Genomic DNA, 72,089 nt, shown 5'->3' on the forward strand with positions numbered 1-72,089 from the left:
CCACGCAGCCACAGCACACTGTCTTCCTGAGGTGAAATGTGTTTTTGTTTGTTGTTTGTCGGTTTTCCCCGTGCTCTTTTCTCATTACATCTTTGAATGGAAAAGTGTGGAGGACGTTCCTGAGAGCAAACTTTTGCTTGAGGTAAGGGAAATAAGAGCCTTACCGTATGCTACTAGCTACCATGACCTCTTTTTTCAAAAGCTAATTTGCTCTACTTAAGACATACAAACAGATATTAAAACAATAGATTGAATATCTGTGCATTTGCATTCCTAATAAGGAATAAAACATTGTCAGCAGAACTAAATACCCCTTTGAAAATCTCCCCAATTCTCTTCTTTCCTTTCCCAGAAAAATATTATCCTGAATTTAGTGTATTTTATTCCTATGCCTTTATTCATATATTATCTAAAATTTTTATGACTTTCAATACAATATGTAGTACTGTTTTGCATGTTTTCACATATGCAAATATATAATTATATTAAATATACATATTATAAATATATAATTATATTAAATATATATATTTCACATATATGTAGTCATGTTGATTACAACATTTTTCTCAATTATGTCTGATATATGTAGCTCTAGTTCTTTCATTTCACTATTGTGTTGTATTCCTGTTTTGGGTGGGGTTTTTTTTGGTGTTTGAATACATCATAATTGAATTATCCATTCTCCAGTTGATGGACATTTGTATTGGTTCCATTCTAGCTATTAAAATCAATGTTGTATGAGTGTTTTCTACCTGTTTGCTGGCATACATGTTTAAATACCTCAACGGTAGAAACCAAGAAGTGGAATTGACAGCTCAGGGAATATAGGCAACTTCAACATTACTGGTTATTGTCAAATTGTTTTTCAAATAAGTTGTACCGACATACATATTCACCAGCAAAGTACAAGTATCCCTGTGGCTCCACATCCTTGCCAACACGATACCATCAGATGTTTTCATTTTTACTGTTCTGACTAGTGTGAAATTTGTGGTTATAGTTTGAATTTCCATGATAACTAATGACATAGAACATTTTGACATATTTTTACTGACTATTCAGATTTCTTCTGTGAATTTTCTGTTTACATTTTTGCTGATCCTCTGTCCACACCTCAACACCCCTTCTGCTGCTTATTTCTTTTATTAGTGCTTTGCAGAATTTTGTATTATTCTGTATATTATTTCTTTTATTGGGGAGACGGGCTTATATATATTTCAAATATCCTTCTTCCAGATTTTGCACTGTCATTGTATTTCTTAATGAACAGAAAATGTAATTATAATGTGATCAAAATTACCATTTTGTTTTTATGATTTGTGTTTTCTGTGCCCTAATTCAGAGATCCTTCCTTACCTCAAATTTAGAAAGATGTCTTCCTGCATGGCAGCCAGACTTTCCCTGTTACTGAACTTCATGACGATGTTTATACAGAACAAAGTCCATCTCACAGACAGATGGCTGGAGAGCTTTGCTAAATTAGCTGTGTCTTTCAATCTCTTTGAAGCAAGTGTTCCACACCAATGAGGAATGACTTCTTTGGGAAAGATCTTTCATCCCCTGTAGGATGCCTGTGGATCTATATACAGCTGAAAGGCATGTCCCATCCCAGTGGCACATAATGTGGGTGTTGAAGGGCAGCTGGAGGAAGGGGCCTTGAGCACAGGTTCAAATGCCCACAGGCCTATGCCAGAATCTCTTATGCATCTTTTTTCCCCACCGCACCCCCCTACACACATATGATGTCCAGGTAGGCAGCCTGGTCTGTGCAGCTGGGCAACCCATACTTTAGCGGTGGTTTTAATCACACCACTGTGTAATTTTAAATTTGAAGCCGAAACACTGGTGCCTGTTAACCCCAATCAAGTTCAGGAACCCCTCTCTCTCTCTTACACTCTATCTCCCTTACCTACTCAAGAACAGCTGCATTTTAGCATTTGATTTTTTTCTCTCTCTCTACTGTGAGACTTGCAATATGAGGAAAAACAGCAAGGAAAACAGAAGAGAAGGTAATGGAAGGTAAAGCTTTCAAAGATAGAAAATATTTCCATCTGCCAACTAGAGAAAGCATTCTGACTGTGAAGCTTATGGGGTAGCCACATTTATCCCTGACAGAATTCCAGGAATCACTTTACCTTACGAAATTTTCTCTAGCATCAGTACTTAGTCTAGTGGCCATGGCCATTTGAGGCTTAGGTAACAAAGTAAAGAAAGAGGTCATTTTTGACTATCAGAAACTAGGGTAGCTTGTCACTGAGGTTAAGCCTACTACTATGGGGAAACAAGCTCTGTGCTGTGTCAGTCTTAGGTGAGGTTGTAGGAATTAGGCTCTTTGTCAAACTGCAATAAAATCTCCATTCTCCTCCCCAGTCTCTCCCCACCAACCATCAGTATAACAACTCACATCTCATAATACGCAATCAGCTCCCCTGTAGTCTCAATCTACTGACTGCACCACCAATCAGTCTGTGAATTGCCCAGGTGTCTCTGCAGGTTTCCTAACACTTCAGCATGCGCCCTGTATCCCCAAAGACTAGCACACTTGCATTGCAAAGGCCCCCTGAGCAGACAAAGAACAAGGCTAAAATGTTTGGTGTGGGGCCAGGGAAAGACATAATTTGATGTGATAGTAATAGGCCCCTCCATGCAATGGCACTCAGTATTTCGGTTTCTTCAATTCAGTTTCTGCTTCTTCCATAATTCTTACTTTTTAAATTTTTTTCATTAAATTGAGTGATAAAACAGTGATTCATTTAATGATTCAACACTGATTTTATGAACTATCATATATTAAGTAGTTAACATATTTTTCCCTCTTGAACATCAGGATAAAGAAATTATGTTGGGAAATTTGGGGTGAGGGGTCATGTCCCTCTTCTTCCCTTTCTTTTTTCCCCATGCTGTGCTCCTCCCCTTAAGTTATGAATTCTGAAGTCCTCTATTGAAATAAGCATCAGGGGTGTTGTCACTCAAAGCTCAAAGTGAGATCATGGGGTCTCTTAGACCTTGAAGAAAGTTTTACTTATTTTAGAGGCTGTTATCTTTTTCAAAAAAGATAGACTCAAGAAATCTTTCACAAATCCTTTACCTTTCATCCTGGCTATCCAAGGCAATTCATTTTAATTCTGATTGTGCACTTTCCTTTGCTCTTCCTTAACAAGCTTTAGAAAGGTGGATGTCTGCCTCCCTGGGAGAGTCTTTGTCCAGCCCCGCAGAGCTCTGGGATCATTAGCCTGACCTCCCCCCTTCTTATAAAAGCAGCATGCCTAGGTCTTCTGGCAAGAGCTGGGCACAGGGAGGAAGGGCAGACCAGCTACTCTCCTAACAAGAGAGAGTCAATGTGAGTATTCTTCCCTAGAAAAGTATGGAACATCTCTCAAGGAGATGCCATGACCACAAAGTCTTCTACCTGGGAAGGAAACATGGTTCACACTCATTTCTCTCTCCTCCTTGAATAAGACTGTGATTGTGCCCACGGAAACATGTATAGAATCAGTCAGAAGAATAGGACCATCCAGCATGATGTGGGGTAGGGAGTGGGTGAGGGGTTGAAGAAGAATGAGGTTAGATGATTAGATGATGGAAGTGGGGGAAATCCTTGACAAAGAGATTCTTGCTGTGCCTACTCAGCCCTTCAGCAAACAACATCCTCTGGATGATGTTCTGTATCAAGATGAAAGAAGAGTGTTTTAGGTCTAGGAGTGAAAATTTGGGATCCCGGGTCCTGTAACTATTCTTGTGCCTGGAGTAGGAGCTTCTGAAACATGTTCAGTGTTCACAAGCCAAGTCGACATGACACTCAGATCACAACCTCAAAAGAGAAAACTTTTTTGGAGGAAGTATACATTTAGATTTAAGGCAATCCTCACTCACTCTTTCCTGAAGTGGTTTGCTAGTGTTATTCATTGGGTCTTATAAAAAAAACTTTGCAAACTGTTGTTTTGAAACTCCAAAAGCAGAATGTTTTCTGCAGTCAGGCTGATCCAGAACAGGGTGAGAGGGTTGAAAACGTGTCCCAAGTGTAGTACTTCCTGAAGTGGTCTCCATCTCTTCACCTGAAACTTTTTGACTTTTCACCCTTTTATCAGCTTCAGATTCCTGGCAGCTTAGTTTCCAACCATCTTCACTCTGCCTCTGATTTTCTTACTATAAGAAATAAAGACAGGCTGTTTGACCTGAGGCGATCCAGCACTGAAGAACATCTGGCTCTTTGGTGGGTCTAATATGGCAGACTCTGGGAGGGCTCATGCCAAGGAGTACTTCCAAGAACTTCTGCTGCCAGTGTCCTTGTCCCTGAGGTGAGCCACAGCCACCCACTGCCTCTGCAGGAGACCCTCCAACACAAGCATAACTTGAAGTCATATCTGTGAAGCCACAGCTGAAATTAATGTCAGGGATCTGGAGCCCTGTTCTGTTGATCCCCCTCCTACAATTGCAGCCATTGGACACTTACTGAGAGCTGCCATGTGGTGTTGGGTCTTGGTGCTCCGGCTGGGCGTCAGGCCTGTGCCTCTGAGGTGGGAGAGCCAAGTTCAGGATACTGGACCAACAGAGGTCCATGGCCCAATGTAATATCAATCAGTGAGAGCTCTCTCAGAGATCTCTATCTCAATGCTAAGACCCAGCTCCACTCAAAGACCAGCAAGCTCCAGGGCTGGACACCACATGCCAAACAACTAGCAAGGCAGGAACACAACCCCACCCATTAGCAGAAAGGATGCCTAAAATCATAATAAGTTCACAGACACCCCAAAACACACCACTGGACACGGTCCTGCCCACCAGAAAGACAAGATCCAGCTTCATCCACCAGAACACAGGCACCAGTCCTCTCCACCAGGAAGCCTACACAACCCACTGAACCAACCTTACCCACTGGGGGCCGACACCAAAAACAATGGGAACTACGAACCTGCAGCCTGTGAAAAGGAGACCCCAAACACAGTAAGTTAAGCAAAATGAGAAGACAGAGAAATATGCAGCAGATGAAGGAGCAAAGTAAAAACCCACCAGACCAAACAAATGAAGAGGAAACAGGCAGTCTACCTGAAAAAGATTTCAGAGTAATGACAGTAAAGATGATACAAAATCTTGGAAATAGAATGGAGAAAATACAAGAAACATTTAATAAGGACCTAGAAGAACTAAAGAGCAAATAAACAATGATGAACAACACAATAAATAAAATTAAAAATTCTCTAGAAGGAACCAATAGCAGAATAACTGAGGCAGACGAATGGATAAGTGACATGGAAGGTAAAATAGTGGAAATAACTACTACAGAGCAGAATAAAGAAAAAAGAGTGAAAAGAATTGAAGACAGTCGCAGAGACCTCTGGGACAACATTAAAGGCACCAACATTCGAATTATAGGGGTCCCAGAAAAGAAAAGGAAAGGGACTGAGAAAATATTTGAAAAGATTATACTGAAAACTTCCCTAATATGGGAAAGGAAATAGTCCATCAAGTCCAGGAAGCACAGAGAGTCCCATACAGGATAAATCCAGGGAGAATCATGCCAAGACACATATTAATCAAACTATCAAAAATTAAATATAAAGAAAAAATATTAAAAGCAGAAAGGGAAAAACAACAAATAACATACAAGGGAATCCCCCTAAGGTTAACAGCTGATCTTTCAGAAGAAACTCTGTAAGACGGAAGGGAGTGGCAGGACATATTTAAAGTGATGAAAAGGGAAACACCTACAACCAAGATTACTCTACCTGGCAAGGATCTCATTCAGATTAAACAGAGAAATTAAAACCTTTACAGACAAGCAAAAGCTAAGAGCATTCAGACCACAAAAATAGCTTTATAACAAATGCTAAAGGAACTCCTCTAGGTAGGAAACACAAGAGAAGGAAAAAACATACAAAACAAGCCCAAAACAATTAAGAAAATGGTAATAGTAACATACATATCAATAACAACCTTAAACGTAAATAGATTAACTGCTCCAACCAAAAGACACAGACTGGTTGAATGGATACAAAAATAAGACCTGTATATATCCTATCTACAAGAGACCCACTTCAGACCCAGGGACACATAAAGACTGAAAGTGAGGGGATGGAAAAAGATATTCCATGCAAATGGAAATCAAAAGAAAGCTGGAGTAGCAATTCTCATATCAGACAAAATAGACTTTAAAATAAAGACTAGGGTTTCCCTGGTGGCACAGTGGTTGAGAGTCCGCCAGCCAATGCAGGGGACATGGGTTTGTGCCCCAGTTTGGGAAGATCCCACATGCCGCAGAGCGCCTAGGCCCTTGAGCCATGGCCGCTGAGCCTGCATGTCTGGAACTGCCTGTGCTCTGCAACGAGAGAGGCCACAACAGTGAGAGGCCTGTGTACCGTTAAAAAAATAAAAAAATAAAAATAAAATAAAGACTATTACAAGAGACAAAGAAGCAAACTACATAATGATCAAGGGATCAACCCAAGAAGAATATATAACAGTTGTAAATATTTATGTACCCAACAGAGGAGCACCTCAATACATAAGGCAAATGTTAACAGCCATAAAAGGGGAAATCAACAGTAATACAATAATAGTAGGGGACTTTAACACTGCACTTTCACCAATGGACAGATCATGCAAAATGAAAATAAATAAGGAAACAGAAGCTTTAAAGGCCACATTAAACAAGATGGACTTAATTGATATTTATAGGACACTGCATCCAAAAACAATAGAATACACTTTCTTCTCAAGTGCTCATGGAATATTCTCCAGGATAGATCATATCTTGGGTCACAAATCAAGCCGTGATAAATTTAAGAAAATTGAAATCATATCAAGTATCTTTTCCAAGCACAATGTTATGAGACAAGATATCAATTACAGGAAAAAGTCTGTAAGAAATACAAACACATGGAGGCTAAACAATACACTACAAAATAACCAAGAGATCACTGAAGAAATCAAAGAGGAAATCAAGAAATATCTAGAAACAAATGACAATGAAAACACGATGATCCAAAACCTATAGGATGCAGCAAAAGCAGTTCTAAGAGGGAAGTTTATAGCAATACAATCCTACCTCAAGAAACAAGAAACATCTCAAATAAATAACCTTACACCTAAAGCAATTAGAGAAAGAAGAAGAACAACAACAAAAGAAACCCAAAGATAGAAGAAAAGAAATCATAAAGATCATATCAGAAATAAATGAAAAAAATGAAGGAAATGATAGCAAAGATCAATAAAACTAAAAGCTGGTTCTTTGAGAAGATAAACAATATTGATAAACCATTAGCCAGACTTATCAAGAAAAAAAGGGAGAAGACACAAATCAACAGAATTAGAAATGAAAAAGGAGAAGTAACAACTTACACTGCAGAAATACAAAGGATCATGAGAGATGATTATGAGCAACTATATGCCAATAAAATGGACAACCTGGAAGAAATGGACAAATTCTTAGCACAGCCTTCCAAGACTGAACCAGGATGAAATAGAAAATATAAACAGACCAATCACAAGCACTGAAATTGAAACTGTGATTTAAAATTTTCCAACAAACAAAAGCCTAGGACCAGATGGCTTCACAGGCAAATGCAATCAAACATTTAGAGAAGAGTTAACACCTATCCTTCTCAAACTCTTCCAAAATATAGCAGAGGGAGGAATACTCCCAAACTCATTCTACGAGGCCACCATCACACTGACACCAAAACCAGACAAAGATGTCACAAAGAAAGAAAACTACCAGCCACTATCACTGTTGGACACAGACGCAAAAATCCTCAACAAAATACTAGCAAACAGAATCCAACAGCACATTCAAAGGATCATACACCATTATCAAGTGGGGTTTATCTCAGGAATGTAAGGATTCTTTAATATACACAAATCAATCAATGTTATATACCATATTAACAAATTAAAGGATAAAAACCATATGATAATCTCAATAGATACAGAAACAGCTTTCAACAAAATTCAACACACATTTGTGATTAAAAACTCTCCAGAAAGCAGGCATAGAGGGAACTTACCTCAACATAATAAAGGCAATATATGACAAACCCACAGCCAACATCATTCTCAATGGTGAAAAACTGAAACATTTCCACTAAGACCAGGGACAAGACAAGGTTGCCCACTCTCACCACTATTATTCAACATAGTTTTGGAAGTCCTAGCCACAGCAATCAGAGAAGAAAAAGAAATAAAAGGAATCCAAATTGGAAAAGAAGAAGTAAAACTGTCACTGTTTGCAGATGACATGATACTATAAATAGAGAATCCTAAAAAGTCTACCAGAAAACTAGTAAAGCTAATCAATGAATGTGGTAGAGTAGCAGGATACAAAATTAATGCACAGAAATCTCTTGCATTCCTATACACTAATAATGAGAATCTGAAAGAGAAATAAGGAAACACTCTCATTTACCACTGCACCAAAAAGAATAAAATACCTAAGAATAAACCTACCTAAGGAGACAAAAGACCTGTATACAGAAAACAATAAGACACTGTTGAAAGAAATTAATGATGATACAAACAGATGGAGAGATATACCATGTTCTTGGATTGGAAGAATCAACATTGTGAAAATGACTGTATTATCCAAAGCAATCTACAGATTCAATCCAATCCCTATCAAACCACCAATGGCATTTTTCACAGAAGTAGATCAAAAAATTTCACAATTTGTATGGAAACACAAAAGACCCCAAATAGCCAAAGCAATCTTGACAAAGAAAAACGGAGCTGGAGGAATCAGGTCCCCAGACTTCAGACTATACTACAAAACTACAGTAATCAAGACACTATGGTACTGGCACAAAAAGATATATATAGATCAATGGAACAGGGTAGAAAGGGCAGAGTTAAACCCATGTGCCTATGGTCACCTTAGTTTTGATAAAGGAGGCAAGAATGTACAATGGAAAAACCCAGCCTCTTCAATAAGTGGTGATGGGAAAACTGGACAGCTACATGTAAAAGAATGAAATTAGAACACTCCCTAACACCATACACAAAAATAAGCTCAAAATGGATTAAAGAGTTCATGTAAGGCCAGAGACTATAAAACTCTTAGAGGAAAACCTAGGTAGAACACTCTATGACATAAATCACAGCAAGATCCTTTTTTGACCCACTTCCTGGAGAAATCGAAATAAAAACAAAAATAAACAAATGGGACCTACTGAAACTTAAAAGCTTTTGCACAGCAAAGGAAACCATAAACAAGATGAAAAGACAACCCTCAGGATGGGAGAAAATATTTGCAAATGAATCAACGGACAAAGGATTAATCTCCAAAATACATAAACAGCTCATGCAGATCAATATTAAAAAAACAAACAACCCAATCCAAAAATGGGCAGAAGACCTAAACAAACATTTCTCCAAAGAAGATATACAGATTGCCAACAAACACACGAAAGGATGCTCAATATCATTAATCATAAGAGAAATGCAAATCAAAACTACAATGAGGTATCATCTCACACCAGTCACAATGGCCATCATCAAAAAATCTACAAAACCTATAAATGCTGGAGAGGGTGTGGACAAAAGGGAATCTTGCTGCATTGTTGGTGGGAATGAAAATTGATAAAGCCACTATGGAGAACAGTATGGAGGTTCCTTAAAAAACTACAAATAGAACTACCATAAGACCCAGCAATCCCACTACTGGGCATATACCCTGAGAAAACCATAATTCAAAAAGAGTCATGTACCACAATATTCACTGCAGCTCTATTTACAATAGCCAGGACATGGAAGCAACCTAAGTGTCCATCGACAGATGAATGGATTAAGAAGATGTGGCACATACATACAATGGAATATTACTCAGCCATAAAAAGAAACTAAATTGAGTTATTTGTAACAAGGTGGATGGACCTAGAGTCTGTCATACGGAGTGAAGTAAGTCCGAAAGAGAGAAAAAATACTGTATGCTAACACATACATATGGAATCTAAGAAAAAAAAAAAGGTTCTGAATAATCTAGGGGCAGGACAGGAATAAAGACACAGACACAGACAATGGACTTGAGGACACAGGGAGGGGGAAGGGTAGGCTGGAATGAAGTGAGAGAGTGGCATGGACTTATTATATACACTATCAAATGTAAAATAGATAGCTAGTGGGAAGCAGCCACATAGCACAGGGAGATCAGCTCGGTGCTTTGTGACCACCTAGAGGGGTGGGATAGGGAGGGTGGGCGGGAGACACAAGAGGGAGGGGATATGGGGATATAGGTGTACGTATAGCTGATTCACTTTGTTATACAGCAGAAACTAACACACTGTTGTAAAGCAATTATACTCCAATAAAGATGTTAAAAAATAAATAAATAAAAATATATGCCCCTAAAAATAAAAAGAAAGAAAGAAAGAAAGACCACTTTGCAGAACGCCCTGTGTATGAAGCAATCAGCCTTCTCTCTGAAACAAAGATTAAAATTCCACCACAGATGAACCTGGATCACTGGATTTTACTTCATGGGTGCCTCCTTTTCTTTCTTCCATTCATACTTCTGCCTCAAGCCACCCCCTTAACGGCTCCAAGGATACACCATGTCCATATGTCACTTTTAACCTCTGGCCCAACTACTGATGCAAGTTTTCTAAAACTTAATCCCTAAGCATATGAGATAGCACAGTATTTTCAAAAAGACTTGGCAAAAACTAAGAAGGAAGAAAGAAAAATAAAATAAACTTAGAAGGCTCACAGACACAGAGAACAGAGTTGTGGTTGCCCAGCCGGGGTGGTGGGAGAGGGAAGGATTGGGAGTTTGGGATTAGCAGATGCAAACTAATATATATAGGATGGATAAACAGCAAGTTCCTATTGTATAGCATGGGAACTATATTCAGTATCCTGTGATAAAGCATAATCGAAAAGAATATGAAAAAGAATAAATTAAAAAAAATAAACATAGAGAAGATACAAAGCATAAAAAAAGTCATTTAAGTTTCATTCATTATTCAATCCTTTATTTATTCAACAAGCATTTATTGAACACCCATTAAGTGCCTGGAGCTGAAGATACAATGATGAACAGTACAGAAACTCCTGCCTTTGTGGTCAAAGAGCAGTTTGGGTTTATACTGCAGAGGTTTGTGGCGCTCTATAGTACCCTGCTTCTGAGGATCCAAATTCCTCTTCACTTTCATACTCTTGTCCAAGAAAAACAAACAAGTAGTCGAACAATCCGGGAAGAAACTGCTATCCCATGACTTGGAATCTAATCCTCAATACTAAACAGTTTCTGACTCTAATTTTCTTCCATGATCCTCATTTTGTCCTCATCATTTTTCACTGTGAGCTACAGAGCTTTACACATCCAGGAATGGGAGGACGCTCCACATGTCAGCTAGAAATACGGAACTTTATCATCAACTCAATGGACAAGTAGAAATCAGGCCACTAGCAGTGAGTAAAGGAAATGCTTAAGTTCACAAAAAGGAGGATAAGGTTGGAAAGAACAGATATAATTCAGCCTTGAGGAATATAAGCAAAGCTAGACCTCAGACCCAATTCTTCCTGAGTTGTCTTTCATGTTGTGTGTGTGCATGTGCATGCATTACGGTAGCTAAGACACTGATAGAGACCACATAGATTTTCTTATTACACATAGTGGACTGACATGATAGAGAATACATTTAGGACTGTATAAACTACACCTAAATCCGGGAAACTACTTCTTCTGCATTTGCGAGTGCCTATCTTCCCTGGCCACGCTGGCAACATAAGCTTCTCTTTGTAAACATCCAATGTATTCTAGGTATTCAAAACCATGAGAGGACTGGGATTTGGGAGCTAGGAGGTGATTGAACTTGGAATTTAACACCCTGGACAATTCAAGAAATAATGGTTTCAGTAAGCACTTCAATCAGATAATCACAAGGATACTGATAAGAAGTTCTAGAGAAGATTGTCATGGGAAATAACAACTGGATGTACTAATTACCTGACTTTACAGAACAGGTGATGATTCCTATCAGCCAAGATCTGGGGAATGGATGTTGTTCTTGACCAAATTATACAGGTCCCATCTAATTCCTTGAATTCTCTGGGCAGGTCCTCTCCTTCAGTACAAATACAAATGAAAGTACAGTGAATTTGTGATTTGAGATAATGGTAGTACCAGATGAGGCAGATTAATGAGGTATCTGCATCTTGTAGAGGGTTCAGCAATGCTTTCTTCATCCATTTCTCAGTTATCTCTAACGAGGAACTTAATTTATATTTTGCCACCTAATTTCAGGCCAGGAGAGCTATTCTATCAGCAGCATGTGCCAGTTAACTCATGATAGCAAAGGAATGAAGATTCTCCAGGGTGAACTGTGAAAGAGAAACAACTGCCTCAGAAATCAGTATGTTCATTTTATTAAGTCTGTATATTTTTCCTTTTTATATAGTGAGCATTTGCTTCTTGGGAATTTTTTTTTTTAATGAAAAAAGAAATCGGTGAATATCACTATCAAAGAAATGAGTCTAGTGAAATAATTCACAGGCTTTGCACTTGAGAGATGTTTGAAGTAACTACGGGGTGTTTACTTAGGAGAAGAAAAAACTTAGGAGGTCATGATGATTAGCTTCATGATATGAAAAGGTCAATAGTGTGAAAAAGAGATTCAACTTAGCCTATGTCAACTCAGAGAACTGACCTCAGGATAGCATTTTATTATATCAGTGTTGTTCTGTGATGGACCAGAATAAGACTCCCAGGGAAGTGGTGAGGTTCCTGTCACTGGATGTATCCGAAATGATGGATGACCTTTAGGAGTAGAAGGTAATAAAAGAAGAGAAAAGTAGGAATGGTCATAAATTAGCATCTATTCTATGTTAAGACTTTTCATATATCATTTAATACCTGTTTCCATGAGGTAGATATTATTTTCCCAGTTTATAGATGATGACACTGAGGCTCAGAGAAATGAAGTAATTTGTCTAAGGTGACATGGCTAGAAAGTGAAAAGCCAGAAGTAGAAATCCAGTTCCACGGTTTTTTCCAAAATATTTGCTTTTGAGATAGAAGGAATAAATAAGGAGTCAGTCTAGTTGTCTGTAACTATGCTGCCTACTAAATCATCCTGACCACTGCCACTGATGCAAAACTAGAAGGTATTGAGCCTTGGGTACACAACTATCTCACAGCTAAGGAAAACTCCACCTGCCACCTGGTCCTGTACAAATCCTGGAGACCTCCGAATCAAATTAACAAGGAAGAGAAGTAACTGACATCAATGGAGATTGCTTCTATCCAAGACGCCAGATCAAGACTTCCTACTTTAGCTAAACATGAAACCCTTGCTTTTCTTATTTCCTTTACTTTGGCATTGGCCTGGAAAGACTCATCCGTATCTCCCAGGCCATTGTTAAGGAGGGTAACCTTTCAGACTGCTGGATTTGTCATCAAAGATTCCGATCTATCCATGATCATCTAGATCAGATTTAGAAGAAATCACACTAAGAAATCTCACCAGCAGCACCTGTCTTTGCAAGGTATTTAAGATGACTCTTTACCTCAGGCTAGGGAAATGCAGTAAAAATCTGACTAATCCCTGGATTGAACAGGTAAACACAGCAATCCCTGAGAGTGAACCCACAGGGATTCCCTGGTCAGGAGATACAAATGAGAATATGACCAGAAACCTGAAGCCTCGTAATTATTAAGAGTTGACTCAGATGTAATGCTGGTCCTGATGTTTGCTAACTAGGAGAACTTTATCAATTTATTTATCATCTCTGTGCCCGTTTCTTCATCTCTAAACTGGAATAATTGCCATACTTATCTTGCAATTAAGATGCAAAAAACCAAAAAGCACTGGTACTTGGTATGCACTCAACAAATTTCAGCTATTACTGCTCATAGTATCAGTTGGAACTAAGAAAAAAAAATATGTCCAATACATTTGAACATCTAATATCAAACAGGAAACAAACAGATCATCATCTGCCCTATTTGATGAAAATTTTTGTGTCTTCTCCTGAAGACTCTGGGACCATGCTTTCTCCTTCTACTCACTCAACCACTACTCAGTGACAAAGGATATTAGAGCTGGGAGAGTTGACCCCAATTTCTTGGCTGTCAATTCCATGCTCCCCATTCTAGCTTCTAGGGCTGGCCATGATGCCTCTGCCCTCAGCTGCAGAACAAATCCTGGCCAGGGTGGACAGTCATGCTTTAATCACGCTCTTAAAGCCCATTACCCTGTGGGCTTGTTGAGGTTCCTGCTGTCCTCAGCTTCCCCATCCAGCCACCTTTCTGGAACTGGGCTATGTCTGGTTCCAGCCACATTTAAAGAACTTCTGCTACTGTGCAAAGGTGCCCTTTCATGTGGGTTAAAGCCCAGCCTCTATGACAACCAAAATGAGCTGAGAAGGCTCCTAAGCACCCCCTGCATGCTGCTGAGCGGCCGGGGAGGGTCGGAGGAGGAGGAGTGTGGCCAGTATCTATTCCATGCTTATTGTCTGCAAGGAACTGAGCTAAACAGTCTACAAAAATAACCTTGTTAATGTCTCACAACAACCTCTCAAGACAAATACTAAGAGTATCCCCAGTTATCAATGACAGCTACCACATGATGGAGACTCTATCTGAGCATAGCTCTCCCCTGCTCTAAAGTCCAAGATTTTGGCCACCGTGTGGTAACTGTTCTTGATTAATATAACTGCTTAGAATTAGGATAGGCAACTTCTGGACACAAGAGTGATTTAGGGGGAAATAAGAGTACGGGGTTAAGGGAAGCATTACTTATTAACTGAAAATAAAGAGAACTTTATTGAATCCCACAGGGGAAATACATATATTTAGCATTATGGAAACATTTTACCTTAATATATGTGAGTAGTAGAGGCTATTTCCAATCTGTTGTCTCAAAATTGGATGGACTTCCCTTGAATCTCAGCCCCAGCCTGGGTAGGGCTCAGGTTCTTTCCTTTTTTTAAAAAAAATACATTATTTATTTATTTTTGGCTGTGTTGGGTCTTCGTTTCTGTGCGAGGGCTTTCTCTAGTTGAGGCGAGCGGGGGCCACTCTTCATTGCGGTGCGCGGGCCTCTCACTATCGCGGCCTCTCTTGTTGCAGAGCACAGGCTCCAGACGCGCAGGCTCAGTATAGTTGTGGCTCACGGGCCCAGTTGCTCCGCGGCATGTGGAGATCTTCCCAGACCAGGGCTCGAACCCGTGTCCCCTGCATTGGCAGGCAGATTCTTAACCACTGCGCCACCAAGGAAGCCCCTCTTTTCTTTTTTTGAAAGGTGTTTTGTGTTTTGTGGGTTTTTGGCCGCACTGTGTGGCATGTGGAACTTCCCCAACTAGGGATGGAACCCACGCCCTCTGGAGTGGAAGCGTGGAGTCTTAACCACTAGACTGTCAGGGAAGTCCCAGGAATCAGGTTCTACACACGGTTCTGGACACTGTGATTGGACTTCACCCACCACACTCCAGTGGAGACCAGTGTCCCCCAGTCATCCCAGCTTCCCCTCCATTTCCTTACATACTACTGAGCTCCTAGAATGCTTTGTGGCTAAGCAGCTTCAAATGGCAACAACATCATCCCAGTCAATACAAGTGATTTTCCTGGGAAATTATGTGCATGTACGTTGATTCAAGAAGAATAAGCAAGAATGGAAAGTTGGCATCATGATGCATTTTCTAGCAGTCATGCCTTTCTATGAAATGAATAACATATTCAGGATACTTTTAAGGTTTGTAAACAAAGGGACTATTCACAAATGCATCAGCTGGGTTTAAAGGAACTACAAGAGGTAGTGCAGTGCCTTGGGCTTAGCATCAGGGACTCTGTTACCCACCCCTAGGCCCAAAAGGATGAGGGGAGAAAGTATTTACTAGACTCAAGGTGGAGAGAATGATGTAGGGAAAGCTTCCTTGAGAGGAGCAGAGACCTTCAGTTGGAAAATACAGGTAGCCTTAGTAAACCTTGCAGGGAGGGAGCTGCAAGAATTAATCTCCTGGTCTTACTCTTCTTCTACCTTCTCATTATTTCCAGTTACAGCTCCCAAATCCATAGGATAGCAAGAGAAGTGTACATGATCACTTTCCAAGGCAGAAAATCAGATGGTGAAGACAGAAAAGTAGATCTGGAAAGTAACAGAAAGCAAAAAGAAAACCACACACATAAAAACAGTTATGAATATAATTACACATCACTACTGCTTAGCTTATGAAGACTTATAAGAAGTGCTATAAGAGGTTTGAATAAAATGTTATGAACTAGAGCAGAAGCACACTTGTGCCTTTATTCAAACCCTTCTTAGAGTATCTTCTTCAGAGAGAATTGGTGTTCCTGCAGCGCAGAAGGGTTAGTAAGACCAGTTTCCAACGTGGCCAACCAAAGACTGAGTAATATACAACAGAGCCAGTGATACACGGTGCTATGAACTAAACTGTGTCCCCCCCCAAATTTATATGTATAAGCCCTAAGACCCAATGTGACTATATTTGGAGATAGGGTCTTTTAGGAGGTAATTATGATTAAATGAGGTCATTAGGGTGGGACCTTAATTTGATAGGATGCGTGTCCTTATAAGAGGAAGGGACACCAAAGATCTCTCTTTTTTTCCAAGAGAGCACAGAGGAAAGGCCATGTGAGGACATAGCAAGAAGGTGGCCAACTACAAATCAGGAGGGAAGGCTTCACCAGAAACCAAACCTGTGACACCATGATCTTGGACTTCCAGCCTCCAGAACTGTGAAAAATCAAGTGTCTGTTGTTTAAGCCACCCAGCCTGTGGTATTTTTGTATTGGCAGCCCAAGCAGACTAATACACATGGCTTCTGAGATTTGTTACCAGACTTTTTGTCACCCTGCCTAGTCCACCCAGCCCAGCCTTGTAAGATTCTCTAACTGCATTACAAAGATGATTATTTCAACCCGAACAAATCCTCCCTTGGACTAGTAAGGAGTTTTACCCCTGATGCTCACAGATCTGTGCTTTGCTACCTTTGTCCACAAACCAGAGAACTCAGAAGGTAATACCTCCCAGTCCCCAAGCACTACACTGTAACTATCTAGCTAACCTGTTGGCCATTAGAAAAATGGATTTTGGTCACAAACCAAGGCACTATAATGTGCGACCTCTGAGTACCTTCTTGATCATCACAATACGGTCTTTTGGCTTCTGCCCTTTGAAAGTATCATTTGACTCCCATAAACATACCTTGTAGATTATAGTATTATTAAGATCATAACTTTGGACTTTATAATGTAGTCTCATGATCCATTCTCCTTACCCAACCAAGACATTATAAACTGGAAACTGGCCTTCAGACTGCCACTTCAGACATGATAAAATGGTCTTGTGGCCATACCCCTTGGACATTATAATGCAGCCTCTAGGCCAATGTCTTGGGATATTATGTTATAGCTTTCTGGTCATCAACTTGGACCTTTCAATTCGGTCCACTGGCCACTGTCTCTGAGATTTAGTTCTAACAAATAGATGAATACCTAGGGTTTAACTTTGCCCACTTCTGGCTTGCTCTCCTCTCTCTGTGCTCCCCTTCTTGCCATCCCAGCAGACCTTGTGGCAGAGCCTGTGTGAATTATGACAAGCTGAAAAATCTAAGACTTGAGCATGCTGGCAAGTTTGATTATTTTTTCTGCAATTCCAACTAAGTGGAATAATGGAGTTGTCTAACTGCAGGATACAGTTAGAAAATGCATTTCCTTAAAAAATCAAAATGTCAGTGCCAGATAAAGCATCTAGACTTTGTTCAAGTCATCAAAATTCTCTCTTATTCTTTTAATTTAGTGGAAAGAAATGTCAGTTGTGACCAATGTCTCCTAGATCAATATTACACTTCAGTGCTCTATGAAGAAGTGTACAAAAGGCAAAGTGTGACAACCCATGGCGTCTCCTTATTCTTGCCTATGGGTCTTTGGTGTTGATGCTCTGCAATGGTTAATAAGGAAAAGTTCATGATGTTGCCATAAGGAGAGTATTCTACCCACATAGCAGGGTCTCTCCAGCCTTTAGGACTACCAGGGAATGGGCAAAAAGGAGACACAGTTGATCACCACTGCTCTGTGCCTCGAGTTATAATTTCAGGCTTGACTGAGGAGTCTTAACACACAATTTCTCTAACTTTGAAGCTTAAATAAATATCTTTAGCTTTCTATTTTTTAATTTCCTTTTTCAAAGCATTAACGCAGGTATCCTTGTTGAGATGCGGTAGATGCCACCGAAAGGTAGCAAAGCTACGCGCCCACTGCTCTAATTCAGGTATGCCCGTACGTGTCTCGTCATATTCTGCTCAGTTGCTAGGACTGGTTCATGTCATGGTATTTATTTTACCCTCCTGTAAGGATGAAGTAAAAGCGCAGTTGAAGCTGAGGGCCTTCCCTGAGTCTGGGACAAAGGGAATGAGAATAAATACCATTCACTTAATTCCAGGCACTAACGTAAACAAGAAACTATGTCCTCCCCCACATCCAATTCCCACAACACACACACACACACACACACACACACACACACACACACACACACACACACACACACACACACACACACACACACTTCCCTGCCTGAGGAGTAAGCCTCAGAAAACCAGTTTTGTCCTTGACCAGTAATTTAGGGCTTTACCCAGGGCATTTTCTTTCATAGTATCTTCAGTCTTAAAGGAAGATGTTCCAAGTTCCCAGGGATAAAATGAAAGATGGAATCAAATTCAATAGTATAATTCTTGGTTTTTCACTCTAAAAGTCTGAGTACAAAGCATACCTTGTGGCTGAGTGACAGAGTTATATTCTTCACTGGCCATCTCAGAAGGGCAGTAGAAAAAGCCTTGGTAACAGAGAGGAAAACAATGCTGACAGTGAGAGCAAGGGAGTTTGTGGAGAAGAGGTTGCAAGAGAGGAGTAATAACGATCTCTCTGGGATGCTGGTATGACATCAGCACAGAGTGTGTGGAAGCCCCACCTAAAGCAAGAGAGGAGGCCTTTTCTGCTTAGACTTTAACTCCATTAAAAACGTGATATCAGCTCACATTATTTTATTAGTGATATAGTATCTATCAAAGGCCTATATTAAATAATTCTATATAGTAAGTGACCTTGGACTGAAACATCTTCAGGACTACCAGTGGAGCAGAGACATATTAATGACTCCTGATGTGAAAACATGCCTGAGCTTGATCATCTTGCTGGGACCCCGGCACCATGGGCCCCCTTCTATGCCCTCTCTTACATCACAAGGGCTACAAGCCTAGGAGCTGCATTTCCTAACCAGCTGGGTTCCGGTTTAGATTCTGCCAGTGAAAGGCACTCATGGAAGGTGGACAAGAAGGTGAAGTCATATTGTTTTTGTGGCAGATACAGACAGATGCATGGGTTTCACCAGATGGCAGAGTAGTGCCTGGGGTTTGGAGCATATTTGAGTGAATCACTCACTTTGGCGCTACGTGAAAGTGAGGTATCTCATGCAGGGGGTGGATTCTGATTATTCTATCACATATTGATTTCCTAGAAGCCATTAGAAGCTTTCCCTACCACTCCCTCAGTCCATCTAATGGTATTGTAGTTTTCTACACAAAATAGTTTCCTGCTTGGAATTTTACAGTGCTTTCTGCTTTCCTGACCAAATCCCACCTGGCAAAAGGATACTACTGGGATGAGGGTAAGTGGGGTGGCTTATGAAGAAGCACCTGCTGGGGGGAGGATAAGACACATGAAGATTTCATCAACTTTTCTGGGGACACTGAGCTGTATTCTTGTTGTTGATACCCTACATTTCTACCAGTATGACTTTGGGCTATTTACCTGGGGAAATTATCACTGTACTCATGTAAACATAATTTACATCTCTCCTCCCTCCCCCCAACCCTATCCCCTGCCTTGTTCTTTATCTTATTAACAGAGAAAAGAGACAAAAAATGGTTCTAACAAAGAGCCCATTGTTCTTTGTTACCTTATACACTAGCCCCTTCCCCTCATTCTACCTTCACCTTTCTTAAGGAATTATAATTACTTATATTCTATCTTCATTTGGTTGTTTCCAATGATAATTCTAGTTGTTTTTCTCTGGAGTTTTTTAACTCTCTGAATCTATTGTAAATTGTAGTAGGCAGACTTATGTCATTCTAACATGAAGATACATAACAAGTATACAAAGTTGCTGAATCAAGATTTAAAGGCAGAAGTTGTTGTTTTCAATCTCTCTCTTGACAATATCTCATGTTTTACTGGTCTTTATGGCTGCTGAGCCAGCGTATCACGCTAATGTTGCCACAAAACACTCTATAATACTGAGTTTCGTGTCTCAACTCCTGATTGAAACTAACAGCTCTGAGCTCACTGTTTAATGCAGTTTAATCTGAAGTGTTATTAGATATAACACCTTCTAATCATCCACAGTGAAGCTCATCATTCCCTCTTCTCCCAACCAGAACAGTCCTGAAAACTTCACAACTTCATCAAGTCCTCTTTCCTCCAGGGCATGTATGGAAGAGTCCAACTGGCCCATCTCATGGAAGCTCCTATATACCATGAGATATACCCACTTAGCACAGAAGGAGAACAGATCTAGTTAAAATGAGACAAGGGGTAAGTCCAGTTAACCAGACACACAGAAACTGCAAAACATAACCCTATACCAGAAGTAAATGAAGTATAAGGCACCACTGTCAACTCCTCCCTGTTTTGGAACCTTGATATTTCATCAACTAAACCTGAGGTGGGACCATGTGACATGTGGACCAAGTAAAGACATCAGTGTCAATCCATATAAAATATTAGTAGAACTTCATTCTTGTTCTTTTTTGATAAACTATTAAAATAGAAGCCCTTATCTTTTTTTTAATGCATATTGCAATGGGTGATCTTGAGCACCTGTAGAGTGTGAACAGCCCATTTTAGAAGCCACTGGGCAAGAACACTGCTTCGCACCAGGTGGTTCATGGGCCAAGAAGACAATATTCTTTTGTCTTCCACTAGCTCTTCACTTGGTCCACTGCCCCCTTCTGGCTTTTAAACAATGGCTGTGCTCCCTCCACTTCACCATGATATCCATTATGAAATGTGTTTGGGGTTGAAAAGTCTATCTGTAACATACCTATGAACCAGGATTCTGTCTAGAAAATGTGTCTTTTCTTCTAGGTGGTAATTTTGGAAAACCAAGACCCAAAGGACTCTTTTGACTTTTCTACTCAGAGTTTATTACCCTGCAGTTGAGCGGGGTGTGAGAAAGAGGAGATAAAAATGTACCTTTGGGTCAGTTGACTAGCAATTAGAAACAGTGACCTGGATACAGATGGCTAGCCAGCCTTGTTCTCAGAGTGGATCCTGAGTGGGGGAATGCACGAGCCTGAATCCCAGTTTCCTGGGGCCCCACAAACCTCCCAGTAACTGCTGCAGGGTACCTGAACCTCCTCACAGGTCCCTCTCAGGAGCCAACCATGAGGACAATGCTCATCATGACAGATGAAAAACACTCCTCCTCAGAAATCTTTCTCTTAGAGTCATCAGTGGTTCCATTTTTGCTTCAGCTTTACACGGAGATCTCAGAGACCCAGAGAAGGTTAAGGGGAAGTCAAAATTGAAGTTGTAGGTGCTCAGAAGGAACTTTAAATGCATGAATTTCACTAATCCATGAAGAGATCCAAACTTTATATTGAAGTCAATGGGCAGTTAAAGAAGGTTTGTGCACATAGGCATGATGTTTTAGAAAAAATTCTGGCAGTGGCTTGCTTGGGAGAACGCCAAGTGGTTAGAGTTCATTCTCTTGAAACACCCATATTTTCTGAGTTTCTGGTATCCTTGTGTTTTAATCAAGTGTTCCTTTGAAAGTGCAAGCTCTTTTGTCAGCAATTTCAGTTCTTTGTAGAGCGTCTGGTTCTATCTGGTTGCCCATTGCTGGGCCTGGGAGAATCTACCTCACATAGACCCAGAGAAAACTAAGAGTTCAAGTCAAGACTCCGTGACTATATACTGAGTTCCCAGGTCTCTGGAGACTTCACTACCACATGCCTTCTTTCATTTACAAAGGAAAGAGCTTGTGTCTGTCTTCCTGTAACATTGGCATCAGCCCTCTCAGTAGTAGACTTAGGAAGAGGTTCTCACAGCAAATAAGGGCTTCCATGTGTGGCAAGGAGGGGAAATGTGGTGAGGAAACATATTTCAGTTCCACAGGTTTACTGTCAACAATCACAAGGGTGAAAATGACCTGAAAATTTTGCAAGAGCCTGTCACTGTTATTTCAAAGCAGGGGTTTGGGTAGATATAAATTCAACAGCTTGCTTGTGAAAACCTATAGCTAGATTGATATCTCCCTTAGCCATCAAAATAATCAAGGAAAGAGGAAATCTGAAAGGAAGAAAAGAGGGAGAGAAGGGGAAAAAGAGAAGCATATTTTCTGGACATTAGAGGAACGGAAAGGGGCTAGCATCAACTTTCCCACAGCTTATGTTAATGCCAAGTGTTCCATATGCTTTTTCTCATCCAGTAACCCACAGCTATAGAAATATAAGTCCTCAGACCATGTGCACCTTCACTCTGGCTACTCCACTGGCTTCAGCACAAAGATATTTTCCTTCTTTGTGAGTACTCTAAAGATCTGTTTGTGGTTCTTGTTTTGAAGGAGAAGCCACCCTCTGGTTTGGATATCTCTGTGTGAGGACATGCTCATCTGCCCCAGCCTACACCTGAGGACTAGACAAAAGACCTCTGTGTTCTTCTTAGTCCTGCTGTCCGCCTGTAGTGCTGAGAAGGTCATCCTGGAGGAGCTACTTTTGCAGACCACCATCCTGAACTACCCCAGGGGCCAACATTCACATTAAAACCTATTTGAATGGTGTCCCTGGAATATTGACCCTCACTTTCTGCAGGGCTGCCCATGGTAATTGTGTATTTGGTACCCAGGGCATACACTGATGCCTGATATTTGGATACCACTGAGTAATAGATATCCTTGTGTCCTCTAAAACACATCCTCCCTTAATTGTGAACAAGAATTAGAAGTCTAGACTCAGAAAAGACAACCATCCCAGAGCAAGGTCTCCCTAAAAAAGCTCTCACATCTCTGTACCTATACGTGTTAGAGTTCTGTTTTTAACTGTCAATGTTTCCTTGTTACCATATAACAACACATCATATCACATTACATCCTATTACATTATATCCTATCACATCACATCACATCACATCATATATAAGGAAGAAGGTCAACATGGAGTCCTGGGAGAGGTACACTGAAGGATCCCAGGAATCATCAACCCTTCGGAAATTATGTAAAATGTTTTGCCTGTATAAATATCTGCATTTTTTTCATGAAGAAAAATTTCCATAGATTTTTAAAATCAATTTCTCAAAGTGTTTTAAAACACAAAATGGTTAGCAACCAGGAGTCTAGAGGTAATTCACTTCTCATTTGGATATTTTAGGCCATCATTATTTGGTAGTTTATGTGGTTCCCAGTTGTCTCTTTCCTCAGGGGTTAAGAAGCCCTGAACATTTTTTTTTTTTTTTGTCTTTCTTTTGCTCTACTTGAACTCTCTTTCCTTGCTTCCTGTGCCCCCCTCCAGGCTTTCCATTTATCTGTGTGCAAACATACCCGCTGGCCCAAATTATCACTCAGAAGAAATGTTTCATTTCTCATTCGGGAGTATTAATGGCCATAGAGTCTGTATGTTTATCTCATCTGTGTCCCAAGAACATAAGACGCCTCCAACAAGGAAGGTTTTCTTTTCAAATAAAGCAATCTCACACTTGTCATATTCCTCCCTGACAGAATGGTTTGTCTTCCCTGGCTTGTATGCCCCTCGACCTCTGGAATACATGTGCCACCCAGGAGAAGATGCCCACAGTGGGGGCAGCCGTGCAAGTTCATGCTTCACACTGGTCCCTTTGTCACCCTTAGTAATTTATAGCAGTTCTCTGGGTACAGTAAGTATCTAAATGGGAAGGCAAAGCCTTTACCAAGTCTCCTCATAAATGTGCACAGAATACCATCCTGCAATAAACTCCCCAATCCAGGGCACAAAGTAGTCGTATATATGGATGGTTTTCTTTTTTCAGTTTTTCCTGTAGTCTGATTTTTTGTTCAGTGTCTGTTGGCGATGGTGTAGCTGTGGGCTACCAGTATATACATTTCCCCTTTCATGCAGCAAAACCCACAGGTCATAAGACACAGCCAATCACTTCTCCAAAACGGTTAATTATGTAAAAAATTCCTAGCCCAATACTGTCATATTGCTGTACATTTTTCAGGTTTGCATAAATATTTTCAGTTGATCTTCACAACAAGCTTATCAGGCTGATAGGGAGAGGGTAGTTAGTATCATATTACACAGGCAAAGACATCTTCAAAGAGATTAAAGTTACCCCATACACTAATAGCTAAGAAGGATCAGACCCTGGAGGTTTTTGTTTTGTTTTGTTTTTAATCAAAGTCCAGTGCATATTCCATATGAGACTGTGTCTGAAATTTGAAAGTACACAAATTCAACGTTAATATGCCTACAATCATCCTTTGACGGGAAGTCTCAATTTAGTCTCTAGGTTTCAAGGGCAAGAAGGTAGAATTTTCAAGGGGTGCTGGGGGTATGACATCAGGATAGTTATGTAATCCTAACAAATGTCAGACTCCTAGAAGATCTTCCCTTTTCTGAAGTCATGAATAATCAAAGTGATTACAAAAGTGATTCCATATTCTCCTTTGCATCTCTCAAAAGAACACAAATAGGAAAGCAAGTAATACTTCATTGCAGTGCGTCTGATGAACCCAGGGTCCTCTGTCCCATAAATCCCAGATCTCAGAGCTACTCCAGAGCAGCAACCATGTCATTCTCCCAACATCCCTCCCTGAACTCGCCGCATGGCTGTTTATTCCTCTTTACTTTCCTCCCTTAAACACTCATCTTCTAGCTTCTTCATTTGTTTATTGACACAGAGATTCTGGCAAAGTACTTCTGACTTCTCTCCCAAATATCAATCCAAAAGTAACACAGAAGTGAAAGGAGTGAGAAAAATGGACAAGAGAATTCAATCTTCTTTCTGGTGGCCTGTGTACTTAACCTGCAGATAAAGTTACATCACAGGACCACTAAAACAATGTAAAAAAAAATCATTGTATACTAATTAAATCATTCTACTTCTCCCTCTTCTTAGTCCCAAATATTTCACAGTTCTCTAGTACATGTTTTACGAAATTATCTAATTCAGACGACTCTACTTAGACCATGTTAGGAAAGAACTGTTTATTGAAACATAAAGTCATTTCATGATTCATCATTTTATGTTTCATGGGCTCTTGACTCTTGTCTAGTCTAATAAAAACAGCAGCACTATTTAGTCCTTAGCACACCAGGGACCTCAGTTCCTAATGCTTCTCACCCTTCCAATTCCTCTGCTAATGATTATATGAGAAACTTCAGCTTCGGGGCAAAGACCCTACTGCTCTGTCAGAGAGAAAGAAATGTGGGAAATTTCTGGATACTGATAGACTTTAGGATCCTGTTCAAATGTAAATAGAGAGAGAGACTTGAGGGCAGAGAGGACAAAAAATTACTGTTCTTAGGAATTTGCAGAAAAGGAAACTGAAATGGCCGAGAAACATACAAAAGATGCCCAACCTTACCAGTAATTAGAGAAATTAAAATTTGAACCATATACAATATGATTCTACACCAGCAATTCTGCAAAACGTTTAAAGTATGACAATGCCAAGTAATGATATGGTATAGAGACATGAAGACATGTATTACACTATTGATGGGAATATAAACTAGTCAACCACCTTAGAAACTATTTGGAAATATCTAATAAAGTTGAAAATTTAGATACTCTACCACCCAGCAACTCTATACTGGCATATATATTCTATAGACCACCTTAAAATTGTGTCATAAGGAGCTGTATATAAAAACGTTCACAGCATAATAAATTGTAAAATTTTCATACAATGAGATACTGTACAGTACTCAAAGTAAGTGAATACAGCTGGAAAAATCAACATGAATAAATAAATCTTACAAACAAGGCTTTGAGCAAAAAAACAAAACAAAACAAAGCAAATGGCACTAGAATATTTCCAATATAATACAATTTACATAAAGTTGGAAAACATGCAACTAAATACCATATAGTCTTTAGGGATACTCAGATGGGGAAGAACAGCATAAAAAAATGGGTCGGTGTGAGAACAGCAAATCAGTATAACGGGCACATTTTGGAGGAAGGACCTCCAAATAATGGGATCGATGAGGGGTATACAGGAAGTTCAACTAATTTTCTACTTCTTGGATGTACTGTACATTGGTGTTTATGATATTTTTCCTTACAGTTTCAAATGTATAAGATCTTCCATGCTTTATTATTTAAAGAGTTCCAGTGCCTTGGGCTTCCCTGGTGGCGCAGTGGTTGAGAGTCTGCCTGCCGATGCAGGGGAAACGGGTTTGTGCCCCAGTCTGGGAAGATCCCACATGCCGCGGAGCGGCTGGGCCCATGAGCCATGGCCACTGAGCCTGCGCGTCCGGAGCCTGTGCTCTGCAACGGGAGAGGCTCACAACAGTGAGAGGCCCACGTTCCGCCAAAAAAAAAAAAAAAAAGTTCCAGTGCCTTGACTGCATGTTGGACCTCACTACATTACAGCTTTACTCCTATCGCTCAACTGGGTGCTGGAACTTGGCATGGTGGGAGCGGGACTGGGGTGGTCACTGCCAGTGGAAGCCAGGTGAGAAGGTCTAACAGTTAGGACAGATGTGTTCCATTGATCTGCCAAATAGAAGGTCAGCAATTCCTCTCAACATCATGAGAAGGTCATGAGTGTAAAAGAAAAAGAAGACAGGACTCAGAGTGTGGTTTATTGTCACTTCTGAAAGTGCAGTTGTACTCCCCATTAAAGGGGAATCCATCCTGGCACGGAAACAAGTTTTCTGTGCAGATGTTTGGGTTTAATGCATCACTTAGGCTCCAACAAGGCAGGCGTCACCTCGAAAGCACAGCTGGATCCTCCTGGCTGGCAGCTTCTACTCTCCACATTAAGGGGGCAGAGAGTAGGAGGGGTGGTGACACCTGTTCCCTAATTAACAATTTAGAAGTGCTTATTTCTCCAGCACTACCCTCGGTAAAGAGAACTGCTAATTGCACTTCTGGGGCTTTAGTGGTCTTGAAGCATGGGTACATGTGGGCCCAGGAAAGGACTCTCTTGTCATAAACAAACTGATCTTCTGCCAAGTGTGAGGTCCTCACCTGGAGATGAGTTACTACACATACAATTCAAGGATGAAGAAAATGGACAGGCGATCATGTCAGGGGAATAGGGTGAAGGTAGACAGGTCGGGTAAGGTGGGGGAATCCACAGAGTAAAAGACACTCATCTGGCTGGTGAAACACTTGTAGAGAAAAGTGTGATCATCAACAGGTGCAAGTGCAAAGGATGGCAGCAGATCGCGGAAGACAGTTTTGTGGCCATGGAAGGCCATGATAAGGAATGCAAGTTTTTGACTTCCAGGCAGTGGCAGGTATGGGGTATTATGCTGTGATTAAAAGGCAATATGAAGTCCAGAACTTAGAAAGATCGCCCTATGCCACCTCTTTTGCTGTATTTTCCTGTGCAATTCATTTCTCCTTACTTTGCTTTTACACACCTCATCAAAGCATGGAACAAGTGAGCAGGGCCTAGGAATGTGCAGAGACAATACTCACCTAAAACTCTGTGAGCAGGTTAAGGAACGAGCTGTCAGGATGGAAAGTAAACTCACTTCCCCAAAGAGGGAGACTTCCATCTCCTCAGCCAATGAGTTGGATAAGCTTTGGGCAAATGACTTCCAACCATAATGTGGTGTTGTTCTGAAATAAAATGAGTCACCAAATTTTGGGGGGTTTTACAATCCTGGCTAACTGGCTAAACTCTCTAAAGGCTTTGGAAGATGCCAAATGAAGAAGCAAACTGGTCTTCTATTGGTCATGCTTTCAAAGAAGCAAAAGCACCTTCCAGCTGTTGAGAGTTGAGCCCTGCTGTGCCAAGCTGCACCACAGTATCCTAGAAAGATGGTACCTTTCCTTCGCCACGATGAAGGAGGAACCCAAGAGGAAGTGAAGACCCAAAAACTGAGTCCTCTAAATATTTTGACCAAATTCTTAGGATAAATATTCTCAAGGAAACTTTGAGTATTTTCCCATTTCATCTTTGTTCTAAAACAAGAATAGGACTCCTATTTGAGGTCTGAGGGAAGATAGAGGGACCTTCAAATTCTTAACTATAAGCTTGATATGAATTGTTTCCCATGGGAAGCCTCTGGTTTTAAGCTTCCCCAGTCATGGACTACTTTGACACAGTAGAGGGTGTGGCACAAACTGCAAGGGTTTTGCAGCATGATTCTGCCACCCTCCAATTCTATAATCCTGGGCACATTACTTAACATCCATATGACTCAGTTTCTTGATCTGTGGAATGGGGAAAGTAATGATCACTATCCTTAGGGCTCAGGTGAAGATGAAATGAGTGCTGGGAGCTTAGTAAGTATCTCCAAACAAACCCATTATCCAAATTGTTAGTGTCTGTGTGTGTGTCTGTGTATGTGTGTGCAAGTGTCTATTCAAGGTGAAGACAAGTGGGTTCCATTTCACACCACAAAGCAAGAAATTTAAAAACATGTAACAGCAGATATATCTTCTCCCCCAAATACGTCTTTGGTTGCTAGTGTTTAGGACTCTGGCTATTAGAAGACCCAGTCTAGCAACTATAATTCCCACACAGCTTTGGACCTCAGGTTTTGATCTTTGCTGTTCTTCCAAACCCCTTTCTTACTGCAAGAAACTAAGCTCTGTCCTAGCTCCCCCAATCCCTAGAGTCCCTGTCCATGGTTTCTATTAACCTTCAAAGAGATTGAGGGAAAATAAAATAACACATTCTTTGTCTTGTTATTTTCATACTAGGAAACTGTTAGAATTTGGACGTTCTCCAGCTGCCTCATTTAATGTTCTGCTTTCAACCACCTGTCACCTGTTTATTTTTAAGCACTTATTGTTTACCATTATTTGATTTCTAGTAATTTAGCCTATTTTTCACGTTATTGTCATTATCTTATTTCCTTTGTGACTGAATATTTTTACATTTCACAATACTTCACCATACTTTTGTGTGTGGTTTTTTTGTTTGTTTGTTTGCGGTACGTGGGCATCTCCCTGTTGTGGCCTCTCCCGTTGCAGAGCACAGGCTCTGGACACGCAGGCTCAGCGGCCATGGCTCACGGGCGCAGCCACATGTGGAATCCTCCCAGACGGGGGCACGAACCCATGTCCCCTGCATCGGCAGGCGGACTCTCAACCACTGCGCCACAAGGGAAGCCCTTCACCATACTTTTAAAATATTGTTTTATTTTTCTTATTCATGTTTCCTTTTTTTCTGCTCTGGTGAGAGTATTGATTATAATCTGAATCAGGACTTCCAGAATTAGTATAGAAACTATCATTGACTTTTGTTGTTTCAGTTTTTGCTCTAAATTTTCTCCTGTTTGTTTGTATTTTGGAATAATTGTGACACAGAAAGAAAGTGTCCAGATTGAATTTGTCTTCATTTATTATCAGTATAAAAAGCAAACAGCTAGTATGTGTATTACCCAAACCTGTACACTCTGGGCATTTGGGGATCTTGTTCCCATTTAGTTAAATTTAACACTCAATAAAAATGTAAACTTGAACTATTTTTTTATATTTTCTTTTTTAGATTTTATCTAATCATTCTCTTTTTTTTTTTTTTTTTTTTTTTTTTTGTGGTACGCGGGCCTCTCACTGTCGTGGCCTCTCCCGTTGCAGAGCACAGGCTCCGGACGCGCAGGCTCAGCGGCCATGGCTCACGGGCCCAGCCGCTCTGCGGCACGCGGGATCCTCCCGGACCGGGGCGCGAACCCGTGTCCCCTGAATCGTCAGGCGGACTCTCAACCACTGCACCACCAGGGAAGCCCTCTAATCATTCTCTTTTATGCCATTTCATGATTTTAGTACTTTTATCATATTTTATTAGTACATTCCATATTGACCTAGTCTTTTCTTTACATTTAATAATTTTTCATTTCTTAACACTTTTCTGTTTTAAGTAAATTTCATTTTCTCTTTGTGTAAATATGTAAAGTACTCTTTGTGTAACCATTTCTCCTTTTATTTGTTTTAGCTTATCTTAACTCTTTGTTCTTTTAAATCTTCTAATCCTTAGAGTTTGGGTCTTGTTTTGTTTTCTTTGCCCTTATTCTATTTGAATTTTAATATATTTTAATTATATTTCTGCCTTTCCATGATATTTTGACATTATATATTTATGCACTTCGGTCATTTTATTCATTGTATATCAGTAATTTAAAAGAGATTTTAAATTCCTACATTCCTAAAATACCCTGAATGCTCAAAAATACTAGTCCTCCACTCATTCTCTCCAACCATATAAGATCTGTGTTACTGTGCCTAATTTTATTTTAAACCTTTGGCTATTTATTGTGTTATTTAATTTTTGGTTAATTACTTTCATTTTTAATTATATTCTATATTTATATCTCTTCTAAAGTATCCAAATTTAAATATGACCCATTGATACACACAAATATGACAAATCGTACAAAGATAAGAATAAAAATTGACTATGAGCTCCTGCTCAGATAACCCCTGTTGACAAGTATTCACACAGTATGACTATTAGAACATTCAAACAGTATAGAAAACTAGAGAATGAAAAAGAAAAGCTGTCCTCTATCCATTTTCATCCCTCCTGTGAGAGCTAACCACACTTACATACCCTAAAACCATTATTAATATTAATCTCCTATCATTCCAGATGTCTATTTGCACAAATGTAGATATAAAGACAGAGAATTTCTTTTTCACTTGAATTTAATAGGAAAAAATATGCTAATGTGAAATCAAAGCGCTTGCCAAACTTCAAACAAGTATTTCTTCACTAACAGAGTATAATTTTATAAAAGCTTCCTTTTAGGATTAAGAAATAATATTATGGAAAAAAAATGAAGCTAAAGTCATTACTCACTTGTTAATACTATGGTTAAGTTTGTGACAGTAGCGTTTGTTTCCCTACTATCAAAGATAAGGAAATTAGGTCTCCTATACTTTTTCCCAAGGTCCTTCCAAGTTCCATGCATTATATGCTTAGTATTATTTTGTAACTTTATAAGTACTTTTTCTCTGTCACTTTATAAGTACTTCTCTTTTTTTCTTTATACACACACACACACACACACACACACACACACGATGGTACAAGGTGATGATCTGATCCACATATGCATTGTGAAATATCATCACAATCAAGCTAATTAGCATTTCCATCACCTCAAAGTTACCTTCATGTGTTTATGTGGTGGGAATATTTAAGATCTACTTTTCACCTCTCTCTAATGAGTCTCGTTCTCATAGATAGCCAGCCCTGGACTCCTGTCTTTGAATTAATGCTCTCTATGCTTTTTCTGCCACAGTTTCTCTGTTCCTTCATTTTAATTCATCTAATAATTGGTTTTAATTCATCTAATAATCTAATTATACTTTTGTAGCCCTCTCAATACCTTATTATCAAGGCCAGTGTGACTGAATCACAGCAAAAAAAATAAAGTGACTTAGAATGATGCTAGTGAGATACTCTGAGCCTAATAACTTATGTTAAGAATTCTGAGTTGTATCTTGAGAGTACGTTGAAAGGCCTCAGCATGGGAGCGATCTAATCAGTCAAACCACCATCCTGGCTTAGATTTAAAGACTGGAGTGGAGAGGCAAGAGCAGACATGGATACGGTAGTAAGGAGATGGATGTAGGACAAGAGATCATGGTAGTCTGGAGTTAGGTTGTAAAGGGTAGATAAAAAGCAGAGAGTGATCTGAAAACTATTTGAGCTGTGGAATCGAAAAGATATGGGGACTGATGACTGTGGGGATTGAGATTTTAAGATTGCAAGTTTCTTATTCAAATAACTAGATAAAAAACAGAAATATACCCACAGACATAGAAAACAAACTTACTGTTACCGAAGAGACGGGGATAAATTAGGAATTTGGAATTAACATATACACATTACTATACATAAAACAGATAACCAACAAAAGACCTACTGTATAGCACAGGGAGCTATACTCAACATTTTGTAAATAATCTATAAGTGAAAAGAATCTGAAGAAAATATATATGTATTCTATACACCTGAAACTAACACTATATAATAAATCAACTATATTTCAATTAAAAAGTAAAGAAAAAATAAACTCAAAAAAAAGAGAATTTGAACTTAAAAAAAGATGAATGAGTTTTCCACAGTGTGTCAGTGGCATCTCCTACCCCAGGTTCTTAACTAAATTATTAGAGAAAAGATATATTTAGTTATTTGATTAAACAGAGAACTTAGTCATCCCTGGGATAAAATGAAGATTCCTTTACCTTTCAAGGAAAATTACTAGATAAAATAGATGAACAATTAGGTAGATAATTTATGGAGAACAGAAACTCACAAGGAAAATCAGCACCAGAGAAAAAAATCATCAGTTCAGTTTAAAACCTTCATCATAGATAAACTCAGATCAATGTTGATCTCATCTAAATGGCCCACTCCTCTCATCTGGCACCATCATATGAATCTCACCATCATAAGAACTCTTTAACTGAGTTCTTGTCATATCCAGGGCATCTCCTGGATATAATTAAAACTAAAAATGTAGACTTAGAAATAATTAGTATGGCTTAAGTTAAAGATACTTAGTAGTACTAGAGAGGTATATTTATCTGAGTTTTAGTCCCAGGACAAATAATATCCACAGCTTATAAACCAGTAACTTCTTCAACCATAAATCATCAGATAAAATAATTTAAATCAAATAAACCTTGGATCATATTCTTCCTTCATCATTTTTAAATTAATTAATTTTAAATTTAAATTTTTAAAATTTAATTATTTTTAATTAATAAATTTTTAAATTTAATTAATTTTTATTTTAGCTTTATTGAGCTATAATTGACAAAAGTGTAATATATTTAAAGTGTAAATGGTAGTGATTTGATAAATGTATACACTGTGAAAGGATTCCCCTCATTTAGTTAATTAAAATTAGCACATCTACACCTCACACATTTATCTCTCTTGTGTGTGAGAACATTTAAGTTCTACTCTTAGCAAATTTCAATTATGCAATACGGTGTTATCAACTATAATCATGTTTTACATTAGATCTTCAGACCTTATTTCATTTTATAGTTAAAAGCTTATAACCTTTTCCCAACCTCTCCCTATTACCCTCAACTCCCAGCCCCTGGAAACCACTTTTTAAATTATCTGTTTCTATGAGTTTGACATTTAAAAATTTTTTTAGATTCCACATTTAAATAATACTATGCAGTACTTGTCTTTCTCTGTCTGGCTTATCTCACTTAGCATAATGCCCTCAATTTCCTTCTTTCTCATGGTTAAATAATATTTAGATATATACCATATATATAAGCACATATCACATCTTCTTTACCCATTCATTCATTAATAGACACTTAGGTTGCTTCCATATCTTGGCTATTATGAATAATATTGCAATAAACACGGGAGCACAGATACTTCTCTAATACCTTGTTTTCATTTCCTTCAGATATATATCCAGAAGTGGGATTGCTGGATCATATGGTAGTTCTATTTTTAATTTTTTGAGGAACCTTCATATTGTTTTCCATAGAGGCTGAACCAATGTACACGTCCATCCACAGTGCACAGGGATTCTTTTTCTCCATATCCTTGCCCACACTTATCTCACTTGTCTCTTTGATAAAAGCCATTCTAACAGCTGTGAGGTGATATCTCACTGTGGTTTTGATTTGCATTTCCCTGATTATTAGTGATGTTGATCGTCTTTTTCATGCACCTGTTGGCCATTTGCATGTCTTCTTTGGAAAAATGTCAATGCAGTTCCTTTGCCCATTTTTTGATAAGATTGTTTGTTTTTTTTGCTATTGAGTTGTATGAGTTCAATGTCAATTCATTTATGATGGAGGAGCCAAGAATATACAGTGGGAAAAGGATAGTTTCTTCAATAAATGATGTTGAGAAAACTACACAGCCCCATGCAAAAGAATGAAATTGGACCTCTCTGTTACACTGTACACAAAAACCAACTCAAAATGGATAAAAGACTTGAACATAAGACCTGAAACCATAAAACTCCTACCGAAAAACACAGGGGTAAGTTCCTTGACATCAGTCTTGGTAATGATTTTATTTTTAATTTGACACCAAGAGCAATGGTAACAGAAACAAAAATAAACAACTTGGACTCCATCGAACTAAAAGGTTCTGCACAGCACAGGAAACCATCAACAAAATGAAAAAACAAACTATAACACAGGAGAAAATATTTGCAAATCATATATTTGATAAAAGGTTAACCTCCACTGCCATTTAAAAGTCTTTCAGGATTTAGGTTGCTCTAATCCTTGAGAAAGTATTTACTTTTACTTACTTTTAATATATGCTACATTCTAAAAAGTTTCAAAGTGATATCATATTTTTCCAAAGGGATTCTTCTACTCCCCCAAACCACATGTTTGTCAGGTTGTGGGATATGTTCTCACAACCTGATACAAACTATTTTCTAGAAAGTGAGGTTTCTCCATCCAATATTTTACATGAAAAGTTGCCAAGCATCAACCAAAGATGCTTTGCCATTGCTCATTATTACAACATTTATCAATTACCTGACATTTGTAAATAGGATGTTAGACTGTCTGAAGCTTTTGTTGGTCTCTCAATGGTTATTCACAAACAGCAAATAGTCAGGGACAAAAAGTCATGAAGTTCAACACACTTGAGCTGTTATAAGGGCAATGAAGGATAAACACAATTCTACCAGGGCTACTGTAAGGTTATAGGTGTGTACCACTTCAAGAAGGGCAATTTACACCATGAAATTGGATTAACGATTGCTCAAATGATCAAAATACAAGTATGGACGTTTTTCCTCAGAAAGGATTTATGTTTTTTAAGGCAAGATATGTTAGCCAGCTCAGACTGGCATCACAAAATACTACAGACTAGGTGGCATAAAGAACAGAAATCTATTTCCTCACAATTCTGGAGGCTGGAAGTCCAAGATAAGGGTACCAGCATAGTTTGGTTCTGGTGAGGATTCTCTTCCTAGATTGCAAATGGCCACCTTCTTGCTGTCTGCTCATATGGCCTTTTCTCAGTGTATGCACATGGAGAAAAAGAGAAAGATTGATCTCCTGCTCTTCTTATAAGGCCACAAATCCTATCAGATTAAGATCCTAACTTATGACCTCACTTAACTGTAATTACGTCCTAAAAGCCCAATCTCCAAATACAGTCACATTGGGGGTTAGAATTTTAACATATGAATTTTGAGGAAACACAATTAAGTCCACAGCACAAGGTAATATAATAAAAGGGATTCCCATCATAGTTTGAGCATCTGTGATTATTCAGTATCTCCAGGCCCCTTAATGAGAACAACACACATGGATACTACCCAACCAGTGGTGCTTATACTGGTGCAAAATATAGTTCCTCATGATCATACCATTCCATAATACAAATGCATTTCTCTGGATTCTTAGTAAATCTGGAATTGTTTCTTAATGGCAGTAAAAATACCAATGAGATATTCAAATAGTCAGAATGTCCTCAGCTTCTTGGTTCTCTTATCTGTTTCTAGCTATAAAGTGTTTCATGTTGAAGGCATGACATAAGAACAAAGTTTCTATAAGCATTTTAAAGCTATTTTCCTGTTTTACCTTCAAAAAGGGGAAGATAAAGATTTTCAATCTTCCAAAAATTTTAGATGGAAAATCCCATAGAATTGCATCATGTGGTTCACTCATTGTCCTGAAGCGAAACTCCTATGCAACTAGAGCTCCTTCAAAAGCAGTATTAGAGCTGTACATGCATATGGTAGAAATTATCATGTTCTCTTATCACTTATATTGGTTTCAGCAAGATCTGTAAATGCTAGGCCTAAATCAAGAACTGATAAATTCTAGCATGGGGTATTGTGGCCCTCCAAAATAGACAACTATCCTTGATCAGTGAACTGGGTTATTCTAGGTAAAAATAAGAGACAATAACTACTATAATTGAAAGTATACATTTATCTGAATCTAAAGACTTCAAACTCCGTGCTAGAAACTCTCTGTATCATAGGGTAAGGATGGGGTGGCAGTGGTATAAAGATACATATCTGAACCTTTCTCAAAGAAATGTACTATGTCTTTTATTGCTAAACAACCCACTCTCAGGAAGTCATTGGCAGGGTCCGTGTCAAAAGTTGACATCTCTACAGAAACATTTTTCAGGAGGGGAAATTAATGCTTTGACGGGGACACCTTTATCCCTGTATTAATTCAATCCCATGTCTAACTCAGAAGTGACTTAAAGCCTATATTTGGAAACAATGTTTAAGACTCTGTTCCCTTCTTTCCATGCCTAGGCAGAAAAATCCTCCCTCTGAGGTCAAAAAACATTCTACCTGCCTTGAAGTGCATATACTGCATTTCCCCCCCCCCACCAAAGTGCATATATTTATTTGTTTAACTGTCTGATACCTTTTGTGAGATTAAAATGTCACTGATAAGTAAGAATTACATCATATTGCTCTTTGCTATGGTGACAGAAGCCAGAACATAAAAATAGTTCCTGGATTAGTCCCAGTACATGTAATTTTCTGAAGTTATATAGTGGAGTTCAAAATTGGCATGCATTTGTTGCCAGGAGCACAAGGTCCAAGGAGACAGGAAGTGAGGCCCTGAGGTAAGGGACTCTCACTTTTTCCATTGAGACAAGCGTTTCTCGCTGGCTAAGTCAGTACCCTGGACAGTGCCACGCGGAATGGTTCTAATAAAATGAGATACGCTTTTATCTGTAAAAAGCTGAGAATGATGTTCTAAAGTTCCATGGTTGGCAAAAGGACCAACCACGCTTACAATGAGCTTTGTTCTTACGGCTCTTGGGATCTGTCCTCACTGTTCTTCCAGCTTTTAGTAACATCTTCATCAGAAGTGACGTTCAGGTCTTGCTGACCATTCCATTAGGATATCTATACTTTTGAACAGATATAACCAATTGACAAGATGGGTTTTTTTACTTTTCATGGAACTTTCTTTTTCCTTTATGTGCTTTATATGATGGTGAGTATGGAGTAATGACCATGGTCCTTAATAGATATGAAGTGGATAGACAAAGACTATTCAGCCATATTTCCATAATACAGCTGGCTCACAAATGATTTCTCCTATATATTTCATGGTAAGATAGTACTTGTTATGTCAATTCTATGTGCTGTCACACCCTTTGGGGTTTCTGATTTGATTAAAAGAACCTCATTTTTTTCTTGCTTTAAAACTTCTATTGCCTTTATATGTGCGCCTCCTTTCCGCTTAATAATACAGCTTTACCTCTGGTAAATCATAACTGAGACACAGCAAACACATCATTAGGTAAGCAACCTAAGCTGAAAATTGGCTATATTTTTAAAATGCTGATGCATGGGATTTGGAGGTCTTACCTTACCTGACAGATGGCCAAAGAAAATTAAAGAAAATGGTTACAGCAGATCCCTTCCTCCACACTTCAATGCTTTGTTAAATAAGAATATGCCTATTTAATTAATACTGATTTAACACTGACTGTCCTTGAGACATATTACCCTTTGACACATTTTTACCTTCAAAACTGCCAAAATTGCATAATGTATAATTATTTTAAAAAATCAAATCCATTTCTAAGCCCAGGGTTATTGTGGTTTGTTATCATCAATTCCCAGCTACTCCAGGAAGGAGCTACATGTCTCAGCAAGCAGCAATGTCTTTATTTATGACCTCCAGAGATTCACTAGTTTTGCCAGACATTTCTCAGAGCATGTCCCAGGTCACCCAGGAGTGGAACTTTAGGGCAGGATAAAAGATTCTGACTATATTTGGCTTATGATCCTGGCATTTGTTAGAACATGACAACTTCACTTTGATAGAAATATTAGGTAGTTATTTCTTTGTAAGTAAATAACACAAAGAAGGAATTTATCACTTGGAAGAAGAGGGCAAGTTTATTATTCTTGACACCTTCTATCTGCATTTGAATAATGGATAAATAACCAGAAACCCTTGTTTACCTAAGGTAAGACTTTTTTTTCCTTTCATTTGAAAATTTGCTTATTCAGTTCTCACTCTTGGATTGCATCCAAGTTTCAGAGAATGCCTTTGGGTAGTAGTCCCTTCTAGTAAAACCCCATCCCTCTGTAAAGGGAAATGTACACATCATTAGATTCGGCAAGCATCTTTTGAGATCCACACGCCATTTTCAGTCTCAGAATAGTAGGGCTCTCCTCCTACATATAAATTTTACTCAAATAACTTAATTAATCAGCACCTTCATTTGTGTGATGGTGCAAATCACAACATTTTTTTCTAACTCTGACCCCTCAATGAGTGAATGACATGCAAGAAGGCCGAATATCTGTTGGAATTTTCCAGGTAGACACTGACTGGAGGAGGAGATGGGAGGCACTCATTTCAGCCCTAACCAACCTGCAAGTCATTTGCCCTTGGAAGTATTCTGCCCAAATCTGGGAAAAAACAGTGTTTTCACAATAGCGTGATCAGAGGCTCTCTTCCTGGGGCAGTGTACAGCCAAATGTTAGAGGTCTAGAAGTGAAAAATCTCGGCTACTTTTATCTCTAGCAATAATGGGGTGGATTTGTAAGTAATAAGACAGAAAATAAAGAAAAGCCTGGGACTAGGGTGAGCCATTGCTTCATCTAATTTAGAGAAAGATGCATGGTCACTCAGACTGGTATGATATTCTTGATAGGGTTGAGGTTAAATGGTTGGGCATGAAAAAGGGTCAAGATAAAACAAGTTGATGTAACAGAATGATTCTGAGCTGAAGCGCAGAAGTTAGGGCTGGTAGAGGCCATCTCTGGAGCAATCTTTGCTAGAAGCACCAGGGGCAGTCCCCCTAGTTACTGCTGCTGTGAGAATGGGGTTTTGCCAAAACAGCTGCCTTATTTTCCTTTCTGGTATGACTTTGCTTTTCTTCTTTGCTTTGTTTCTGTGGTAATCATGGCCCTTTTCTCTGGATCATGACCCTGTTCACTCTCTAGTCAACATCCATGGCCACAACTCATTTCCACACTCCCATGAAGTCAATTATCACAGAGAATGAGTGTTTGGGGGTGTGCTGAAGACAGAGATATGATATCTAATGTCTCTGTCTGAAAAACTGTAGCAACTAGAAGAGTTATATAATTGTCCCAGAAAGTTCTCACTTCCCATTCCAATCTCTGGAATAGCTCATCCACTTGGCACCTTCCTCTAAGAACACAGAGAGCCACACTGCACAAAGGACTTGTATCAATGCAGAGATCACAAGAAAGGTTTAGTGGAGTCTCTCATGTACATCTCAGCATCATCTTCAGTCTTAAAAAGGCAGTTGTCATAATTTCACATGTGGGCATCTTCCAGGAGCCCCTTGGGCAAATAAATGTCCCATAAGTCCAATGCTTTCTGATTCACACCATACAGTTCAAAAAAAAAAAGGAAAAATTGTATTTCAGAAAAAAAAATAGAAATAAAAAGTTGTAACTGTTAACTATTATTTTCAAGTAAAGCATCTTAAGATATGTATGCTTCTTTTTTTCCAGAAGATGTTTCATATTATTTCTACAAACATAACATGTCATGTCTGCAAAGTTCACATTAGGAATGTCTGCTTACAAGCTCTGCCAACTCCTTGTTGAATATTTCTATGAAAGAATACAAAGAAGGGGCTGCTCCTGAATCTGCCTCAAGTAAGTCATGGAGTTTTGACTTTATGTCACTGCTGCCAATCATTTCTGCTCCAGAGGAAACTATTAAAAGGACTGAACAAATCCCACCTTTAAAGCTCTCTGTGGTTATAGTCAAGCTTTCTATTTTGATTCTTCCTAAAAGGTGAATATTTGAAACAAAAGGACCTGCCAACTATTGGGAGGACTAAAACCAATGTTGTGATATCAGAAGGGTTAGTACCACTGGTTGGACTGAAGAATGAAAAGGCAATCATATAAGCCTTTGATTAAACTCTAGTCTCTTGCTACCTTAAACCTTCTGCCTCATTGATCATTGCATATAAACAAAAAATAGACCAAGGCTGAAAACTGGAGCCATCCTTTATTTTGACATATACTTAAAATAGGGAATAAACCCTAGGCAATGAAAGACTCATGGACTTGGAGCTCTGGAATGTGAAGGTGGGCTTATATTTCCCCATTTATTTACTAATCTGCAAATATCTCAGCCTTCAGATACTTTCCATATACTACAAATTGTCATATTTTTACCTTATGTAACAAAAAAGTATGGTCCAGTAAGAGATAAACACCCATGAACAATCCTCAGATGAGCTCAAGCATCTCCTGAGCATTTCATTAGCCATCCCGGTGTTCAGATTGGCTTATGCACCTCAGGTCCATCGTTTCCTCACCATTAGCCATCGTTAGACCATTGTGACTCCCCGCAGTCCCTCAGCTTACTGCTTCCAGGGAGGAGGTGCAATCGTGCCCAGCGGTGCTGAGCTAGTTTTCACTATCACTAATCTTCTGCCAGAATCTATGAGTAATGTCACATTTCATGCTGCTCCAATAAAAACATTTACTCCCTGGCAAGGCTAGTAAAGAGCCTGATGGAGAAACTACAGAAAGTCCCCAGGGGGGCAAAAGGTGACTGAGGGATTTGTCATGAGAAAAACTGAGTACCCACCTAGGCTGACACAGCTGATCAAAACAAAGAAAAATGAATGAGGTAATCAGGTCATGACCCAAAGACTTTGAGACATTTATTCTTTTACTCAAAAATATATTTTTAGCACCTACAATGTGCCAGACACTGTGCAAATAGAATCGTCATGTCTGTTGGATACAATCCCTTGGAGCCAGAAGGTCTGGGATCTGCTCCATGTTTCCACCTTACTGAGCTGTGCAACTTAAAAAAAACAGCTTAACTTTGTGAGGCCCCTGGCTCCTAATCTTCTAATCTACATAACAGTCATCTGTTTCACAATACAGCTATGTAATAACCTATATAATATATTTTATATAATATAACCTATATAATAATCATTCAAATCTTAACTTACTGATAGAAATTCATGGAGAGTGGCATGTTGGAGGGACACACACACACACACAGGGAGAGAGGGAGCGAGAGAGACAAAGAGAGAGACAGAGAGACAGAGATAGAAACAGAGAAAACTCTTAAGAGGAGGATATTCTCCTATATAAACACCCATCTACCCACTGTAGAAGAAAAGTAGGTCCTTCCAACATTCAGCTAACAAATATGTGTCATCTCCACATTGCCTTCTACCCACGAAGCAAACACAAAGGTCAACTGGACATTAGAGAGAGTAATGGGAGTACCCAGTTCTCTAGGGCATAGTCTTAAACATTATGCAAAATTGATATTGAGACATTAGGAAACATGCCTGAAGCATAGTGCCTTCAGAAGAAGGTACTGCCAATTGATGGAAGTCTCTAGGACCATCCCATCAGTTTCTCTCTATTTACAGTGTCTGAGGAAATTTGAACATATTTACATGGATATACTTTCTCCTATGATGGTGCTTTGCTGAAATAAATTCCCCCTTCTATATTAGCCTCTAACTTGTTATCACTACTGCTTTGAGGCATCTGAATCAGTTTATCTGAAGACTATAGGAACATGTAGGTAATACAACTATAGGATTTATTTAGTATGCTCCATACAGGTTGCCCAACACCCTCATAGACCCACCCCATTAGTTGTGTCTCAAGGTGGAAATGGGATGCCTAGAATCCTAATCCCTTAATCCTCAAGAGGCCACCATGAGGTAATATACCCTTACTACTACCCAGAATACACATTGGACATTGCCCTCTATAGCCACTGACTGGTGTTCTGCTTCTAAGTGCCAGTCTGTTCTCCCACCATGGTTCTAGAACCATATCACCTTTATGGCCCTTCTAGTTCATCTCATGGTCAGGAAGCTGCCTAAACAGCTTGGTGAATGCTCCCTTCCCTGAAAACCCACCCTGCTTACTTCTTGATGTTAGGCTGTGGGTTCCTCTTGAGAAGGAGGCATCCAGAGGCCCATTTTTAGGGAAACAAGAATAAATAGAAAGACATTTGCAGAATGAGTAGATCCAAAAATTAAAAGAGGAATAGTGGGGTCTCTCAGGCCGGTCCCCCAGCCATCTTGTACCAAAGCCCCTCTGTGGTCTCAGGAACTTTAGTCTGTTCCTGAGAACAGGTCAGAACTCTCTTCTTAAAAAAGAAGAATGAGTAAAGGCTAAAATAAAATGAAGAATGAAGGGCAAAATGGGTGAAGGTGGTCAAAAGGTACAAACTTCTAGCTATAAGATAAATAAGCCCAGGGGATATATGTACAGCATGGTGACTATAGTTAGCAGTACTCTGTTGTGTATTTGAAAGCTGCTAAGAGAGTAGATCGTAAAAGTTCTCATCACAAGAAAAAAAAAAATCTGTAACTGTGTGTGGTAATGGATGTTAGCTAAACTTATTGAGGTAATAATTTCACAGTGTATTTATAGATCAGATCATTACATTGTACACTTAAAACTATCACAATATTATATGTCAACTGTATCTCAATTTTTAAAATGAGGCTGAAGTGATGGGACTTTGAATTTCCCCTTAAAATTTGCTAATATTGCCTGTCCACCTCCACCTCACCCCATTCTCAGCCTCACACTCTTGCAAAGGAGAGGATTGATGATCATTTCTCCCCAGGGGGTATTTAGACTTTAAGACTGAGACAATCAATGGAACAGAATAGAAAGACCAGAAATAAACCCACACACCTATGGTCAATTAATCTTCGACAAAGGAGGCAAGAATATCCAATGGGGAAAAGACAGTATCTTCAGCAAGTGGTATTGGGAAAGTTGGACAGCTGCATGCAAATCAATGAAGTTAGAACACACCCTCACACCATACATAAAAATGAACTCAAAATGGCTTAAAGACCTAAATATAAGATATCACACCAGAAGAGAACACAGAAGAGAACATAGGCGAAACATTCTCTGACATAAATCATATCAATGTTTTCCTAGATCATTCTCCCAAGGCAATAGAAATAAAAGCAAAAATAAACAAATGGGACCTAATCAAACTTATAAGGCATTGCACAGCAAAGGAAACCATAAACAAAAAGAAAAGAAACCTACAGAATGGGAGAACGTATTTGCAAATGATGCAACTGACAAGGGCTTATTTTCCAAAATATACAAACAGTTCAAACAACTCAAAAACAGAAAGACAGGGCTTCCCTGGTGGCGCAGTGGTTGAGAGTCTGCCTGCCAATACAGGGACACAGGTTCGTGCCCCAGTCCAGGAAGATCCCACATGCCGCGGAGCGGCTGGGCCCATGAGCCACGGCCGCTGAGCCTGCATGTCTGGAGCCTGCGCTCCACAACGGGAGAGGCCACAACAGTGAGAGGCCCGCATACCACAAAAAAAAAAAACAAACAGACAAACAACCCAATTGAAAAATGGGCAGAAGACCTAAATAGACATTTCTCCAAAGAAGAAAAACAGATGACCAATAGGCTCATGAAAAGATGCTTAACATTGCTAGTTATTAGAGAAATGCAAATCAAAACTACAGTGAGGTACCACACCTTACACCAGTCAGAATAGCCATCATTAAAAAGTCTACAAATAACAAATGCTGAAGAGGGTATGGAGAAAAGGGAATCCTCCTACACTGTTGGTGGGAATGTAAATTGGTGCAGCCACTATGGAGAACAGTATGGAGGTTCCTCAAAATATAAAAATAGAGTTGCCATATATGATCCAGCAATCCCACTCCTGGGCATATATCCAGAAAAAAACTATAATTTGAAAAGATACATGCACCCCTATGTTCATAACAGCACTATTTACAATAGCCAAGACATGGAAACAACCTAAGTGTCCACTGACAGATGAATGGACAAAGAAATGTGGTATGTATATATATATATATATACATACACATACACACACATATATAAATACACACACACACACACACACACACTGCAATATTACTCAGCCATAAAAAAAGAATGAAATAATGCCATTTACAGCAACAAGGATGGACCTAGAGATTATCAAACTAAGCGAAGTAAGTTCGAAAGAGAAAGACAAATACCATATGATATCACTTATACGTGGAATCTAAAATACAATACAAATGACCTTATCTATGAAACAGAAACAGACTCACAGACATAGAGAATAGACTTGTTGTTGCGAAGGGGGAGAGGGGGTGGGGGAGGGAACGATTGGGAGTTTGGGATTAGCAGATGCAAACTCTTATATATAGGATGGATAAACAAGGTCCTGCTATATAACACTATATTCAATATCCTTTGATAAACCATAATGGAAAAGAATATGGATAATAATAATATATATGTATAACTAAATCACTCAGCAGACATTAACACATCATTGTAAATCAACTATACTTCAATACAATTTTAAAATATAAAATAAAAATAAAACAGACAATTCAGATTGCTTTGGAATACTCTATATTGAACATAGTGGTCTATGAGGAGTGTTTCTGGTAACAGGCCCACCTCCTCCATCACAGCTGATTTGGCTAGCTGTGTCCATCTCGGATGGTGAGGGCAAGAGGAGGCAAGGTAGCATTACTATCTAGAATTACTTAGATATTACCTGGTTCTGCCTAATATTTCTGCCATCTCTGTACTTCCTACACACACACATACACATCTGTTTTCCTGATAAGGCTTCACTCATTTTTCAAAAATCTACTGATAAATGGCCTGAAATTTCAGAGTTCCTCCTTGATCATGGTTCACAATTATTAGCTTCTTCCCATGGTTAAGCACTGCACACCACTCCTCACCCTCTCCCATCCTCCCACTAGCTCCTCTGCTCCCAGATTTGCCAGATTGCTCCCACTACTCCAGGTGTACAGTGAATTCAACAGCACATGTGGATGTGCCAGTCTCTCCTGGGAACCAGTAACGACACAGCTTCTCATCCCATCTCAGTCCTCTTGACTTCTTGCCCTCATTCTGCCAGTCTGATGTTCTTAGTGCCCATGAAATTGAAGATGAGAGAATGTTTATGAAAGAAATGGCCACTTTTAAACTCCATTTTATGCTCACCTCCCAGATATTGATGGGGACCTAAGAATAAGCTAATTATTATGTAGTCAAGAATAAAAGGCCCTAAACAAAGAACAAAGTTTTAATTAGATGGCCAATAGACTGCCATTTGGCAGTAATGATTTGTGGCAACACTTCTACAACTTTTAGTTTGCATAAGAATTACTTGAGGGAGTTTCCTACAAATGAAGAATCCTAGTCTCTACCCTCAGAATCTCAGAAGCCTTGGGTGGTCCCCAAAATACAGGTATATCAGGAGCTTCTGATGGAGGTGGTCTGTAGACAACACTTTGCAAAACACTGGATTATGTTTAAGAGAAGAGTTTGAGGCCATGCTTTCCTCTTTAAATGAGATTATTACTTTTTAAATAATGTCTTCTGTGATTATATGGCACAGAAGTTTCATTAAACAAAATTAAAGAGAATACAAAAACTTACATGTTTGTGCCTTGAATGCTGTGAATATACTTCTGAAGGCAATCTGTATCCCTTTTTATAAAGATTCAGATTTCAATTAGCAATTGAATTTGATGACAGTCCCCCTGAGGTTAAACAAAATCCCAATGGACACCCTGATTTTTCTGCTACTAGTTACATTTAAGGGCTATTATCTACAGGACATTAAGGAGGATATTATCTATAATCCTAAACTCTAATTTAAAAATACAGTAATATTACAACTTAAAAAGAAAGTTTTGTGTTTAATACTCCACCTAGGTGCATCTGAAGAGAAAAATACTGATCATTGTGGACGATGCTTCAAAAAAGTCATTGGGGGCTTCTCTGGTGGCGCAGTGGTTGAGAATCTGCCTGCCAATGCAGGGGACACGGGTTCAAGCCCTGGTGTGGGAAGATCCCACGTGCCTCGGAGCAACTAAGCCTGTGAGCCACAACTACTGAGCCCGCATGTCTGGAGCCTGTGCTCCACAACAAGAGAGGCTGCGATAGTGAGAGGCCCGTGCACCCCGATGAAGAGTGGCCCCCACTTGCCACAACTATAGAAAGCCCTTGCACAGAAATGAAGACCCAGCTCAGCCAAAAATAAATAAATAAACAAATCTGGGGTAGAAAAAAAAAAGTCCTTGGATTTAAGGAATATATACAAATAAGTAGTCAAAGCAAGGTAAGGGAATGCTAACAAGTATTATTTCTTAAGTATGCTACTTAAGGTAAGTATTGTTCAACGTATAAAACACATGTGAGTAGAAAACACTAAAAGGCAAAATATAAACTGGGAAATATATATAGTATTGATTTAAAAGTTATAATGGTATAATTACATAAAGAGCTCTTGACTTACTGCTCCTCCCTTGCCCTAGAGGATCTTCTCTTTTTCTCTCTTTCTGCCATTCCAGCAAGCTGCAAACCCTCTGAAAAACATGCCTCTGCACCTCTAGCTCCTGAGGAGGTTAGCGTCTTCAGTGGAGTCTCCTATTGTAGGTCCCTGCAGCAGACACGGTCTTGGTGCTCCGGCCTGGTGTGAGGCCTGAGCCTCTGAGGTGGGAGCGCCGAGAACAGGACATTGGACCACCAGAGACCTCCAGGCTCCACGTAATATCAATCAGCAAGACCTCTCCCAGAGATCTCCGTCTCAACACTAAGACCCAGCTCCACCCAGCAGCCAGAAAGCTCCAGTGCTTGATGCCCCATGCCAAACAAATAGCAAGACAGGAAAACAACCCCACCCATTAGGAGAGAGGCTGCCTAAAATCATACTAAGTTCACAGACACCCCAAAACACACCTCCAGACGTGGACCTGCTCACCAGAAAGACAAGATCCAGCCCCACCCACCAGAACATAGGCACCAGTCCCCTCCGCCAACACAAGCCACTGAACCAACCTTACCCTCTGGGGGCAGACATCAAAAACAATGGGAACTATGAACATGCAGCCTATGAAAAAAAAGAGCCCAAACACAGTAAGTTAAGCAAAATGAGAAGACAGAAAAAAATGCAGCAGATGAATGAGCAAGGTAAAAATACATGACACCAAACAAATGAAGAGGAAATAGGCAGTCTACCTGAAAAAGAATTCAGAGTAACGATAGTAAAGTTGATCCAAAATCTTGGAAATAGAATGGAGAAAACACAAGAAGAGTTTAATAAGGACCTAGCAGAACTAAATAGCAAACAACCACTGATGAACGACACAATAAATGAAAATTAAAATTCTCTAGAAGGAATCAATATCAGAATAACTGAGGCAGAAGAACAGATAAGTGACCTGGAAAATAAAATAGTGGAAATAACTACCACAGAGCAGAATAAAGAAAATAGAATGAAAAGAATAGAGGATAGTCTCAGAGACCTCTGGGACAACATGAAATGCACCAACATTTGAATTCTAGGGGCCCCAGAAGAGCAAGAGAAAAAGAAAGCATCTCAGAAAATATTTGAAGAGATTATAGTTGAAAACTTCCCTAACATGGAAAAGGAAATAGTCAATCAAGTACAGGAAGTGAAGAGAGTCCCATACCAGATAAATCCAAGGAGAATCATGTCAAGACACATTTTAATCAAAATATCAAAAATTAAATACAAAGAAAAAATATTAAAAGCAGCAAGGGAAAAGCAACAAATAACATATAAGGGAATCCCCATAAGGTAAAAAGCTGATCTTTCAGCAGAATCTCTGTAAGCCAGAAGGGAGTGGCAGGACATATTTAAAGTGATGAAAGGGGAAAATCTACAACCAAGATTACTCTACCCATCAAGGATCTCATTCAGATTCGAAGGAGACATTAAAAACTTTACAGGCACGCAAAAGTTAAGAGAATTCAGCACCACCAAGCCAGCTTTACAACAAATGCTAAAGGAACTTCTCTAGGCAGGAAACAAAACGGAAGGAAAAGACCTACAAAAACAAACCTAAAACGATTAAGAAAATGGTAACAAAAACATACATATAGATAACTACCTAAAATGTAAACAGATTAAATGTTCCAACCAAAAGATATAGACTGGCTAAATGGATACAAAAATAAGACCCATATATATGCTGTCTACAAGAGACCCACTTCAGACCTAGGGACACAAACAGACTGAAAGTGAGGAGATGGAAAAAGATATTCCATGCAATTGGAAATCAAAAGAAAGCTGGAGTAGCAATTCTCATATCAGACAAAATAGACTTTAAAATAAAGACTATTACAAGAGACAAAGAAGCACACTACATCATGATCAAGGAATCAATCCAAGAAGAAGATATAATAATTGTAAATATTTATGCATGCAACATACGAGCACCTCAATACATAAGGCATATGCTAACAGACATCAAAGGGGAAATGGACAGAAACACAATAATGGTAGGGGACTTTAACACCCTACTTTCACCAATGCACAGATCATCCAAAATGAAAATAGATGAGGAAGCACAAGCTTTAAATGACACATTAAAAGAGATGGACTAAATTGATATTTATATGACATTCCATCCAAAAGCAACAGAATACACTTGCTTCTCAAGTGCTCTTAGAACATTCTCCAATATAAATTATATATTGGGACACAAATCAAGCCTTGGTAAATTTAAGAAAATTGAAATCATATCAAGTATCTTTTCTGACCACAATGCTATGAGACTACATATCAATTACAGGAAAAAAAAATGTAAAAAACAAAAACACATGGAGACTAAACAATATGCTACTAAACAACAAAGAGATCACTGAATAAATCAAAGAGGAATTCAAAAAATACCTAGAAACAAATGACAATGAAAACATGATGACCCAAAACCTATGGGATGCAGCAAAAGCCGTTCTAAGAGGGAAGTTTATAGCAATACAATCCTACCTCAAGAAACAAGAAAAATCTCAAATAAACAACATAATCTTACCCCTAAAGCAATCAGAGAAAGAAGAACAAAAAACCCCCCAAAGTTAGCAGAAGGAAAGAAATCATAAAGATCAGATCAGAAATAAATGAAAAAGAAATGAAGGAAACAACAGCCAAGGTCAATAAACCTAGAAGCTGGTTCCTTGAGAAGATAAAATTGATAAACCATTATCCAGACTCATCAAGAAAAAAAGGGAGAAGACTCAAAATCAAAGGAATAAGAAATGGAAAAGAAGTAACAAATGACACTGCAGAAATACAAAGGATAATGACAGATTACTACAAGAAACTATATGCCAATAAAATGGAAAACCTGGAAGAAATGGGCAAATTATTAGAAAAGCACAACCTTCCAAGACTGAACCAGCAAGAAATAGAAAATATAAACAGACTAATCACAAACACTGAAATTGAACCTGTGATTAAAAATCTTCCAACAAACAAAACCCCAGAACCATATGGCTTCACAGGCGAATTCTATCAAACATTTACAGAAGAGTTATCACCTATCCTTCTCAAACTCTTCCAAAATATAGCAGAGGGAGGAATACTCCCAAACTCATTCTACAAGATCACCATCACCCTGACACCAAAACCAGACAAAGATGTCACAAAAAAAGAAAACTACAGGTCAATATCACTGATGAACATAAATGAAAAAATCCTCAACAAAATACTAGCAAACAGAATCCAGCAGCACATTAAAATGATCAGATAACATGATCAATTGGGATTTATCCCAGAAATGCAAGGATTATTCAGTATTCACAAATCAATCAATGTGATACACCATATTAACAAACTGAAGGATAAAAACTATATGATAATGTCAACAGATGCAGAAAAAGCTTTTGACAAAGTTCAACACCCATTTATTATAAAAAACTCTCCTGAAAGTAGCCATAGAGGGAACTTACCTCAACATAATAAAGGCAATATATGACAAACCCACAGCCAACACTGTTGTCAATGGTGAAAAACTGAAATCATTCCACTAAGATCAGGAACAAGACAAGGTTGCCCACTCTCACTACTATTATTCAACATAGTTTTGAAAGTTTTTGCCACAGTAATCAGAGAGGAAAAAGAAATAAAAGGAATCCAAATCAGAAAAGAAGAAGTAAAGCTGTCACTGTTTGCATATGACATGACACTATACATAGAGAATCATAAAGATGTTACCAGAAAACTATGAGAGCTAATCAATGAATCTGGTAAACTAGCAGGATACAAAATTAATGCACAGAAATCTCCTGCATTCCTATACATTAATGATGAAAAATCTGAAACAGAAATTAAGGAAACACTCCCATTTACCATTGCAAGAAAAAGAATAAAATACGTCGGAATAAACCTACCTAAGGAGACAAAAGACCTGTATTCAGAACACTATAAAACAATGATGAAAGAAATTAAAGATGATACAAAGACATGGAGAGAAATACCATGTTCTTGGATTGGAAGAATCAACATTGTGAAAATGGCTCTACTACCCAAAGCAATCTACAGATTCAATACCATCCCTATCAAACTACCAATGGCATTTTCACAGAACTAGAGCAAAAAATTTCACACTTTGTATGGTATCACAAAAGACCCTGAATAGCCAAAGCAATCTTGAGAAAGAAAAATGGAGCTGGAGGAATCAGGCTCCCTGACTTCCGATTATACTACAAGCTACAGTAATCGAGACAGTATCGTACTAGCACACCAACAGAAATATAGATCAATGAAACAGCATAGAAAGCCCAGAGATAAACCCACACACATATGGTCAACTTATCTTTGATAAAGGAGGCAAGAATATACAGTGGAGAAAAGATAGCCTCTTCAATAAGTGGTGCTGGGAAAACTGGACAGCTACATGTAAAAGTATGAAATTAGAACACTCCCTAACACCACACACAAAAATAAACTCAAAATGGGTTAAAGCCCTAAATGGAAGGCCAGACACTATCAAACTCTTAGAGGAAAACATAGGCAGAACACTCTGTGACATAAATCACAGCAAGATCCTTTTTGACCCATCTCCTAGAGAAGTGGAAATAAAAACAAAAATAAACAAATGGGACCTAATGAAACTTAAAAGCTTTTGCACAGCAAAGGTAACCATAAACAAGATGAAAGACAACCCTCAGAATGGGAGAAAATAGTTGCAAATGAAGCACTGACAAAGGATTAATCTCCAAAATATGCAAGCAGCTCATGCAGCTCAATAACAAAAAACCAAACAACCCAATCCAAAAATGGGCAGAAGACCTACATAGACATTTCTCCAAAGAAGATATACAGATGGTCAACAAACACATGAAAGAATGCTCAACATCATTCATCATTAGAGAAATGCAAATCAAAACTACAATGAGGTATCACCTCACACTGGTGAGAACGGCCATCATCAAAAAATCTATAAACAATAAATGCTGGAGAGGGTATGGAGAAAAGGGAACCCTCTTACACTTTTGGTGGAAATGTAAATTGATATAGCCACTATGGAGAACAGTATGGAGGTTCCTTAAAAAACTAAAAATAGAATTACCATACGATCCAGCAATCCCACTACTGGGCATATACCCTGAGAAAACCATAATTCAAAAAGAGTCATGTACCACAATGTTCATTGCAGCTCTATTTACAATAGCCAGGAGGTGGAAGCAACCTAAGTATCCATCAACAGATGAATGGATTAAGAAGATGTGGCACATATATATACAATGGAATATTACTCAGCCATAAAAAGGAAAAAAATTGAGTTATTTGTAGTGAGGTAGATGGGCCTAGAGTCTGTCATACACAGTGAAGTAAGTCAGAAAGAGAAAAACAAATACCATATGCTAAAACATATATATGGTATCTAAAAAAAAAGAGTGATTCTGAATAACCTAGGGGCAGAACAGGAGTAAAGACGCAGACATAGAGAATGGACTTGAGGACACAGGGAAGGGGAAGGGTAAGCTGTGACGAAGTGAGAGAGTGGCATTGACATAAATACACTACCAAATATAAAATAGATAGCTAGTGGGAAGCAGCTGCATAGCACAGGGTGATCAGCTCGGTGCCTTGTGGCCACCTAGAGGGGCTGGATAGGGAGGGTGGGAGGGAGATGCCAGAGTAAGGGGATATAGAGCTATATGTATACATATAGCTGATTCACTTTGTTACATAGCAGCAACTAACACAACAATGTAAAGCAATTACACACCAATAAAGATGTTTAAAAAATTAAAAGAGCTCTTGAATATAAGACACAAATTATCCAATGGAAGCAGTAGCAAAATTCACAAACCCTACACTCATAAAATAGAAAACATAAATGGACACTCAACATTTGAAAAAGTAATCCATCTAATTAGTTCAAAGAAAATATCAATTTTAATAATGAGATGTTTTCCCTAAATAAGCTAGAATTTTTCAAATGATAATGCCCAAATTTAGGAAAATAAGAATTTTAAATTAATATGACCATTTGGAGAACAATTTGGCAATATCTTACTCATTAATTTGTTAAACATATAATTATTGAATACCAAGCCTGACCTGAGGCACTGGACACAAAAGTGAGAAAAATTTCTTAAATACCTTAAAAGTATTTATATACATTGACATAGCAAATACTGAGCAATTATTTATGAAAAAAGATGTTTACTCTAAGATTATATATAAAAATTAGAAATAACCCAAATGTCTAACAAAGGGGCATTTGTTAGATTATTGAGGGTATATCCATCTTATGAAATTATGCAATCATAAAAATAAACATTTAGAAGCATTAAATATATATTTACCACATATATTTAATTAGAAAAAAGTTTATAGAAGAGTATATATAGTATGATCCCATTTCACAGAAAATACATATATTCATATTTATGTTTGTATAGAAAAATGTCTGGAAGGTTATACATCAAAGTATAACAGTATAGAATTTTTATTTTAAATTTACTCTTACTTTTTATGCATTTTTCTAATATCTGATAAGTGTAAATTGCTTTATATAAAAAGTTCTTTTTTTCTCATGGATTTTTTAAATTAAACATTTTTATTTTGAAATGATTGTAGATTCCCATGCAATTATAAGAAATAATACAGACTAATCTTCTGTACCCTTTACCCAGTTTCCTTTAATGGTAATATCTTGAAAAACTATAGTACAATATCACAACCAGGATAATGACATTTACATATTCAAGATATAGAACATCTCCCTCACTGCAAGTATTCCCTATGTTGACCTTTTATAGCCATGCCCATGTTCCTCCTTCCCTAAATCCCTCATTATCTCTGGACACCACTAATCTGTTTTCAGTTTTATAATTCTCTCAAGAACGTTTTATAAATTGATTCATACATATGTAAATTTGGGGGATTGGCCTTTTTCACTCAGCATAGTTCCTTGGAGATTCATACAGGTAGTTGTGTATATCGCTAGTTCACTGTTTTTAATTACTGAGAATTTTCTTTGGAATGAATGTACCACACTTTGTTTAACCACCCATTGAAAGACACCTGGGTTATTTCCAGTTTTTACCTATTACAAATAAAGTTTCTACTAACATCCCTGAATACATTTTTGTGTAAACACGAGTATTCATTTCTCTGGGAGAAATTCCCAGCAGTGTGATTGCTGGGCCATAAGTATGTGTATGCTTTTTTTTTTTTAATCTTGAATTTTCTCTTATTTATTTTTTTATACAGTAGGTTCTTATTAGTCATCCATTTTATACACATCAGTATATATATACATGTCAATCTCAATCTCCCAATTCATCACACCACCACCACCACCCCCTGGTAGACTGACTTTATGTTGACTTTAGTTTTTTATAAAACTTCTAAATTGTGTCCTTGGTGGCTCAAAGCGACAGAAGTTTATTTTTTCACACTTCTGGAGAAAATTAGTCCAGTATAAGTTTTATTTAACCAAAACAAGCTGTCAGCAGGACCATGCTCTCTCTGGCAGCCCTAGGGAACAATCCATTATTTACCTTCTTCCAACTTCCAGTGATATTCCCTGACTTGGGGCCATACCCCTCCACCCCCTGCCTCTGTAATTACATGTCTACTCCTCTTCTGTATGTATCCAATCTCCCTCTGCTTCCATCTTATAAAAATACATGTGATGGCATTTAGCACCCATCTAGATGATTTAAGATAATCTCTCCATCTTAAGATCATTAATTTAATCACTTCCACAAAGACCTTTTTCCTAAATAAGGTAATATTTACAGGTCCTAGGGATGAAGACTTGCTACCTTTGAGGCCACCATTCAACCCGCCACACCTTATTATCCTTTTTATGTCTGTAGGGTCTGCAATAATATCTCGTTTCATCCCTTATGTTGGTAATTTGTGTCCTCTCTCTTTCTCTTTTTTTGGCCTACACGGGGCTTGCACAGCTTCTTGAGTCAGTCATTTTGTCTCAGCCCTTGTTTCTTCCAGTACTTTTTCTACCCTGCCTCTCTCTCCTCTCCTTCTGAGACCTAAATGGCACAAATATTAGAGATCTTTAGATCATTAAATATTAGGACCTGTTAGAGTCCCACCGGTCCATAAATTTTATTCATTTATTTTTCAGTCTATTTTTATTTCATTGTTCAGATTGAGCACTTTCTATGGGTCTATCTTCAAATTCATCGATTCTTTACTCTCGCCTCTCCCTTCTGATGTTGAGTTCGTCCACTGAGGTGTTTATTTATTTTATTTTAGCTATTGTAATTTCCAGCTCCAAAATTTCCATTTGGTTCTTCTGTTTCTTTGCAGAGACGTTCTTTTTATCCACTTTTTTCAAGCATGTTCATAATTGCTAGCTGAAGAATTTTTATTTTGGCTCCTTTTAAATCTTTTTCAGATAATTCTAAGGTCTCTGTCATCTTAATGTTGGCATCTAATGATTATCTTTTTGCATTCAGTTTGAGATCTTCCTGGTTTTTGGTATGATGAGTGATTTTTTTCACTGATACTTTGACATTTTCATTTGATCTCCTTCCTGGGTTGCCTCTTGATGTGTTGGCTCAATGGATCTTGTCATTGGAATTTATATTTAGGCTGTGATAGTCCTCCCACCCACTCTTTCACACACACCTTTGAACAACCCTTCCTTACTCAGATAGCACACATCTCCAGTGTTCCACTACTTTAAAAGTAAAATTTGAAGCATTTTTATCTTAGCTCCTTCATAAATCTGATTCCCTGAAATGGCATTTTCACAGAATTTCACTGGTCCCAATCTCCCTTGAAATGAAAGTCTTCCTGTTATGAGGTTGCAGTAAATCTGCTGTCTCCTTTAGCGTCCCCTCACCTCTTTACTTCTGCATTTGTCTCTGACTTATCTAACTCAAAAGAACTACAGGTAAGCCACAGTTATTTACATACTAACTTGGATAACCCTGAAACAGAAATAGCACCAAATGTGTGACCAATGCTCGTGAGTCAATAAATAGAAAGCCAGGTAGGAAGTAGAGTGGGTGAATGTGAAGGCAGGTGGTTTAGAGGGAAAAAAGGTTTCAGGTGACAGAAGAATTGTAGAAAGGTGACAGTGAACAGAGGGATTGCTTTAATTCATGTTAGAGGTCATTTCATTTCTAAACCAATACATTTTCAGTTTGACTTTTCATCTTGACTTGAGCACAGAAAATGGTTGTAAAGGCAAATTTCAGGGGAATGTGAGTTAATCGTTCATCAGATTAGGCCAGTCTCCAAAATGTCATTTGCTGCTCTATCCTGCCAACTAGACCTAGTTTCACACTCACAGGACTTTAATATCAGAGGCCAGGAGGACTGGCACCTCCCAAGATCTGAAGTAGCTCAAAGGAGATTTTCTCCTTCACACATGAACTTCATCAGTTAACCTGCCTCACAGTAGTTCTCAAATACAGACCCTACATGGGGTATTTGCCCTTCTGCTTCTTCTAGCCTCAGCCTCAGTAAAAATCAAACAGATAAACAAATACAGGGTTTAACTGAATTTCAACAGCATTGCCAGATAAATCTTTCAGAGTTTATTTGATACTGGCTGTGTTTATAATATAGCCTGTTTTTTTGGTTTTTTGTTTTTTAATTTCCTTCTCCTGTTTAGTTTCCAGGTAGTCTTAGGTTTAAGTGTTGGCCTAGGGACTTAATAACACCCCTGCTCTTCATATATAAATCACAATTACAAGATCCCTTGGCCTTCTGTTCTTCCTGACTTGTAATGAGCTAAGAATGGGAAGTAGATGTAATCTTCAGGCTCTTTCATGCTGTGACACATCAGCTGAAAATGACATCCTGGAAATGGCTGTGTTCTGATCATAATAAATGTGTTACAGAAGGAAGATGAAGCTACAGTCTCATGTACTGTCTGTGAAGTGTGCTACATAACTTTTCTCTACAGTCATTAGCCTTCATTTTAATGTTTCTCTTTCATTAGCTTTCCTAAGCAAAGTAAGCTGTAACATTTTTTTAACATCTTTATTGGAGTATAATTGCTTTACAATGGTGTCTTAGTTTCTGCTTTATAACAAAGTGAGTCAGTTATACATATACATATATCCACATATCTCTTCCCTCTTGCGCCTCCCTCCTACCCTCCCTGTCCCAACCTTCTAGGTGGTCACAAAGCACCGAGCTGATCTCCCTGTGCTATATGGCTGCTTCCCACTAGCTATCTATTTTACATTTGGTAGTGTATATATGTCCATGCTACTCTCTCACTTTGTCCCAGCTTACCCTTCCCCCTCCCCATATCCTCAAGTCCATTCTCTAGTAGGTCTGCATCTTTATTCCTGTCTTGCCCCTAGGTTCTTCATGACCATTTTTTTCCCTTAGATTCCATATATATGTGTTAGCATATGGTATTTGTTTTTCTCTTTCTGACTTACTTCACTGTGTATGACAGACTCTAGGCCCATCTACCTCACTACAAATAACTCAATTTCGTTTCTTTTTATGGCTGAGTAATATTCCATTGTATATATGTGCCACATCTTCTTTATCCATTCATCTGTTGATGGACACTTAGGTTGCGTCATGTCCTGGCTATTGTAAATAGAGCTGCAATGAACATTGTAGTACATGACTCTTTTTGAATTATGGTTTTCTCAGGGTATATGCCCAGTAGTGGGATTGCTGGATCGTATGGTAATTCTATTTTTAGTTTTTTAAGGAACCTCCATACTGTTCTCCATAGTGGCTGTATCAATTTCCATTCCCACCAGCAGTGCAAGAGGGTTCCCTTTTCTCCACACCCTCTCCAGCATTTATTGTTTGTAGATTTTTTAATGATGGCCATTCTGACCGGTGTGAGATGATATCTCATTACAGTTTTGATTTGCATTTCTCTAATGATTAATGATGTTGAGCATTCTTTCATGTGTTTGTTGGCAATCTGTGTATCTTATTTGGAGAAATGTCTATGTAGGTCTTCTGCCCATTTTTGGATTGGGTTGTTCGTTTGTTTGATATTGAGCTGCTTGTAAATTTTGGAGATTAATCCTTTGTCAGTTGCTTCATAAAGCTGGAACATTTAAAGCTAAGTTAATGCAAAATGTTTAAGCAATGTTGCTAGGAGCCAGTGTCCTGGAGATATTGTATATTGAACAAGTTACCACCATTAAGTATTCCCCAGGCACTGAGGCAGGAGATTTGATCTTAGGTATTTGCAAAAAGCATTTCAGATGTGGTCCCTTAATCAGATAGCTTTAAGTCCAAGAGTTATAATACTGGCATTATAATAAAATAAAATAGAGTAAATGTAAACATATGGCAAATAAAGGAAAAGGTGAGAGAGGTAGGTAGGTAGATAGATATAGATAGATACTGAACTTAGGTAGAATACATTCAAGTAACAAATATATTGTCAGTAGACTCAATAAAATCTTGCAGAGTATGCAAAGTTAAGGGGCCATATGAATAAATAAGAAGAGAAGGCTTGAGCTCAACCAGTTCAGCAAGATTTTGTGGAAGAATTATTAATTCAGGATTTGCTTGCAAGCATTGTAATAACATGTAAGGCGTGTTTGGGCTAAGTTTCCAAGTCAGAGGAGCATGATGTAAATTCATTTATGAGATGTCAAAGGGCTGGGCTGAATTGTGGCTTAAGAGACATGGGAGATTAGGTGAAATTCTGAGTATGGATCATAAATGTACAGGACCCAATGGATATCCAGAAAATATGGTTAAAAATTTGGGCCAACAAAGGGGAGGATTATTTATCTAACATGAAGCTTTTAAGACATAGCTCACTTAGCTCATACCATTCAGAATCTCCAAGGTTGGCTATTTCCAGAGCCTGTCATTCCTGGAATAAACACATAGGAAGCTTAGTCTCTGGTTTACTGAGTTATTCATATCTGGCAGCCCAGTGGACTTGCTTAGAAGACCAGGATCAGGGTCTAGGACTCCTAAAATCCAGGGAGTAAGCATCTGGGTGTCACTAAAGTCATTCACGTCAGTTGAGAATCTTTTGGAAGCACAATGGTGAAGACAAAAGACTTGGAGTCTTGGAGTCTAGTCTCATCTCTGTGATTACCAGATATGTGCCCTTGGGCAAATCATGCAGTATACGTGAGTCTCAGTATGAATCTAGAAAATGTGGAGTTTCTTCTACATTACCATTTCCTAAACAGTCTTCAAAAAGCTGTTCAGTGGCTTGTGGTAGATTATATTCAAAGATGGCCACAAAAGTTCCTTCTTCCATTCCTAGTGCCACTTTGCAATGTGACTATTCTTCCATCAATAGTGGACATTAATTTATATGTCCCTTGAATCTAGCCTGGCCTTGTGACTTACTTTGTTTACTATTATACAGCAGAAATGATGTTATTTGATTTTCAAGGCTTAAGAAGGTTTATATTTTCTGTTGTTTGTCCTGAGCCCACCTTGGAAAGAAGATTTGGGGAGGATGAGAAACCCTGTGGAGAAGTGAGGCACCTCAGGTGGCACCAACTGCCAGACCATCTTGGCGTTTCCAACACAGGAAATCTACAGAATTGTGAAAAATAATCCATCATTGTTTTTTTAAGCCACTAAATTTGGGGGTGATTTATTATACAACAATAGAAAACTGAAATGGTGTTCAATATCAATATGATTTTATTATCAAATAAATTAGTTGAAGATCAACTGAGCAGTATAAATAGGTTTCTCAGACTGGACTGTCAGAGCTTCTAATGTGCTGACATTGCTTTAAAATTCCAAACCGTGAGATTTGTATACCTTGTCTGCCAGACTTATTTAATCATTGTTTTCTCTAGAAAACGGTCTAATCACTTGTGGGTCACAGTTTGGGAAACGCTGATGTAGTTGAATTCCAAAGGCCCTGCCAGTTCTAGCATTCTAAAAATCTGCAAATGAAGCAGGGAGGGTTTTGGTCACTATTTCTTCTTGATTATCTTGATGACAAGAAAACTCCTTCCATAGTTGGTTGTTACCAAATTTCATTATGCACTTCCACTGAAACCATTTTTTAATCAATTAACAGAAGAAAGCAGTATTGGAGTTATTAATGAGCAATTAAATAGAGATTTAAGAGCTATTAACCTGCAGCTTGGTGGTGGAGTCTTGGCTGTCAGGTGGTGTGGGAGCTTGATGGATGTGGACCCATGAGAGGCTGTCACAATGATGAAACAAGCAAAGAGCAGGCTAATAGATTTATCTATTTCTTCTTGGCAGATTGTAATAGTATATGGAATTGTTCCGCTGATCTAGGGATCTACAGAAAGCTCTTAATAAAAAGAATGCGATTAGAAGGAAAAGAACTGCATTCTCTATACCCTGTACTCTCTCAGACTAGTCACATGATCAAAGGGTGTACATGTGATGCTTGTGTGCACATATGTGTGAGAGTAGATGTCGGTAAGGGTTTTGCAAGTCCTGTTTTTCATATTGATTAAATGTGGCTCTTTGTGCGTATTTATGTTTATCAGAGTGTTTCTGACTTAGGCTGTAAGTTTGTGTGGACATCTGTACATGCATTTTCTTTGTATGTTCATGAGGTTTTTGTGTGTGGAGGCAAACATGCATATAGATAAATATGGCTGGGACAGTACGTAACTGATAATGATCCATGGTTCTCTGTGAACCTGCAGGGCATAATGCAAGGTGACAGGAATAAAACAGAGCCAGAGGAAAAGGAAAGGGGCCAACGGGACACAGTGGTTTCATGAGGTCAGTACACCATATAAGTGGCTCCACTGAGGGGAAGTTTTGCCTTTGTCTGGGGGAGAGTGAACTGGCTCCCCATCTTAGTGAGTTCATCCTCCATTGTGGTGAAGGAGATGAGAAACAGCAAGTGGAAATGAATCAATAAGGAAATGCAAGCCTGGGAATCAGATGAGTAACTTCAATCTACTCCTGGCTATGACTGGCCTGATGTCTTATTTGAGATAGAAGGTTGAGAACTATAATAAATAAAGCTTTTTTTATAGCTTAGAGAGGAAGAGAAAAGTCCTCCGTTCTCTCCCCACTTAATTAACATTTGCCCCAGGTAAACTATTACTCTTTTGTTTTTTGATAAATTAGTCCAATCCAAACTCATTTGAGTTCCTGTCATTTAGTAATTTCTAAATTCACAGAGGTCCTCACTCTTAAGTAGTTTGCAGCATTTATTTAGTGTCAAACCCTCCATTCACATTTTACATGCACTGTTTTATTTAATCTTCCTAACAGCTGAATTAGGTGGTATTGTTATGTCCATTGCACAGAGGGGCAAGTGAAGTATGGAGAAGTTCAGTACCTGGTCATAGTCACATAGCTGTGAAGATTTCAGATTCACAGCTATAGCGGATCGACCCCAAAACCCATGCTTCGGATAACAGCACTACACTGGTTCTCTTAAGAAGAGAATTGCCCAAGCTTACCTCCCATCATTTCTTTCTGCTTGGGGTCAGAACATGGGCATGGAAGGACTTTCATTTGTTTCCTTGGGGCTGATGAAAAAATTTGCTGGCTTTACCCCACTATACCTGTTTCTCAAGAGTATACTGAGAAAAACTGTGGTCACCTAATACACACACCTAGAAGTAAGGGAAGGTACTCTCCTTGCGTGGAATGATTTCCTCAACTCTACTTCAAGTCCAACTACTAGAGAAGGAGGAGATACCCTGCTCCAGGAGCAATGGCTGGAAGGGGTCTGGGAAGAAACAACTGGGAGCAGGTCACTTGGCTCTATGACCCCAAGTAACAGTGTGTTGAGTCTTCTGGTAGCTAGGACAGGTCATGACAATTAATGACAACAAATCCATTTTAACCAAAAAAATCCCTGAAGCTCATTCCTTCTGGATCGACAATGTTCACAGCTTTCCATGGGGCAAAAACCAGCAGCTATGATTTGAGCAGCTTGGAGCATGTACTACCAGGTTTAATCTACAAGCCTTGAGCTTGTCAAATAGGCAGGTACTAAGTAGGCTAGGAAGTTTCCATGAGGTTATAAAAAATTCACTTCTGCAGAAAACTTAGAATTAGCCCTTGATAGTGCTCTTCCTTTTGATTATACATAAAAAGATGAGATAATAAAATTAGCATGAGCCTCTGGTCCTGACTTCCTAGGCTTCCCTCATAAGAAACTGACAACTTGTGGCCAAAAGGGGGAATATTTTGTTGGGTTAACTTTCAAAGGAGAAAAGAAAGGTGCCAACGTTTAGCAAACACCTATTTCCTACCAACTACTGTGATAGGAGTTCCACACATGTTGTCTTGTTTGATGCTCATACCTGCCCTAGGTCGTAGATAGGATTGTTTCTATTTTATATTTGAACCTCCAGGGTGTTACAGCTGATAAGAGGCAAAACCTGACATCAACATCAGTACATTCTCTGTTTTTGTTTTGTTTTGTTTTCTACTCTACATCTGCCTAATCCAGGTCATGATGTTATTGTTTAAACAATTTGTTTATCCCCCAAACACATAGATGCCTACTACCTCACTACCAAGGGGGAGCTTTGAAACTGGCAGAAGACAAAATGGCACATAGTGAAAACAGGCTAGTCCGGTGGGGTAGAAATTTTGTGGGAAAAGTGAAAAGATCCTAAACAGAACCTGACTGCAGAAAACCCTCCTTTGCTTTGGGGAGTGGGGTCTTGTCTTCTGCATCAGTAACTAAGATGGGACCCATGACTGCCTTCTGCCCTTTCCTTGGTATATCCAAGGGTAGCCAGTAGGGAGCTTCAGAGAAAGGATGTCCATGCAGCGAGCCTCTGAAGCATGCCTTCAACTGTCGGTCTTGGACTGAGACAACAGCTACCCTGCTTAGTCCACATAAGGGCCAATCAGGTCATGAGAGTAGGAGCTGTGAGGGCATTTGGAGCTAGAGCTCCTGCTGGTAAACAAGACTGTGTCTCCGGCATACCCCTTATGCATACATCCTTCCCCCATGTGGAGGGAAATGTCAGGACAGGGATCCAGTATTCAGACATCTAGATTCCGGCATTATCTCTCATCATATATTCATAATCCTGCTTTACACAGGAGGAAATTGAGGGCTCTGAGAGATAAGTAACATGAAACCAGTAAGTGACTGCACCAGGATTGCACGAAGTCTGTCTGAATCTAAAGTCTATTATCTTTCTCGCCACCCCCTCAGCTTCAGTCTAGGAAGTTGTCTGAGAAGGGCCTGGCAGTAGGTTATGGTTACAACCCCAAGACATGTACTGAATTATTATGTTCAGGGCTAACACTGTGATTTGCATTGCAGGATACAAAATTACGTATTGCCCCTGCCTTCCAGAAGCTCCTGATCTAGTGGAAAAGACTCAGTAGAGTCAAAAACAAACCCTAAGAAGGGGGATAATAAAGGTTTATTGCAAAGATTTATAAGAATAAGACACATTAAGTTTATATTCTCCTAGGAGGCATGAAAGACAGTTTTATTGTAAAACCTGGTCTCTGAAGGAATGGCAGTTTCAAGAAATGGCAATACATAGGACCTTTTAAGCAGTGAGAACAATATGAACAATGATAGGGGCTCGAAGCCTGAAGGACATATTCAAGGATAAGCAAGTATTTGAGGGGGTCACTGCATTCGATGAAACAGAGGAAGACTGGAGAAGAGCTGAGGCTAGAAAAATAGTTTTGAATTTGAAAACAATATTAGCTGATAATAGAGAGGCTTTCATTCCAAGTAGTCTGGAGTGTATTCTTTGCTTAGGACCATATTCTTTGCATAACAGGGAATCCCAAAAGTTCCCTGGAGAAGGACTTTAGCAAACTTCTCTGGTGTCTGTGTAGAGGATCAACAGAGCAGGTGAACTAGAGCCTGGGAGTTCAGGCAGGAGTGTTCCTTTATTTAAGAGTAAGAATGATGGGTCTGTTTCTCATCATCTCACTTTGATCTTTGCTTCTTTCTGCCACTATGTGAGGCACAGACCCAAAGCCCTAGTATGAGCCTTTTACAAGCAATGGTTCATAGATGGGAAGTGATGATTTTGCTAAGCATCCAGATTAAAGATTTAGGGTGGGATTATTGGGAAACCTGTCAGAGTTTAAAATATCTAGTTGCACAAAGAAATCTCTGTCTTCAGGGTCACAGCAAGGAACCAACAGAGGGCCCCAAAGGCAGTGCCTCTGGCAAAGCAGAGGGGGCTGATTCTCTTTTCCCTCAGGGTACTAAAGAGAGAATATTGACCATAGGATAACATTTTGCAAAAAGGGAATCCAGTCGTTGGGGCAGTAGCCAACCAGGGGTATAATCTGTAAGGAGACACTGGGTTCCTCCTTTGAGGAAGTTGCAGGTTTGGGTACTGCAACTTACAGTCTATCTACCACAACCTGTGCCAATGCTGGGATGAGAAGTTCAAGTTGAGTGTCACATCTAACTGTTTCTAATAAAATTCTAGGCAGGCTTGGTTGTCTGTCTCCTTACCAGGCAGGTGAGCCTGGAATGGGTCTTCAGTGGACCCCAACAGACAGAAGGACAGCCTTCCAACCAGATGCCCCAGGTGTGTCCAAGCCTGCTTGTACTCAGGTATTGGTTGAGTCTGGACTCCTACCATGAATATTTGTTCAAGCCCCCTCATCCTATTGGCTTTCACTGTCCTCCCCACCCCTCTAACCCATGTGAAGGACAGGTCTTGTTCCATCTGCGCCTGATAGAGGTAGATTTAGTGGAGCCATGTCACTACACCTTCCTGCCTATTAGCGCCATACTCCAGGGATCCTGGTATTTTTCCCATACTTACTGGGACAAACCCTTTGCTCACTAACTCCAACCCACGCTAGCCCAAGGGTTCCTAAGCTTTTCTAAACAATGTATTTTGGACTATGTTTTTTGTCAGTGGATCTTGGTCTACCTAAGGGTTTCGTTCTATTCTTGGCCCCACTAGACCTTGCATAATCCTACCCTCCAATCACTTAAAGTCATTTTTAAGCAGTGTGACCTTAGGTAAGTTAAGAAACTGCTCCCCATCTCAGTTTCTGTGTCTGTAAGTGAAGGAAAATGATAACTCCTTCAGAGCACTGTCAGGAGAATTAAATAACAACAAGTCTACAAAACTCCTGAACACAATGGCTGACATAATTCTGGCTATCCTCAGATCATGAGGGACAAAATGGAGAATGGCACTTCTCAGAGAGGGGATCAGAACGTGTGGATGAGAGTGGAAAATGTGGAGCCTTTTTTTTTTTCTCTTTTCAAGACTGATCTCCCTGCAAAATATTTAACTTTAAGACACTAGTCTGTGACCTGTTTTAGACACTATTGTCCGAGGTGGTCTGTGCCAGCTCAGCAGTTCACCCAACTCTGGCTGGAGTGTGATGATCTATTTTCCAACAATCTTTCACCCTTCCAGGTGCTCCCTATTCCTAAAGTGAAAAATTCTTAAAGGTAAAGATAGGAGTTGTGCTCCAAAAACATAGGCATCTTAATAATTTAGGCTGTGTGTGTCAGATGCCCCTTCTCTCTCCCACCACGACACTTTGCACTTGTCTCATCATAGGACTTGTTTTGCAACTGTAGGTTCTTACGATCTGCATCCTTACAAGACTGTGACCTCTGAGGGCAGGAGGTATATAGTTTTCCCTGTTGTACCACCTGGGAGAAAGCCTGGCACACAGTAGGGGCTCAAAGAACTTTTGTAGAAATAAATGCATGACTGAGTTAATGCAAAAGTCCAAAGGACTCCATAATCTGGAGACTCAAAAACAAATGGAGAACTAATCTAAGTATTCATTGATGGAGGAACAGATCAAGAAGACGTGGTATATATAAACAATGGAGTATCATTCAACCATAAAAAAGAAAGAAATCTTGCCTTTTGTGACAACATGCAGGGACCTTCAGAGCATTATGCTGAGTGAAATAAGTCAGAGAAGACAAATAGTGTACAATCTTATTTATATGTGGAATCTAAAAAAAAAACCTCATAGAAACAGACAAAAGATTGGTAGCTGCCAGGGACAAAGTGAGGGGGTTGGGAGAAGTGAGCAAAGCGAGTCAAAAGGAATAAACTTCCAGTTATAAGTAAGCCCTGGGCATGTAATATATAGCATGGTGACTATAGTTTGCAATACTACATTGTATATGTGAAAGTTGCTAAGACAGTAGATCTTAAAAGTTCTCAAGATTGGTTCAAGATGGCAGAGTAGAAGGATGTGCTCTCACTCCCTCTTGCAAGAAAACTGGAATGACAACTAACTGCTGAACAATCATCAACAGGAAGACACTGGAACTCACCAAAAAAGGTATCCCACATCCAAAGACAAAGGAGAAGCCAAAATGAGACGGTAGAAGGGGCGCAATCACAATAAAACCAAATCTGATAACTGTTGGGGGGGTGACCCACAAACTGGAGAACACTTATACCACAGAAGTCCACCCACTGGAGTGAAGGTTATGAGCCCCACATCAGGCTTCCGAAGCTGGAGGTCTGGCAATGGGAGGAGGAATTCCTAGAGAATCAGACTTTGAAGGCTAGCGGGATTTGATTTCAGGACTTTGACAGGACTGGGGGAAACAGAGACTCGATTCCTGGAGGGCACACACAAAGTTGTGTGCACATCGGGACCAGGAGAAGGAGCAGTGACCCCATAGAGACTGAACCAGACCTACCTGCTAGTGTTGGGGGGTCTCCTGCAGAGGCAGGGAGTGGCTCTGTCGCACCGTGAGGACAAGGACACTGGCAGCAGAAGTTCTGGGAAGTACACCTTGGCGTGAGCCCTCCCAGAGTCCACCATTAGCCCCACCAAAGAGTCCGGGTAGGCTCCAGTGTTGGGTTGTCTCAGGCCAAAAAACCAACAGGGAGGAAACCCAGCCCCACGCATCAGCAGGCAAGCAGGTTAAAGTTTTACTGAGCTCTGCCCACAAGAGCAACAGCCAGCTCTACCCACCACCAGTCCCTCCCATCAGGAAACTTGCACCAGCCTCTTAGACAGCCTCATCCACCAGAGGGCAGACAGCAGAAGCAAGAAGAACTACAATAATGCAGCCTGTGGAACAAAAACCACATTCATAGAAAGATAAACAAGATGAAAAGGGAGAAGGCTATGTACCAGATGAAGGAACAAGATAAAAGCCCAGAAAAACAATTAAATGAAGTGGAGACAGGCAATATTCCAGAAAAAGAATTCAGAATAATGACAGTGAAGATGATCCAGGACCTCGGAAAAAGAATAGAGGCAAAGATCAAGAAGATGCAAGAAATGTTTAACAAAGACCTAGAAGAACTACAGAACAAACAGAGATGAACAATACAATGATTGAAATGAAAAATACACCAGAAGGAATCAATAGCAGAATAACTGAGGCAGAAGAATGGATAAGTGACCTAGAAGACAAAATGGTGGAATTCACTGCTGCAGAACAGAATAAAGAAAAAAGAATGAAAAGAAATGAAGACAGCCTAAGAGACCTCTGGGACAACATTAAACGCAACAACATTTGCATTATAGGGGTCCCAGAAGGAGAAAAGAGACAGAAGGGACCTGGGAAAATATTTGAAGAGATTATAATCAAAAACTTCCCTAACATGGGAAAGGAAATGGCCACCCAAGTCCAGGAAGCACAGAGAGTCCCATACAGTATAAACCCAAGGAGAAACACATAGTAATCAAATTGGCAAAAATTAAAGACAAAGAAAAATTATTGAAAGCAGCAAGGGAAAAACGAAAAATAACATACAAGGGAACACCCATAAGGTTAACAGCTGATTTCTCAACAGAATTGCTACAAGCCAGAAGGGAGTGGCATGATGTACTTAAAGTGATGAAAGGGAAGAACCTACAACCCAGATTACTCTACCCAGCAAGGGTATCATTCAGACTCCAAGGAGAAATCAAAAGCTTTACAGACAAGCAAAAGATAAGGGATTTCAGCACCACCAAACCAGCTCTACAACAAATGATAAAGGAACTTCTCTAAGTGGGAAACATAAGAGAAGAAAAGGATCTACAAAATCAAACCCAAAATGATTAAGAAAATGTTAATAGGAACATACATATCAATAATTACCTTAAACGTGAATGGATTAAATGCTCCAACCAAAAGACACAGGCTTGCTGAATGGATACAAAAACAACACCCATATATATGCTGAGACCCACTTCAGACCTAGGGACACATACAGACTGAAAGTGAGAGGATGGAAAAAGATATTCCATGCAAATGGAAATCAAAAGGAAGCTGGGGGCTTCCCTGGTGGCGCAGTGGTTGAGAGTCCGCCTGCCGATGCAGGGGATACGGGTTCGTGCCCCAGTCCGGTAGGATCCCACATGCTGCAGAGCGGCTGGGCCCGTAGGCCATGGCCCCTGAGCCTGCACAGCCGGAGCCTGTGCTCCGCAACGGGAGAGGCCACAACAGTGAGAGGCCCGCGTACACACACACACACACACACAAAAGGGAATCTGGAGTAGCAATACTCATATCAGATAAAATAGATTTTAAAATAAAGAATGTTACAAGAGACAAGGAAGGACACTACATAATGATCAAGGGATCAATCCAAGAAGAAGATATAACAATTATAAATATATATGCACCCAACATAGGAGCACCTCAATACATAAGGAAACTGCTAACAACTCTAAAAGGAATTGGACAGTGACACAATAATAGTGGGGGACTTTAACAGCTCACTTACACCAATGGACAGATCATCCAAACAGAAAATTACTAAGGAAACACAAGCTTTAAATGACACAATGGACCAGATAGATTTAATTGATATTATAGAACATTCCATCCCAAAACAGCAGATTACACTTTCTTCTCAAGTGCGCACAGAACATTCTCCAGGATAGATCACATTTTGGGTCACAAATGAAGTCTCAGTAAATTTAAGAAAACTGAAATCATATCAAGCATCTTATCTGACCAAAACGCTATGAGATTAGAAATCAATTACACAGAAAAAAAAGTAAAAAACAAACACATAGAGGCTAACCAATACATTACTAATTAACCAAGCGATCACTGAAGAAATCAAAGAGGAAATCAAAAAATACCTAGAGACAAATGACAATGAAAACACAGTGATCCAAAGCCTATGGGATGCAGCAAAAGCAGTTCTAAGAGGGAAGTTTATAGCTATACAAGCCTATCTCGAGAAACAAGAAAAACCTCAAAGAAAAAATCTAATCTTACACTAAAAGGAACTAGAGAAAGAAGAAAAAACAAAACCCAAAGTAAGCAGAAGGAAAGACACCATAAAGATCAGAGCAGAAATAAATGAAAGAGAAACAAAGAAAACAATAGCAAAGATTAATAACACTAAAAGTTGGTTCTTTGAGAGGATAAACAAAATTGATAAACCATTATCCAGACTCGTCAAGAACAAGAGGGAGAGGACTCAAATCAATAAAATCAGAAATGAAAAAGGAGAAGTTACAAGAGACACCGCAGAAATACAAAGCATCCTAAGAGACTACTACAAGCAACTCTATGCCAATAAAATGGACAACCTGGAAGAAATGGACAAATTCTTAGAAAGGTATAACTTCCCAAGAGTGAACCAGGAAGAAACAGAAAATATGAACAGACAAATCACAAGGAATGAAATTGAAATTGTGATTAAAAATCTTCCAAAAAACAAAAGTTCAGGACCAGATGGCTTCACAGGTGAATTCTATCAAACATTTAGAGAAGAGCTAACACCCATCCTTCTCAAACTCTACAAAAAAATTTCAGAGGAAGGAACATTCCCAAACTCATTCTATGAGGCCACCATCACCCTGATACCAAAACCCGACAAAGGTACAACAAAAAAAGAAAATTACCGGCCAATATCACTGATGAATATAGACGCAAATATCCTCAACAAAATATTCGCAAACTGAATCTAACAACACGTTAAAAGGATCATACACCATGATCAAGTAGGATTTATTCCATGGATGCAAGGATTCTTCAAAATACGCAAATCAATCAATGTGATACATCATATTAACAAACTGATGAAAAAAACAAAACCATATGATCATCTCAATAGATGCAGAAAAAGCTTTTGACAAAATTCAACACCCATTTATGATAAAAACTCTCCAGAAAGTGGACATAGAGGGAACCTACCTCAACATAGTAAAGGCCATATATGAGAAACCCACAGCAAACATCATCCTCAATGGTGAAAAACAGAAACCATTTCCTCTAAGATCAGGAACAAGACAAGGGTGTCCACTCTCACCACTATTATTCAACATAGTTTTGGAAGTCCTAGCCACGGCAATCAGAGAAGAAAAAGAAATAAAAGGAATACAAATTGGAAAAGAAGAAGTAAAACTGTCACTGTTTGCAGATGACATGACACTATACACAGAGAATCCTAAAGACGCTACCAAAAAACTACTAGAGCGAATCAATGAATTTGGTAAAGTTGCAGGATACAAAATTAATGCACAGAAATCTCTTGCATTCCTATACACTACTGATGAGAAATCTGAAAGAGAAATTAAGGAAACACTCCCATTTACCACTGCAACAAAAAGAATAAAATACCTAGGAATAAACCTACCTAGGGAGACAAAAGACCTGTATGCAGATAACCATAAGACAGTGATGAAAGAAATTAAAGATGATACAAACAGATGGAGAGATATACCATGTTCCTGGACTGGAAGAATCAATATTGTGAAAATGACTATACTCCCCAAAACAATCTAGAGATTCAATGCAATCCCTATCAATTTACCAATTGCATTTTTTATGGCACTAGAACAAGAAATCTTAAAATTTGTATGGAGACACATAAGACCCCAAATAGCCAAAGCAGTCTTGAGGGAATAAAACGGAGCTGGAGGAATCAGACTTCCTGACTTCAGAGTATACTACAAAGCTACAGTAATCAAGACAATATGGTACTGGCACAAAAATAGAAGCATAGATCAACAGAACAAGATAGAAAGCACAGAGATAAACCCACGCACCTATGGTCAACTAATCTATGACAAAGGAGGCAAGGATATACAATGGAGAAAAGACAGTCTCTTCAATAAGTGGTGCTGGGAAAACTGGACAGCTATATGTAAAACAATGAAATTAAAACACTCCCTAATAAACTCCTAATAAAACTCCCTAACTCCTAATATTTTTATACATAAAATAAACTCAAAATGGATTAGAGACCTAAATGTAAGACTGGACACTATAAAACTCTTAGAGGAAAAAATAGGAAGAACACTCTTTGACATAAATCACAGCAAGATCTTTTTTGATCCACCTCCTTCAGTAATGGAAATAAAAAGAAAAATAAACAAATGGGACCTAAGGAAACTTAAAACTTTTGCACAGCAAAGGAAACCATAAAGAAGATGTAAAGACAACCCTCAAACTGGGAGAAAATATTTGCAAACGAATAAATGGAAAAAGGATCAATCTCCAAAATATATAAACAGCTCATGTAGCTCAATATTAAAGAAACAAACAACCCAATCCAAAAAAGGGCAGAAGACCTAAATAGACATTTCACCAAAGAAGATACACAGATTGCCAACAAACACATGAAAGGATGCTCAACCTCACTAATCATTAGAGAAATGCAAATCAAAATTATAATGAGGTATCATCTCACACTGGTCAGAATGGCCATCATCAAAAAATCTACAAACAATAAATGATGGAGAAGGTGTGGAGAAAAGGAATCCTCTTGCATTCTTGGTGGGAATGTAAATTGATACAGCCACTATGGAGAACAATATGGAGTTTCCTTTAAAAAGTTAAAACAGAATTACCATATGACCCAGCAATCCCACTACTGGGCATATACCCAGCAAAAACCATAACTCAAAAAGACACATGCACCCCAATGTTCACTGCAGCACTATTTACAATAGCCAGGTCATGGAAGCAACCTAAGTGCCCATCAATAGACCAATGGATAAAGAAGATGTGGTACATATATACAATGGAATATTACTCAGTCATAAAAAGGAATGATACTGGGTCATAGAGATGTGGATGGATCTAGAGAATGTCATACAGTATGAAGTAAGTCAGAAAGAGAAAAACAAATATTGTATATAATGCATATATGTGGAACCTAGGAAAATGGTACAGATGAACTGGTTTTCAGGGCAGAAATTGAGACACAGATGTAGAGAACAAACGTATGGAAACCAAGGGGGGAAAGCGGGGGGGGGGATGTGGGTGTGGGTGTGATGAATTGGGAGATTGGGATTGACATGTATACACTGATGTGTATAAAATGGATGACTAATAAGAACCTGCTGTATAAATAAATAAATAAAATTAAATTCAAAAAAATAATTCACCTTCCAGTGCAGGGGATGCAAGTTCAATCCATGGCCGGGGAACTAGGATCCCACAGGTCGCAGGACAACTAACCCTGCACACCGCAACTACTGAGCATGCAAGCTACAGATAGAGAGCCCGCACACCACAACTAGAGAGAGAGAAGCCCGTGTGCTGCAATGAAAGATTCCATGTGCCGCAACTATGACCCAATGCAGCCAAAAATAAATAAATACATACATAAAATTAAAAATAAATTCATTATTGAAAAAAAAGTTCTCATCACACACACACACTCACAATGTAATAACTATGTGAGGTGGTGATTATGCTAAATAAACTTATTGTGGTGATTATTTCACAATATGTACATATGTCAAATTATTGTGTTGACACTAAACTTATATAGTGTTTAAAAAAATGAAGGGCAGAGTAACTAGAAAGGCAAGATACAGTTTCTGA

This window comes from Kogia breviceps, chromosome 2 (genome assembly GCF_026419965.1).
Source record: "Kogia breviceps isolate mKogBre1 chromosome 2, mKogBre1 haplotype 1, whole genome shotgun sequence".
NCBI lineage: Eukaryota > Metazoa > Chordata > Mammalia > Artiodactyla > Physeteridae > Kogia > Kogia breviceps.